This window comes from Triplophysa rosa, linkage group LG6 (genome assembly GCF_024868665.1).
Source record: "Triplophysa rosa linkage group LG6, Trosa_1v2, whole genome shotgun sequence".
Lineage (NCBI taxonomy): Eukaryota > Metazoa > Chordata > Actinopteri > Cypriniformes > Nemacheilidae > Triplophysa > Triplophysa rosa.
Genome location: NC_079895.1, coordinates 8,167,736 through 8,239,824, shown reverse-complemented (window position 1 = coordinate 8,239,824; position 72,089 = coordinate 8,167,736). Strand labels below are relative to the sequence as shown.

The following is a 72,089-nucleotide window of genomic DNA, read 5'->3' as shown; positions in this document are numbered from 1 at the left end:
AAAAAGCGCCACGGTGTTAAACTGTATGAAAGCAAGGAGACAAGTCGGGGTTGGAGGTATCTGTAGCAGCCCATTGTCGTTTGATCTGAACCAGTTCTGATTGAGCGGAATGATGTTTATAGCCGACTTTAAAACCAACTTTCAATTTAAAAAATGACGCAAGGAAGAGGAAAGGTCTGTAAAACAGACGGCGAAATTTATTGAAAAGCTTTTATGAGGGTCTCGCTGAAGAAACATGTGGCAGACAAATGAATTGTTTGTTTCAATGGCTTTGCCCTCAGACAAGCAGGTAAATCAATGTGCGGGACGTTTTCATTAACCTCTGGTTTAAGCTGTACTGTTTGATGAAGGCTTTGTGGGGTGAACAACAATTTGATTTAGAGTAAGGAAAATAAGAGAATACCAGGGGCCATACTGCAGAAACTTTGTATCTTGCGTCCTAAGTTAAGATCTGACGAGTTCAATGTTCTGAACAATGACAACCACAGTAGGAAAAATTGCTTTATAATTTTTTGTTCTGTTAAACACAAAAGAAGATATTTTGAAAAATGTAGGAAAGCAAACCGGGCCACTTTTGACCGCTACCATTGCATGGTATTTTTTCCTACTATGGTCAATAGTGGCCAAGAACTGTTTGGTTGCAAGCATTCTTCCAAATATCTTTCTCTGTGTTCATCAGAACAAAGAAAAGTATACAGATTTGGAAAAACTCGAGGGTGAGTAAATGAGGACAGAACTTTTATTTTTGGGAGACCTGTCTATTTAAACAGGAGGTGGCCAATTTATATGAATTCGTATGGCAGTCAGCTATACGTAGGTTTAAACTAGTTAGAAAGCAAGAGTGTCACAACAGAGAGGCGAGTAGTATTCGACTAGCCATGTGATTTCAAGATGTCAGCCCCCAAGAAGCAACCCATGCAATATAATTTAAAATAAAATAACCTATTGACCTACATTTAAATGGAGCCCTCATCCAGACTTATTTTAGATCATTTTAAATACATTTCTGAAAGTACTTTAATTAGGGAACGATTACTTTAGAAGTACCAAACTCAAGCTCCAGTATGTTACAACAGTAAAAAAAAGTTTCAGCACATGTCTGTGATTAATTTCTCATGTAAATGTAACACACTTGTACGTGTAAATGTGCATGGCTTTGTGACCTCTCCCAAAATGGAAGGAGTTACCCAAACCTAATGAAGCCGATGAACACTCTGCATACCGCAATTACCCCTCGGTTACATGAGCAGTCTTTGTATTTATGTGGATTGCCACAGTAAGACAAACAGAAGTTAATTCAAATTCGTCACTACAAAAGCTTGCACCCCCTGCATCTGACGAGGACTATAAATAAAGACTGTCATTGTAACCTAATCAAATTATGTGAAATATTTTGGTCGGGCTGTCAGTGTCTGAGCGTTCGCGCGAGACGACGCGTTTGAGTCCCCAGAGATTTTCTCATCTCGCTTCAGGAGCTGCCAGGTTGCTTTGCTTCCCTCCGCACGCACACGTCATAAGCATAAATGGCACTCACATGATTTCAATGAGCGCCGCAAGACGAGACCGGTCTTTCAGCACATTAGCTTTTGTTCTGGAAAGCACAAAGTAAAAGCCAGAGCTAGGAGAAGAAAAGGACGAGAGAAGGCATATAACTGATAATAATAACAGAGGACCGTGGCGGTGCTTGAGAAAATGGAATTTCACGAGCCCCAAACAGCCTATAAGTGGTAATGCCAGCTGTAATTGACCCGAATTAGACATGAACCAAATGTGACACACAGGGGCCCGCGACGAGGCAGATAAAGTCATTCTGAGGGGAATAAAGTATGATATCACAATGGCTTCATAAAGATGTCCAAATTTTGTCAGTAATAACTGCAAGCCAAGATACAGTCTCCTCTCAGGGCCAATAAACTGTATAATATTTACCAATCATAGACCATAAAGCTGCTGTTACGGGAAGCTCTCTCGGACTTCCAGCTCAAATTTATTGATGCTGTTTTATCCAATCTGCCCTTTCGATGGATGGAGACTGGGTGCTTATTAAAACTTTCAATTCTGCATAAATTTTGAGTGGAACCAATTTATACTGTATCTATTTAATAACTGACTTATTGGTTTGAGAGGTTCATAAAATATAAGGAAAACCGGGGGTAGTTATCACATGGGGCTGAAACTGAAACTATAAAGGTTTAAGGTAAAAAAATCTAAGAAATGTGTTTCTATAGATCACTTCACAAGATGCAAACACTGGTCCAGCAGCACTTCCGGTTTCATTTTTTTTATCTTACATATATAATTAAATCTAAAAGATATTTGTTTAACATTTTGATTTGGTTACAAATATTCTATTGGTTGTATTTTGTTCAAACATTTGTGCAGTGTTAAAAAACTGAAACAGGAAGTTGGACCAGTGTTGTTTACATCTCCCAAAGAGATCTATACCAGTATGTTTGATTAACAAAAATTAAATACAATATGTGCTGGCCAAAAAAATGTTAGATATTTTATATTACATTTTAAATTTTTGCTGTTTCATGAATTTTGCTGAACAGCCTATAATAGGTTGCGGGCAGGTTCCATATAATTACATTTCCTGATATTGAGGCATGTTGTCACAAAAGTCAATGTGTATTTAATGAACTGCATCTTTTTTCTAGGAGAACAATTTGGAATTGTTCAATAGCTTTCTGTATCTCAATTTTTAAGGTATGTCACTATACAAAAAGTAATTCAAATATTAAATATTAGATTAAAATTAATCTAACCTGAGAAATGTATGCTAGGACAAATAGTGTGCCAACTAGGTCCTGTCTTCCCTACAGCATATGTTTAAAAAAAATTAGACAAATAGGGATTTACAATTGATGTGAGGTTATAAGCATCCAATTTTGTGAACGCTAATAGGTTAGCAATGGCTGTATTACAGCACTCCTACGTTACGCCATCATACGTCTAGTAATGGCTATGATCTTATTACACACCGCTAACCAGCCACAAAAGACAGAATGGTCTTTGAGAGTGCTCAGAAAGACACACAACCCAGCTGGAAAGTGTAAATCCAAACAAACCTCTCCGCCTCAGCACTCCCCACCGCGAGCTGCCTGCACAGCGCGCCCCTCCGCCACACCAATCAGCCCCCGCCGCACCACCGCTGCCCCGCGTCCTCTTAACTCTGTTTCCTCTGTGATTTTTCATCTACCTCGTTGGGCCGTTTTATTCATTGTTTCCCAGATGTAGTGATTGATGTTCTACTCTCTTAATCTACGTGAATGATAAGAGCCGGGGAGCAGAGACCGAGCGCGTGCGTGACACGGGCCACGCTGTCTCGGCCGCTGTTGACTGCTCGCTTCTCAGGCTCATTTACATTTCAATCACAGCCTCATGAATGCAAAGACTCCGGCCCAAAATTAATAACGCCACAAGTTGGAGGTGGGCACCAGCGCGAGTGTGACAGAGACAGCGATTGAGAGAGAGCGAAAAAGAGAATAAATGAAGAGGGGGTCCTCCTTTCCACTTCTTTTGTTCTTTACCAAAAATGGCCCTTTTTAGATTTCCCCTCTCTATCCTTTCTTCAAGTCTCCAATGAATGGCATTACAGACAAAGGCATATCTGGAGTGACACAAATTTATTTCGGTTGCACCTCCATAGTATATTGTCATAGAACCAGGGGCGATTTGTCTGGGGACAATTTAGTTTCCATAAAGGATTTAAATGGTTTCTGTGGAGATAGTAGGGAGAAATTTAATTTGTTTCTCATTTACTACAGCAGGTATGAAAAGGAGAAAAATTGGATGGCTGATGGGCTAAAAATTGGTCCTGTCCCTCTGCTGTATCCCCTAAGGATTGAAACCTTGCATCATATAGATTGAGTTCGACCCCCCCAGCGCTCCACCCCCCAACCCAAGCTGCCACACGTCGCCCGCCTCACCTCCCCCCCACCCCGCCTCGAGCCCTCTGCGAGTGGTAACCTTAAACCAACTTAAAAAGTAACCTTTGGGGTGGCTGCCAATCACTCCAAAAACAACGTTTCCATCGATCTGCCTGTCCCTGTGATTTATGGCTTCATTTTACAGTAATTGAGAATTAGAGGGAAGATTAGCAAACCTCAACACTTCAGCTTGATATGCTCTGTGAGCGCTGTAATTTGTCACGTTGGGATGTCGGACACTCTCTTACTCACAAAGGGGGGTTCCTTACTAATTGAATTTCCCGATAAGCCTGGAATTAATTTGACACCAGCGCAATCTGAATACAGCCCTCGTGCTTCGCCTGCACGATGGGCCGAGACCCTGTTGCACACTGTCGTACGAGCAAACACTATTGATCCAAATCACTTTGAGTTGAAGCCAAGTGAAGTATGGAATCACTAAATCTTATTTACACTCATATTGGAAGAGTTCATCTGCAGCTATCCCGAGCAGATAAAGAATATTATCTTTCATTTCGTTTGACTGCGCCAAGATGAATTTTTGGGCATTTCCTTCTGAGGGCAAACAAAGCAAATGCCTGGAGTCAACAGTTGCGATTGAATTACCTGCCAACTTTAGAGGTCTATTGTCTGGGTAATTTGTCGTCTAAGTGGCAAAATGAAAGCACTCTCCACCGCTCACCGAGCGCCTGCTGTGATGTCATTCATAGCGAGGAAGTCAATTCAAAATTTGTTGACACTACGAAGATGCAGAGCCTTATGAGTCGCCAGTAAAATCCTTCGTGCATTTACCCTAGATGAGCACCACACATGTTACAAACTACAGTTCAGTGTTATTTAAAAAAAATCATTTTTGCATAATTGCAATAATTCAATTATATTTGGCCTCATATAAACGCTCTAAAATTAAGTAAAACGTTTTCATCTCCGTTGACCATCATTGTAGATAAGAGCTATTTTCAGTGGGCTGTGTTAGCGCGGGATCTCTTTAGCAGGCTAAGAGATGCATTTATCTGCCTAATGAACTTTGGGCTCTAACTTAATCCCACTAATGCCTGTGTGAGTCAATTAGCAGCAGTGCATGTGCTGCGCTATTTATGAGCAGAAGCGGGGCCTTGTTCTGCTCATCACGCCGCTGTTCTACCAGCATCCTTGTGCTAATCTCTTCATCGTTGCCTTTGTATAAACACGAGGCTCTGTAGACAAGGCTCTGACAGTATCAGATACACTGTGTCATTGAGCCCTCAGCACATTCTTAGCGTGCCATGTAGACAAACACAGCGGAGCACAAGTGGGTCATCCTGACGGCGGCACGCTGCCTTAAGAAAAATGCTAAATATTCAATTGAATAAATAAATCACTTTGATTCACTGAATAAGTAAAAGTTATTTCAATAGCTGTATGTATAAAAGCTTATGTTTATGGTTGGAAATGGAGTAATGTTTCTTATAGTTGGTTACACTAAAAAATTATTTTAAAAATAACTTTCCATGAGCAAGGTTTTACATACGTGCAGACAAAACAGGGTACTAAAATTACAGTGTTTCTGTCACAAAACATCACAGCACAAGAAACTATACAGAGCTGTAAGCTTGAAGTCTGTTTTGAAGGTGATGAGAAGGCACTGAAAATACATAAGATCAAATAAAATTAATTTTCAATTACAATTTCTTAAATTAAAAAATAATAATAAACCTTTTTTTATTGTACAAATTATAAATCCCAGTCACATATAATTTAAAAAGACAAAAAACACGGTAATGCATTTCAATCATTAGGAATATGTTGTTGCAATAAATGGTTATTTTAAATGTAGCTTTTTTCTTGGTATTTAAAAAGAAGTACTACTAAAAATATTGTTTTTGTACAGCTTTTTTGTTGCAAACTAAACAAAATATAGAATAATGTAATTATCATCAATTATTTGGAAATTTGTTTTGTCATATCCAAATAAGAACCAGATTTGTAAAATTCTCTACGATTCTCATCTCGTGTTATAATAACATCAGAGTAAATCAGGACATAATAAACAACGTCTCCTGCAAGGTCTTGTGGAAGATGCTGGCGCAGTATAATTGCGCTTGACGTGGTCTTTTAACCTGTTCAAAATGAGATGGGCAAGACATGTGTCTGAACATCCAACAGGTTCCAGAGGTGCATGTATCTGTCTAAGCCCTCATTTCCTATTCAGAGCAAGGTGCTCAGCCCGGGCCGCGGAGGTGCCTGGAGAGGGAGAGAGCGAGAGAGATAGAGAGCGAGAGAGAGAGAGAGATGAAGGGGGGAACAAATGGGAGAGGGAGAGGAGGGGGAGTAACAGAGAGCCTGATAGAGACAGCCTGACAGCCACGAATGGTCCATCAATAGATCCAACACACTGGTAATTTGGAGCACATTTGACATACATCAGTTGAGTGGGCGCGAGCTGTATGTGTCTTGTCGGGGACTCAGAGTAAATAACAGTTAAATCTGGTGTCGCTGCTGACCTCTGTGACCTCTGGAGCAGATGTAGTTCCCTGCACAGATGGGAAAGCAACAGCATACTGGTTGAACAGGACACAGACCATTGCATTTAACAAGTCGAGAACATCATTACAACCTTATACACTCCACACACACACGCACGCACACGCAGCAACGCACGCATACGCACGCACGCACGCACAGGCACACGCACATGTATAGGAAGCAATAAGCAAGAGGTCATGCATGACAGTGATTTTGCACAGATCAAGTTGTCTTTTTTTGATTCTCTTTACAATTAATAAGGGGTGTTCCTAAAACTTCATCCATGTGGTATAATTATTCTAAAGACCCAAATGGCTAAGTGGTACCAATACAATCCAATGTTCAACATATAGTTCAATTCGTAATAAATATTAAAAAACAATTCTTCTACAAGTAATATAACTCATTTTTCACCGTAGGCTGTTTCTGGTTGCTAAGCAACATAGCAACTATAGGATTTTTTTACAGGCAACAGCTTAAAACACTCATTGCTTCTTCTTTACAGGCAGCGATACGTCTCCATGATTTTCTTTGACATTAACCCACTACGAGCTGCAAATCCTAAGGCACTCTCATTTGTTGAGCAAATGTGATTATCAAAATATCCATCTTATTCTTTAATCCAAAATTTTCCACTTTTTTTGGTTAAAAGACCGGACCGGGTAAACGCCCGGAGTCTGCCTCGGTGACACATCCAGAAGAAAGCCGAGCTAAACTGCATGTCACGGAAAGGGAAAACAAATGATCTGTGTGCTTTGAAAACACAGCACCACAGGGCAAGTCACTGAGCATCCCTGTGCACAAGACAGGCTGGGTACATATATGAGGCACAGCACCTGAGGCTAACCAGTTACTATGCCACTCACTCACCTCTACAAAGCACTCAAGCACACCAGAAGCTCTCAAGTGTCATGTCACATTTAGATATAGAGTATAAGGTAAAGACTTTGTCAAGTCTCTGTGTTTTTAAAAAGGTGTTGAACAGGTTGCATTCACAAACAAAACGGTGTAAATTACACTTCGTGTGAATTAAATCATTTATTCATCATGACTGATGTTGCAGTTGTTTCATTCACAGAAATTAAGTAAATATCCACATGTCATTGGCTAAGTGATAAGAAAAAATCTGTTTACTAAATTTGTTTTATACAGTACAGACAAACATCTTTAACAATGGCAATGTGAAGCTTTTAAAGGGATAGTTCATTCAAAAATGAAAGTTCTGTCATTTACTCACCCTCTTGTCACTTTAAACCTGTAAGACTTTCTTCAGCAGAACACAAAAGAAGATATTTTGGTAACCGAACAACGGCGCTAGCCATTGACTTGGTTTGTGTCCATACAATAGAAGTGTATGGGTACCACTGTTGTTTGGTTACCAACATTCTTCAAAATATCTTCTCTTGAGTTCTACAGAAGAAAGCAAGTCTTACAGGTTTAAAATTACAAGAGTTTTTTTTTTTTCATTTTTGGGTCCCACTATCCCTTCAAGTGGACATACAGTATCATGATAAACTATATTTACTTTTTTACATATTTTCCATTAAATCCAAAGGTTTTGTTTGAGCAAACATGTAACTCCAAGCAAGAATTGTTATTTGATAAGGAAGAAATCATAAGAGGTCATTTAAATTGACAGTCTAAAACATACCATATCCTAAGGGTCTAAAAAATAGTTTTGGTGGAAGAAACATAAGTAAATTACAAAAAGTGCAGGAAATAGCCGCTTTAAAAGTTCTGATGTTTCTGGACAACAGGCCTTGATTTAATTTCACTTGAGGAAGAGCATGTTGAGCATCTCCCCCAGTACATTTGGCCCGACGCACTGAGAGATGTTGGCTCAGTGATCTTTTCCCCAAACTATTGAACTCCGTTGTAGGCCTCTTGCCCCTAACTCAATTACAGCAATTTAGACACACTGGATTCTGCATAACCTAACTGTATTACATTGATATAATTTAGCCGCAGTTCCTTGCTTTAAGAGTGTGTGGCTGCCTAATAAAAAGTGTCAGTTAAAATGAATATACAGCTTGTGTTATTAAATTTAATTGGATCTTGTCACTTTGAATCAGTATCGGTTTTGGATCCGTGTTGAGAGTGGCTGCTCTGATGCTGCCTCTGGTTTGTTCATCGCTTTATTGCAAGCTGCGCTCTCAACCCAATCAAAGCTAAATGCATCTAGACCTGATTTGAGCTCAAAGCCTTTGAACCTTGAACGCGCATGGAATCAGCCTAATTTAATGGTGGTTCGTTTATTCAGAAATGCTGCGCAACGTCTTTTTTTTGCCATGAAAAAGTTCTGTTAGCATTCATTAGGCCTTCAATCTGAACCGGTTTCTGGAATGCCTGCATCGGATTGATCTGAGGTTACCAGCAACAACATTAACATGGATGTTGGGGCCAAAATCAGTGCTTTGATAATGAACTTTTCATATTTAAAAAAACATCTCTGCCCTTTTACGACCGAAAGCTTCCATATGTCTATGAAAATAAGCAATTCGGGACAGCAATTGTGGACGTTAAAATCAGCCAGCATGTTGAATATACCGCATATCACGCAACTTGCTGAGTGTTGGATATTTCTTTTATATCAGACTACTCTCACCCAAAGATTTGAGATTTTGACAATTACTGTGTACTCCAATTACATAAAGAAAAGAATCATAAAATAAGAGATAAATAAACGACTAAAAATACCCTACACTGTATAGATAAGCACTACTTAAGGTTTTTTTAGCTTAGAAAATGTAAAAATCAAGTTTCTATTGTGTTTGAGGTGGTGTTTGTTTTTACAGTGTGGGTTTGAATACACAACACATCCCCTTCTCTACACTTCAAGTTAGGAAAACTTAAGAGAGGGCAAAAAATAAACTACCACAAATTCCCTAGCAAGTTTTGTGGTGGTGAGTTTTGCACGGACAACCACCACACTAGGTTTCTATAGAAAATCTAGTTTCTACACCATTTTAGGTTGTCTGCTTTCACATTGTAGGTTTTAATCCAAAACGGTCCCTTTTCTTAACTCTAGAGAAAATCCCAATACTAAAAACCCACAAATATTTGTTCATCTGTGCTTGTGTGTGTATATAACAAATTAAACCTCGTGGCTAAGTAAATCACGGCAGCACAGATGGTTTCGGTGGCACAGCCTACCAGCGCAGAGAATTGAACATGCAGCCCATTACCTCGAGCGCAGGGAAATCTTTATTCACCATATCCAGGGCTGTTAAAGTACATTCCCCTTCAATCCATTAAAGTCCTCCATCCCCGTCTCCTCATCACGCCACCCGCTTAATTTGACAATGACAAAGAGCTACTTGCTGATTTTAAATTTCATAATTTTAATCTGTCAAGGCTGACATTTAATTAGTGGCTTCCTAACCTGTGTCTGCCTCGCTTGTGAAGGGCACCGTTGTTCTCCGCGCCGCGCAATCTCGCCGGCTCGAGTGGATTAATATATATGTACATTACCAGCTGCTACAAAGACAATACACAGAAAGGGGGCTATTAGTTCCTAATCTAGACAGATGAGGTTAATAATACTTTTAAGAGTGGCTCCATTAAAGCACTGACTGATTAAGACCTGCGCTGCTTCCTTTATGAGCTGCTGATTGGGACCCAGGCTGAAGCTTTTTGTTCTGTGCCTAACTGTTTCAAGCGGATCCTTTTTTTCTGTTAGCAGTGACAATAAGCCCTGACCTAATGAGTATCCGGACAGGCCCCTCCGGGTTTATCCGCTAACAGTACTTTCCAAACCGGCCACAACGGCACAGTCACACAAAAGCGGGATCCCCGTGCTTTGAATACCTCTTAAGAGCAGGAGCTCAATCGAGCGCAATCAATTTCTGAACGCGCCGTATTTCTCCCGCTTGCCGCTGTCATAAATCTAAATGTGAAATGCATCCCATTTGTTGCCACCGCTTGCTTTTACCCTCTAGTATCTTTGTCTCCGAGCTGGTAGCAAGGGCAAAGCGCTCCCCTTTTCCATCTCAGGCAGTCTGCTCTCTGAAAGGTGTTATTGATTTGTAAATCAATAAGTAATGAGACAGGATGGGGGGCACATGGACTGGAGACAGACAGCTTTGAGGGGAGTGTCAAGTATGCTGGTGGGACAGGTACCTGTGCCTGTGGGCAGCCTGTTAATGAGCGCCCAAGTGCTACTCTCTGCTCTCGGCCGATAGGAATTGTGGTGCATCAAACTGAAAAACTCTTTTTATTGTTTTTACCACTTTCAGGTGCAGTCTATCCACTGCTGAAGTCAAAAACTGCACAGACGAAACGAACAATACTTAACGTTTGATCACCCACAGTAATGGGGTGATCAAATATCACCTTTTTAAAGTAACAGTACAACATTGTTTCTCATCATAAAAATTACATCACATCATTACTTCTCTGGGGAACCACTATGATTCCTTTATCTTTCGAAAGAGTTCATATTTGCAACAGCCCGTCTCTTTTTCTCCCAACTTCAGAAAAAAATCCTTTCAATTGTATTTGTCAGTAAATCTTTTATAGAATAATATATAGAATAAATACATTTTGTTTTTAATTTATAGTGCATACTTTATTGGCTACCTAAAAAAACTAACCTGATGACATACTGTAACTACCCCCAACGGTGTTCACAGAAACAAATAGATTACAAAGTCTGAGACACAAAGCCATGCTTCATATGACATCAGACTTATCCACAATGTCATAATTCAAAACAATTGCTCTGCCTGCAGAAAACCCTCAAATCTGCAGCTGAATTTCACATAATTCCCAGCTGGATAATGCCTTAAGAGGTTATTACTAACATCCTACTTTCAAAAGTTGATGCTTTGTGTCTCATTCTCTATTGTTCAAATTGAATTCCATGAGCACAGTAATAGCAGACATAAATCACTATGAATGTTTAAGGGCATCCATATCCATTATTTTTAAATGACGTCCAAATTTTCAGCAAAAAGTCAAGAAATTCATTGTCTGACTAAATCCCACCCTGTTTTGCACTAATCTTGTTGAGTCATTTTTTATTAAATTTCCATAAAATAAAATTACTGTTATGTACTGGAAGCATTGTCAGTCCTTTCTCAAAACTGACGGAGGCCACCAGTGGCTGAATGCATGTCTGTAAAAATGAAACAAAGCTACAGGCCATCAAACAGAGATCACTATTTTTCAGTATCACCATTTTATTTTTTAAAACAATAATACTATGTGTAATGTGTGTACTGTATATTCAAACACACAGCACATATAACATTAAGTGTGTCAGTAGTGTCAGTAAGAGGTACCTGAACCTTACAGATGAGGCTGTGTCAGGATTTACCTGTAAGACAAAAAGGTGCCCATTTTAATTATTAAAAATGAGAAATAAGTAAACTATCAGATGCTTCCTCTGGCATGATAAAACTTTATGCAAGACAACATTCTTCTAAATGTCCAGTATAAAGAATGTTATTTTAAGCAAAAAAATGTTCATCTTTGTAATAATTACAGCAACACTGTTCTTACTGTCCTATCTTTCCAATGCAAGAAAACCACATATCTTAAATCAGTGAAGACAAAAAGAGAAAAAGACTTCAGTGTTGGAACAAAGAACAGTTAAAAAAAGGGAGAGAGAGAATGTTCTCCACATGTGCTGGCAGACTGAGCGCACGATGGATGAAAGCATGCGAGCGTTCGTAAAAATAGATAACAGGTGAAAGTAGTACGGGGGAAAAAACTACCACCTGCCTAAAGCCTGTAAATCACAAGGCACTCTAATTGATAATTGATAATGGGCTAATTTCCTGCAGAGGGGAACTGTAACTCACTCGAGCTCCCTGCAGCCATAATCGACTTCCCAGTCACATCAAGAACCACGGACTCCCACCGCATCCTACCGTACCCTATTCACATGACGAGCAGGTCTAGGAAAGTTTTTCTTTTTGACGCATGCGGTTATCCAAAACACATTGATGTGTCGAGGTCGGTTACGGCACGTGTGGGAAAATGATCTGGCGTGAACGTTGCCGTATTGTTCAGTTTTTTACATGATAAGAATTCATTCAGGATGCCGAATGCGACACACACCGTTGCGAATTACCCCAGGTCCATCATCAATTAACATGATTAAAACGTATAACAGGATTAGCCCCGCACCTCTCCACCTCGGGATATTCTTGATGTCGCCGTTGTAAGAGACATGAAAAGAATAGCACATCAAAAGCAGAGGAGGGCGTTTGCGGCGGATTTGCAGGTGTGGATCGTGCTGTGTCGGGGATCACCGGGTCCTGTAATTCTTAGCTTCAGAACGTGGCTGTGCTCACCGGGCTCCTGCTCTCTTACGCACCTCTCATTAGATGCAGTGGACTGACGCTGGGGGCCCTAATTAGGGTCCGATCTGAAACATACCCATCCTCCTTATCTAGCAAAAAAAAACATTCATCACTGAAAAAAGCTAGTCCAGGGGAAATGCAGATAGTGTGAGCGTATGGTAGTAAAAGACAGAGATCTAGTTTGGGCAGGGTTCCATAGCTTAAGGTTGGTAAACTCATATTAGAAATGGAGATTGCACCTGAGGTTCAATGTTTTCGGTTGTCTACCAAAGTGGACGGTTAATACATAAATGCATAACATTACAAATAAGAAAACGTTTTCATGAACACGGCTGGATGATGATTTTCCTTAAAAAACTAATCAAAAAACAAAACAAGTTCACATAATCAAATTCCGAAGTCAAGGAAAAGTGCCTCTGCATTGCATTAAAGTATCACGCTCTTCAAATTTCTGCAAAAATGTCAGCAGGAACTTTTATTGGTTCTTTGTAAAGCAAATACGTTTTAAAAAATAATAATAATAATGTATAATAGATTTGTTCTCAGCCCTCACAACTGGAATTTGTTCCCGTTATAATATAATATTCATCGTGCATATTCAAATGTCCAGACAATGCACCTTCCTTACTTTACGCATTAATATTCCAATTTGCCGACAATTTCTTTAATGTGCCTAGGAACAGAGGGAACAATACATCATTTATATTCATTATTTTCAAATAAAGAGAAAATTTCTGTGAAAAAATCATCCACGAAAATATGTAAACACTCATAAGGATATTACTAAAGTTGAAGATTTAACTTTTTTAACTAGTCTAAATGTGTTCTTCATGGTGCATAAATTCACTTTGTTGAAAGATAATATTTACTTTATTGCAGAAGCCCTTTATCATTGTGATGTGAGCCTGTGCTTTTATTAGGTATGGGTCAATAAATGCCTTCGGTACAGAATGTCTTGAGAGCGGCACTGATTTTGTTGTGCATTAAGTTTCCTATTTTCGGCAAGGCGTCAATATCACACAAAATAAAGGGCAAGCATTTTCCTTAAAGTTTAAAATTTCTTTTTTATTGAAGGTTATAAAAATTAAAGTAAAACAAAAACATTAAGAAACCAGTATGAACATTTTATAGAACATTAGGACGCCTGTCTTCCCCCTTTTGAGAACGCAAATGATTTGTGTTTACATGGACTCGTGCACGCGCACACGCACACATACGAGAACTCCTGTCACCTATTTCTCAAGCGGCTTGTGTGTGCGCCTATTTAGGGGCGTGGAGTTCACACCCCTTCCCCCCCAACGCTCTGATTAAATCTGCGACTCCCCACAGTATTATTAGGATTCTAATTCAATCTGAATTTCAGGAACTTGTTTGCTTGGTTACCTGTCATGTGCCATCAGCGTGTCATATTAGTGCTGATCGTTCCCTGAACCTAATCTACTTTAAACAATTTCATTGGATGGTGGTCTATAAATCATTTCATAATGGGCCTGACATACCCAGGCTTAGGTAAGTAAACAAATCAGGTTTGCTTTATGTTAGGCAGCAATGAACTTGGCTTATCAACTTCATATTGATTCACGCACGCCGCAAAGTCAAAATTCCTCTAGCCCGTTATTAATGTAAGTAGGGATCGGGAGTTAACAATTTAAATATTTTCAAATGCAAGAATCAAATGGACTGTCTTCCTCATTGTTCTCTGTTACAAAGGCAGGCAAACACGTTAGAAAATAAGCAAATAAACAGTAAGTATTTCAAGCAACTGAAAGAGAGAACATGTGTAATCGAACAGACATTAAAAACTAATTACAAACAGTTAATTCAAAACCAATAATGCATTGTTTTTATATCTACTCTATAAAACACTTTATTGTGACTTTGGTTGCTTTTTCAATGTGTTGGGTGTTTCGTTTTCATATAAAAACTAGTAAACGTCTAACCTTTTATGAATCCGTTCACACTTGCCAAATAGAAAATGTGTTTTGTTTTGCTGTACAAACACATGCAAAACACATGCTTATTCATTTGCTCTCAGAGACTCGGGAGGCGGCCAGGCCTACACGTAAAACCAAATATCATTAAACTCATTTAGATAATTTCACTTTAAATCGTTAAAGATTCATCATGGCATTGGGGTTATTTACTCTATTAAATGTGGAAGGAAATAGCCTTAAACAGGAATAGAAAAAAAGGGTCTTATATCAATGGCTAGTATTATTTAGAAGGGGAAATGAAGTTAAATTATGCCCACATGGAAATATATGTATACATACATGTATACAGTATACCTGAAGAAAGAAGAAATGGTGAAGGCAGGTCAAATGACTTAAATAGGCCCAAATCTTAATTTGTTTTCGGTGAACAAGCCAGACCACCAGTGCACAGTTCACAAACACACAAAGACTAGTTTGCACACAGTTTTTGATCTGTATAAACAAGCTGAGATGATGCATATAAAAATGCACTGCAATAATAATGAAACAACTTGCATCCATCAAAATGTTTTCGCTATGGTCAGTTTGTGTCCAGTGCCCAACTGCTAGGAAAAAAAAACAAAGAAGATCTGTCTCAACTCAAAGATGTTAAGTGGTTCAATGTAGTGTCAGGGGATCTTTTCACACCAATATATCTCCCTAATGCAAGCAATTTCCTGGAGCTTTGAGTCTTGAGATGGGATTTGGCCCCAGTCGGGCCGGCAGTTTTGAATGAATTCTAATGTTTGCTAATAAGGGAGAGATTAAATACATCTCAACCAGCAAGTAAACCGTGAAGCACCCTTCCTTATTTAGGGATCCCACACGGATACCACCCACAATCCGACATACATGTATACAAGCATGAAAACACATACGAATCAACGAGGGAATTCGTCAATAAAGAATTATGCCCATTGATTTATATGACTGTCATTTATTTGCACTTCAGCGATCCAGTCTCTCTGGTCATTAGAAAACATTCATAAACATTAGATTATAATAAAATTCCATTTTGCATTTGCACTTAAATGCCCTAAACTTGTCTAGCAAATTCACCACAGAAAAATCAATGCTGTTGGTCTAGACTGCATAATCATAAATAAGATAGCTTGTGATTTACTAACAAGCTATTTTGAAGAGAGGTAATCATACATTTGTGTTCCGAGCAAAATGACAATCTGTGACTCCTCTGTTCCACGAATGTCAACAAGCATGTACGCAAAAGATACAAATGTCAAACCCTTTTCAGAAAAAAAAACTTCTGTTCCTGCCACGTTGCTCACACACAAATCATTGCTGGCATACAGTGGGTAATCGCCTCCATTACAGTGCTGCACAGTGTGTCTGGCCCTTTTTAATTTCATCCTCGACGTGCTCATTGTTGACAATACGAGGTAAACAACAATGGTTAGGATGAGGGGAGTCTCAGGAGGCAAAGGGGGAAAAGCCACATCCGAGAGGATACGGGCAGATTCACCAACCGAGCGGCAGCAAACCACTGCCTTTATGCCTCTAACTGACAGCAATTACTGATTCGCTCTGATAAATAAGAACAGGAATAAACCAGGCCGAGACACTCCAAACAGCAACTGTTTACATTTCACCTCTTCTTCACTGCCACATCAGTCAATCACAAGCGTTTCAGATGGTGTTTACCGAACATCTTGCCACAAAACCACATTAGATATCAGTGAGTCGCTTACAAACTCAGCTGCCTGGCTGTACTGTCAGAGGAAAATCGTACAAGTGATAGAAAATGAAGCCATTTTTGCTTGCGACAATGAAGCTGTATTTCAAAAACTGAACGTAGCATTTTCAGTCACACATTTTTTTATTGAAGCATGCAGGAAGGAGGTCCATTGTCAAGGAAGGCTACAATGAGGTTATTTCACATCATTGCTACTGGATAACTCACAAAATTCACACCATTAAAGTATTTATTTACTTTTGTTTTCTCCACAAAGCACATGGCACATTACTGTTTTGTTCTCAAGCACTAATTTTACAAGAGAAAATAGATAGATGAAGTTGCGATCATTGCTGAAAATCGTCAAACTTGACTGACATTCAACAATCTATTCAAAACTACAGTCATTTACATAAAATTTATTCATAGTATACATTACATTGCAGTTAGTTATTAGCTGTGCCAGAAAAGTTATTTGTTTATTTAAAGTTTATTTATATCGTTTATTTGAATTCAGCTAAATCAAAAGTTTTTCAGGTAACAGGAAAATAGAATACATTTTTAATTCATAATAATTTAGTAATTTGAAACTAATAATTTGAAATAATTTGAGTTTGAGTTTATATCATCATAAACGATGAAAACATGTTCATTAACTGAAATCACCAATTTCAAATACTATAAATGGATTTCTAAGACCAAAACGATAAACGATATAAAATAAAAATACCACTAAATAAAACCCACCTCCATCAAAAATCCACAACATAGAGAGAACACTAGAAGATGTCAAACTACTGCATGTCATTTAGGCTGTCCTGAAATACAAAATGAAAATCTCTAAACCTAATCTTTCTGAAAAACTAAAACTAGAAAAAACAGGTCACACTGACAATAAATTAAAAATATCAACTAAACACTCAAAACTACTTAATCCTAACTTGAGAACAAAATGTGAAAACTTTTACTCAGGTAAGTTTATTTTATTCAAGTGAAGAGTACAGCTTTGCAACAGTATCTTTCCTACTGAGCAGTAGTGAACCCTCAGGGCACTCTATGCCTTCTGTGATGACCTAAACTATAGTATAAAATAATATTAAAAACTTTAAAATATTATTTTCAATAAAAGTCGGCAGATTTTCCCTATTAGATATGTATATTTGACTTCCTGGATCTATGCGCACTCTATCCACGTGAGATTTCCAAGTCTAATGCGTGCTTACGTTGGGGGCCTTCGATGAGGCTGATGACAGTACAATAGTAAATCAATGAGAGATTAATTTTGAGTGACAGTAAAACTGACCAATCATATCATCTTTCTAAATGGGCGCGGTTTGTTTTTTGCTAACTTTCCGCCATATGGGGGTTTGTTCACCAGCAGTCTCGTAAAGCGGAAGAAGCATCAGAAGTTGGTCCGCCATATGCCATACAACTTCAAAAGAAGAAGAAATACGGAAAACATCATTCAAAACAGCATGTGGATGAACTTTATCAAGTCTCGTAAAAAATGAGAAAAGCTGATAAACGTTGTTCAATCAAAACAATAGGAGGAAGACTTTGTTATCAAGTAATCTGATCAAGTTATTTATTTTTACATTTTACATTTACATTTTTATGCATTTGGCAGACGCTTTTAACCAAACCGACTTAGATTGCATTGTATTATACATTTGTTTCTGACTATGTGCAATCCCCTGTGATTGAACCCATGACCTTGGCATTGCTAGTGCCATGCTCTAACCACTGAGCCACGGGAAAAATGTATGATTTATTCACCGCCGTTCATTCTGGTTGCTGATGTGGACAGTTGTTTATCTTGCTTAGCTTTATTTGAGACGACTGATTTTTACTGTGAAAATGGTAAATTTCCTTCGGTCAGTTCCATATGTTTAGTTCACTGTACCAGTTAAATATTACGATTTATTATAATCATAGTTTATTCGCTTGTGAATCTCTGTTTACTGTCTGCTAAAGTAGTCACCGGTTTTCTTTGCTGAGAGTGCTCTCATGAGGTGTCGCTTTTTAAACTGGTATTGTGTATGTTAGTCTGTGTTGGTTTTATGATCAGACTGGGAGGCAGTGTCTGTCGTGTGTGTGCAACACGGTCCATTATTCTGTTGAAGAGAACATACAGGCGCACGCTGATCATAATGAATATGTGTAATAATGATTTGTATTCGTGTTATTTTGGTGATAACTCTCTTGCTGTGCTGTTCGGCTTGTTGCGTTTCAAGTCTGGAGTAGCATTGTAAATGTATCATGTGGTAAGTGTGATGGTATAATGATGTATGCGCACTTCTATAGGAAAGCACAGTAAGATAAAATACCTTAAAGGGATAGTTCACTCAAAAATGAAAATTCTGTCATTTACTCACCCTCAGGTTGTTTCAAACCTATATACATTTCTTTGTTCTATTAAACACAAAGAATCACAGAATTGAAAATAGCTAACATTCTTCCAAATATCTTTCTCTGTGTTCGTCAGAACAAAGTAATTTATACAGGTATGAAATGACATGAGGGTGAGCAAATGATGACAGAATTTTCATTTTTGGGTGAACTATGACTTTAATGTACTGTGGTAAGTGTGTTTGTTTTGGGGGGGGGGGGTTGGTTGCAAGTGCGCAGAGGGCCAAGGCTCAAACGTCACAGTTTGCTACTGCTACCGAGTGTAAATAATAAAACTTTTCATCATTTACTATCAGAGGTGTAAAAAGTACTGTGACAAAATGACTAGAGATAAATCCAGTCTAGTCTACAAAGAGAAAAGTATAAAGAGCAAGAGAGGCCAACTCAACAACCAATCTATTTTAGAGAATATCAAGAAACCTGAAATCAGCCAAAGAACTATTTTGTCTCCGCCCCCAGTCCTTCCACCAGCCCCCAAACGTCCATCTCCTGTCTCCACGTTTGGTGTGGTCAATGAGCGGATCATGAGGGGGCAATGCAATCACAGCCTGAGTCAGATTAGTCTCTGTCTCTGAACGTATCCCTCTCCCTGCAGCTGACAGGACACATCAAACCTAACTTGTGTAGAAAGTGACTCTAATTGTCATTTCAGTGGACAAGAATCTGCTACCATTCCAGAGATGCTCTTGAAATTTAGCGAGCTACTTCATCATATGTATGGTGCCAGGCAAGGAGACCTCATTGGAAGGGACTTTTATGCTAAGATGGACTTCTTAAATTGGCAGGGCTTGTCACGCTGTACTTATCATGCATACCGAATTAGGAAAGCGTTTTACTCCTAAAGCCAAACAACATAACCTGACAGGTGGGTTTTAGAAACACATGAGATCTATCTTCCCTTACCCATCTCCTCAGTATGTACTCCGATGATAAAGCCACACCGAAACTGAAGATTCTTGAAATGCTCAATAACATTAGTGTCATACGAATTGTGTGTCACATGAATGTTTTTTTAATCTACAAGCGTACATCTTTTAGCCACAAGTTAACACCATGAATGCACATAAAATCCATCCTTAAATCTGCAACCATCTCTCTCCAATTAAAACGTTTATACATCTGAATAAATTGATACTTATACATATAAGCTAAATGTTAAGTCTTATCATGAAACTTACAAAATAAGGGGTGGGTCGTGCTGTCTGCCATTTTGAGATCACGTGACAAGATAAATCATTACCCATCTCAATGGCTACATAAAACAATAATAAAAAATGCTTCTGTAAATAAGATTTTTTTACACTCTCTTTTCCCACCTCCATGCCAACAGGAGACAGAATAAAGTTCCCAAGTATAAAGACTATGACCATATTAGTTGTTCATGAAGACAATAGACAAGTTTTTTTATATAGGTCAGATGTAAAGGGCCGACAGCATGGCAGAGTGCATGTAGCCCAGCAAATGAAGCGTAATCCATATGGACATATGGGCATGAACTGCCAGTGCTGTGGCCCTTTCAATCATTTAGATCATCAAAAGAGGAATTTCATCCACTTTGTGGATTTTCTTTCCCAACTGCCCTCCAAAGGTGAAATTTCAAGGCTTTGTGAAAATAGACTTTGAATTCAGTCTGTAAGCGCCTTTGGGACTATAAATGGTTGTGGTTATGGAAGGAAAAAAGGAAAGTTAAGCTGTCCTGTTGAATTGATTGAGCATTCATGAAACTAAAGCAAGTGCAGAGGGAGCAATGATTTCCAGATACCCCAAAGGGATTCAAGTTTTAAAGACATGTACCTTACAACCCGGGTACCTTTGCTTTGCCCAAAGGCTAAATTTAGCAACTCCTTCTTGAAAGGCCAGAACGGTTATTTTACTAACAATTCTCATAACATATTTCTATTGATTAATATTGATAATACAAGATTAACACATTAATTCTATTAATCATGCATTTTATTTTAGTCATGTACATGCATTAATCCAAAATGTGATCAATGTGACATTGAACTGTACAGAGAGACATGCTGTCTTTTAATGGATTTATTTGTTGTATTCTATTAAAAGGAATTGTGAACATCTGCTTCAAAAATGCAAAGACCTGCTCACTATCAACCTCAGTCTGATATTGAAAGTAACTTTTCATGTAACAAACAGGTCCAATCCTAAAAAGCCCTAATCAAAAATCAAGGAGAAAAGATCAATAAAACGTAACTATCACGCTACGCCTGCCAAACGACTGAATTATGTTCGATTCATTCATTCGAGGTCTTCCCCAGTTGAAAAATAATCAGATGTCTGTGATTGTGTTCTTTTACAGCAGTGGACCCTAAAATCATAACACAACTGCTCACCACACAAAGATCAGAACATTCTCCATTAAATGCTTTGACATATGTCACCAAAACATGCACAGTACGGGCAACAAATGAGCCCAGTCATTTTCGCCAGCCGCAGAAACTTATATAAGAGCAAAACATCCCCCGATTCGCTTTTTAATCATTCGCAATTAAGTTTTGTAAGATAGACAATTAAGGTCTCCTTCTGCATAATTCATGCCACCCTGGCACTGGTGTCAGAAATCAAATGCGACAAATTAAAAATAACAAGTTTGAGACGGTGTGATTCAATTAAAAGGCAAGGAAACATTGGGCCCTGCATAATTGAGGGACAGGATGGCAAGGCACATGTCAAGCTTGTCAGGTTTAGTGGCACTATTGGATTTGGCCTGTCGCTGCCACTTAAATCAGCGGCGTAAAAATTGCATCTTACATTGATTTCTTATTTTTATTTGTAGAAGTGTACGATGAGAGCAAAGACCAAAATAACAACAGGGGTTAGGCTGGTGGTGCAGGGGAGCCTACCAAACTCCCAGAGGTTCAGCCGTAAAATCAAACATAAATTAAAACAAATCCGACTTATATTGATGACTTGTATTGATTCGGAACTATTGTGTGTATTGCTATTTAAATGCCCCATTTTCCCTTCGAAACAGAAAGGGGGAAATCTCCTCTGCACTTCAGCAGACCTTGGCTGCTTTGACTTTCATGAAAGATGCGAGAAAATCCTCTCATGTATTAATGATGGAGATGGGGGAGTTATGATCCTACGGTGCGCTCGTAATGGGCGTTATTAAAACAGATTCAAACGCTCTTGTCTGAGGTAGCTATGGACCTTTTTCTGTCCCACGGTGGAGTTCATCAATGCAACGCTTGCTCGGCCCAGCTGCGGGAGGGACGATCTGAAGTGTTGCAGCTGCGAGTATGAGCTGCATATAAATTTGAGGTCAGGAGCCATCCAGGGGTGACAGCAATGGTCACATCTGGATTTTTCACTTGGTGTTTGAGGAATGGAAACCTGAATGGAACTGAAGTGTATTGTTTGCCAACACAAGGGTTTGCAGTTGAGATCTACTATAGCGATCATCATGCCTAATATTATTATTCAATTAGTATCATCTTTGCTCTCGATAGACTTTGCTGAGTTTGACAAAAAAGGGCAGCTTTGGCCTGCATATGCGTGCACGCAATATGTACTGTATAAATGCATCTGCTAGTAATGGATATCAAAAATGTGATGTTTAAACATATGCGTTTAATGGCAGAAAACAGAAAACTGCATGAAAATAAAATTGTTTTATGGATTGATAAATTGAGTTCTCCAAATTTACATTTTCGAAAAATAAATTATCACCTAAATCAAAATCTCCCTTTTTCTGCATTACGACAACACGCACTATTGTGACTGGGTCCTCACTAAATAAAATAACACACTACTTCACCACAGTCAAAAGGAGAAAATGACTCCTAGAGGCGACCGTTTCTTTTGGATTGATTTTAACCAGTCTTCCCTCTATTGTCGTAAACTGTTTCCCTCCTTTTCATTTTTTTCCAGACATTCAGTCAGAACTGCTTAAAAAATGAATAAGTTTGCATAAAGATGAAGAGATTCCTGGCATTTGAGTGCGCTGTTTTTGTAGGGATTATGTTTAATTAGCTAATTAGCATGACAGTTGTTAGCAGAGCAAGGCACTCGCAATATGCTAACATTTGCTAGCTGACACAACGATAGCGTTCACCCTTCTATCAATGGCTCGCGTCAAGCGTTCGCCAGTTTTCCCTGACTTTTCACGAACAGAACGAAGCCAATTTCAAAGACAACTTTTCAGACAGTTATTTTTTCATTTCGCGCTCCTTACTCAACTTTCAAAATAAGACAACAGCTACGCCTCGCCACTGTTCTCAGTCATCAACATCAAACGCAACATGCAGTTTTTGTATTTCTCTTATTGCTCAGACCATAGAAATCCAGTTGCCTGTGGTCACATTTTATCATCGAAAGATGCGAGAGAAAAACAAAAGATATTTCACATGCTGTTTTGCTTATGAAACACTTGTATAATAATCAAAGTTCTGACGACTAACAGCTGGCTGGCAGAATAACTTTTCTTATGAACGAAGGAAACAGTCACTCTTCAAATTAAGTACTGTAGGGTTTATTAAATTTTACAGCCAAAAGAACATTATGAAATAAACTGAAAGCTGATTTCATAGGGTCTTGTTAAGGATGGCTGATGTCTGATTGACAGGATCCCATATTGTTTAGGACAACCCGCTATGAAGAGAAGATGAAGCGAAGTCGCATACATGCAGACAGATCTGAACATCTTTAGCCTGTCCTGCTCAGACATGAATTTTGTGAGACAAATATTTGCGGTGAATACTGATGACTTTGTGTAGTTGTCAGACCACCGAGTCCTTCAAACTTACTTTGGTTTACAAACAGAATTATGGGGTTGATAGAATTACAAGCAATGGCCGCGGTACAAAAAGTCTCACAGACGAAACAAAAATAAACATTTGCTAAATGACCATGTCACTGTTTACTTCACCCAAAAAATGAAAATTCTGTCCCTATTTACACACCCGCAAGTTGTTCCAAATCATATTAATTTCTTTGTTCTGGTGAACAGAGAAATATAATAGGAAGGAAAAATTGCTTTGAACATTTCTTTGATCTGTAAAAGAAGATATCTTGAAGAATGTAGGAAAGCAAACCGTTCTGGTGCACTTTTGACTACCGTTGTCATTTTTCCTACTATGGTTACAAGCATACTTCCAAATATCTTTCTCTGTGTTCACCAGCACAAGAAATGTATACAGATTTGGAACAACTTGAGGGTGAGTAAATGATGACAGGATTTTTATTTTCAAAAAAAGATATGGTAAATCCCTTTATAATAATACAGTATATTGTGCCTTTTTTTTTTTTTTTACAGTTTTTTACAGTGCACAGCATGCTTACAAGTAAAAAATAAAATATTTTCTTCAAATAATTTCCTTTGTTCAGCATGTTTTGTGTTTGATGATGAAATAACTTTCCAATCAACTCATCATCCTTAAATCAAGCTATCATGCAGTCTCAAACTTTGCTCCTCACAGCCATTGTATATTTACAAGTCTACGCCATGCACGTGAAGCCCACTTTAAAGAAAACATGTTTGTAAACAGTCAAACAGTGCCACACTTTGCGTTTCGCTGCAAGTAATTCCTAACCGACTAATTACAAATGAGCGAGCTGCAATAGCTCCCTGAAGCATCAGTCCATTTTCTTTGTGAGTGGCTAATTGTAGCCAGACACGGTAACCTTGAAGTGGCCTATGTCCTTGCAGTAACCCACGGCTTTCTTTTGCTTCTCGCCGTTTCCCGCGCCATATGGGAATTTTTGAAAAAGCTGATTGCTCGAATCTGATTAAGGAAAGCTATGTGGCTGCCATTTATTGGTATTCTTGTGAACTAGCAAACAGCTGCCCTGCAAAGGTTCTCATTTAGACCATTTTCTACATGTTCTCATTCCAGAGGGTCCATTAGCCTCACTCAGATAACAGCGGTCAGGTACAGCACACCAGAGCCGGCCTCTGAATCAAAACCTCTGGCGCTAGGACTGCTCTTTCTTGGTGGTTCCAAAAAATGCCATGGCCACTTAACCACAGAGTGGCAGCTGAAACGGATGGGAACTTGGGAAAAAAAAGAATCAGAGTGGGGGAACACAACGAAGGAAACTTTCATGTGATAAGCTTTGCTGTTTTTTCCTTGTTAAACATTAATACCATTAGTTAGGTTCTGCAATAGCTCGAGTTGGCCTGAGGTGCTCCTCACAAGTGGGGAATTAAAGCATTTAGCCATCTCTAGACACTTAGCGCCAAACGGGATAAATGAGCCTTATGGCCCGCCTGTTATCTAATCTCCTTTGCATTTCCTTTCAAGATCATGAAAGCGGAATCTAATCGTGGCCTGATTGTGTTTGTTTGCAGAAATTCTCATTTTGGCCTCATGTTCTGGCAATGACCTGTCTGGTCAGCGAGATTGCTCCCAGCGCTTGTAGAACGGCAGGCGCTGGGGCTGAAAGCAATGCCTCAAATTAAGATGAATAAATAAGAACGCGAGAACAGAGCGGGGCCAACAAAACAATGCCTCGGACCAGGGCTGCTCTCACTGTGTGCCGTAAAAAATAACAAGGGGAAAACGGGAAAAGAGATTCCTCATTTACACAGGCAAGATGCATCGGGCTGTTGCTTGCATACAAAGCAGAACCGCACCGTCTGTTTGCTGCTGTTTGCTTAGGGTAATGCCACAAATAAATGTTAATGTATAGTAATTAGTACGATTTAAAATTAATCCTATTCATTATTCAGTAAGGATATTCTACAAGATAAAAAGTGTTCAAACGTTTTAATTAAAAAAGTAATGGAGATTAATTATTTGACGGATAAAATACCTGCAAGGCTAGCTCTTCAACATTCAACACTTATTGCTAATTTATAAATGGACAAGTAAAATATTTTGTGAATTTAAATAACACATTAAAAAATATTCAATGGGGTCCTACTTTACCTTATTTCATATTTTTTTAAATTATATCAGGATGTCAAATGCAATAATTAATTTTAAAAAATTCTAAATTCTAAAAGCTAATTTCATATTTGATTTGCCCCTTTTTTAATTACAGCATGCACATTAAAATGGTCGGCATGAACTCCCCCCTAAAACATAACACTTTACAATAAGGTTGTAGCTATTTTTTAACATTAGTAAATCCATTAGCTCAGGAGTTTTCCAACTGGGGTTCGGGGACCCCCAGGGGGCCTTCAGAATGTTTTGAGGGGTCCCCAGAAAATTCTTTAAAAATAAAAAGACAACAAAAGTTGTAAGATTCTACTGAATATTAATACAGTTTAATTTCTACAAACAATATAGTGTCTTAAAATAATCACACGTACATTTTGTCTAACAGTTTAAATGCTTCTTTATACATCAAATACAAAGGTATTTTAGAAAGGGGGTCCCTCCCAAAAGGTTCATCATATTTGAGGGTCTTTGGCATGAAAAAGTTAGAAAACCCCTGCATTAGCTGATATGATCTAACAATGAGTAATATACAGTAGTTTTTCATCATTTATACATGTTGGTTAATCTTAGTTAATGTCAATACATTATTATTTAATAAGAAAATATGTATTGGCATTAACTAAAATTAACCAAGTTCACTGCGCATTAAAAAATAAAAAATGTTACCGATTTTAAAAAAGTATTAGAAAATGCAGAAATTAAAATGAACTAAGAATAATAAATAAATACTGCAGAAGTATTGTTTATTGTAATTTCATGTTAGCTAATGCATTGACTAATGTCAACAAATACAACCTTATAAAGAGTTACCAAAATCCTTGTGTTTTCCAAGTTACAAATACACTTTTTAAATACACAATTTCATGGAAGATAAAACATTTTTGCCTTTGTACAAACATGGTCAATGTCACAAAATTGCTTACATTTGATAAATGACCTTTAAACAGTTAACGACCAATATTTTACGGTCTCATTTTACTGTCTCCAGGAAAATGTTTTTCATAATTAATGTCATCTTTAAAAATTAAAAACACACTGTTCTGATCTTTTAAGGCATCAGATTCAACATGCATTTATGGGGCTGAATTACATGGCTGCCACTCTCTCAAATCAGTCATAAGCTTGACTGAGGGCTGGGTGATCTACACTTCACAACTTCACACAGCTCCATAAACTGAGGGTACACAAGGAGAAACTGACAACTCTTACACGAGCGAATGTGGTAAGACAGGTGTCAATTCAGCCGCAGATCAAGACCGCTGACATTAGTCAGAGGACAATTCTCTTTATTTGATGGTGCAATAGCCAGATGAAGGTCAAAGTTTACGTTCAGTTAACTGTCAGATTAGGTTACGTGAGTCTGTGTCAGCCGATGTGCTGAAATCGACTCTTTGATTGACAGGTGACATTTCTCCTCTTATTAATGTTTAATTAATTGAAGCCTTTGTGTTTAGTCAGTATATAAGGACAATAGGGAATATAAATCAATTACAAAGAATGACAAAAGGTAAAAAAATGATTTACATGAAATGGTAAAACTAAACATTTTTGTTTACATTTTTTATTAAACACTTTTGTTGTTTTTCTGTAACCGCTCTATATGAAGTTTACTGCAAATAAACATGGTTTTAGGGTTTTAATTTATTTTAATTAGTAAAAAAAGAATTATGCAATAATGCAATATTGCATAATTATTCAATAAAATAAACTATTTCTAGGAAAGTAATCAAATGTACGGATTTACCATTTTGAATTATGAACTGAGATAACATAGATCCTGAGGTCTTGCACAAACGTTTACTCAAATACAATAATTAATCCAATTTTAAAAAGAATTGGTTAATTAAATTTTTTTTTAATGGTTTTTAAAAAGGTCTACAACACATCTTATTGTTGCCCTGAAGTGTCAGTCCAGGCCGATGCATCCACTTTCAGCAGATAAGTATCATTCGTCTGTACCCGGCTTGTATACCAAACTACCCACCTAAAAATTCCTCCAGCTGTTTTTATTGAAACACAATCCTCTACTTTATTCTTTATTTGTTTAGCACCAGATGGTGCATATTATATATTAATTGTGTGGCTGCTTTATAAGTTTTTCCATCATTCTAAAGCAATTAACTTTCGCATGGACATAAACTTTGTGGTAAAAGAACAATCATCAATATTACGTCTGTGATTACGAGGGTCAGACAGACATATCTTCCCATAATTTGACCGGACAACTGAAAATCTTTGCGAAGAATGCATCTCAATTACCGATATATTCTCTGGAAACAAAAAACAGCCTGCTGTGAGAGAATTTCATTTCACAATACTCATCCACAGAATAATCATTCTGGGCACAGTTTATAGCACAGACTGTTCTCTTCAAACTATGTCCTATTGTAAGCCATGAACGACTAATTCTCAGTCTATGCATAAGTTAAACATTCAGTGTTTAACGCTTCACATTAGTTGGATCAATACTATTGAACATTCCACAATTTAATCCCTCATTCAAAAACCATGAGGTTGAATTACAGATTAATGAAACCATAATGAGACTATATGAGACCCTAACCATAAAAGTAGAGCTAAAACATCAAACATTTAAAGCATCACAGAATTCAAACATCACAAGATGTACTGTAAGCCACACTTGTTGGCTGACAAACAAGAGCTTTACGTGTACATCTGACGCCTTCTGCTCTTTCACGCCAGGCCCTGACAGAAGCCAGCTTGTCCAACCTTCGCGTGACGTTCCCTGGGGATAAAGAATCAGCCTGTGCAGACAGCAGCACAAAGGCCAGAGCTCCATCAGCAGGTGGCGTCATGTTAAGGAGGCTTTTTGTGGCAAGCTGAGGCTGTCCTTAGGGGTTATGGCCTAGCTGGCTGAGCTCTACCCAAAGCAGAACATGACGGACTGGCCGGGGGACTCTAATAGTACCTTCTTTCAGCAGCGGGATGGATTACAATGGCCCCTCTCTGAGCTAAAGCAAACACCTATCACAACAATGGGGTCAAAGCAGGCAGATGTCTGCAATGCTGCGCAACCTTGCCCGTTCCCACCCCTTCGCCATTCCATTTCACTCACGCACGCGTTTAAAAAAGTCCCTATCCTATACGCGTTCATCTCCGAGGCTCAAAGAGGTACATTTAAGATATTTATATATTCTGGAAAGGCCAAAATTACTTGCCATTTGGATGAAAGGCAATTAGAAAATTAGGACTAATGAGACCAATCCTTTGCTTTCACCCCAAAAAAACATGCTCGCTAATTATCAAATTAAAGAATGCTTCTTTCTCGCTCAGAAGAAGACTTCCCCCTCGTAAACGGGCCGATATTTCCAAAAGCCAAACACCGGACTTGGTCTGGCAAGCTGGGGCAGGCATTTAGAAAGTGATGGGGGTATTAATCATGTATGAAGTCAGGCCCACTTCTGCTCCCTCTGGGGTTGATCCTGGCTGTTTCACTCGAACCTGGGCCAGAGCAATGGCAGGCAACAGGAAATGCAGGGACCAAGACCAGCAGAAGGCCTCAACAGTACTTCCGGTCTCAGGTCCACTGAGCATCCAAGCGCTCTGCAAGATTATACCAGATTTCGATTATCAGGTCAATCAAATCAGGTTACACTTGTGCACGGTAAAAAAAAAAGTACAATTTATAACCATTTACAAGGTGGCTAACTCGTAATAATTTGTACAACCCTTTTAGTACATTTAACATACTGCTTTATTGCATATCGCTGCTGTCCTTTTGAAACCTAGCATCTCCATATTTTGTGATTTTAATTTTTTGCCATAAATCATTATTAGTCAATAGTCACCATTTATGCTTGTCACTGGGTTTTGCAAATATCTAACCAAGAAAAGGTGATTTTCAACTTAAGAACACAGTATTTAATTATTTAAAGTACAGTGGTTTTTTTCATTTCCTGAAAAACAGCTCATTTGGACATCCGAGGTTTTGGAAGGACAGCAACAATATGTTTTTGTATGATTCACATCATCCAAATCAGCCCCTTTGTAAAGCGGTTACGAATTTCCGTAGACGAAGCTGAAGGAACAGATAGGTTGCACATCACATCATGATAGGTGTTTTTTCCAAAGTTTTTGTGAAATGTTTCATCGATTTCACAGGCAACACCGAGAACAGAACAGCCCATTGAACAAACTCTACTTAAACTCTATCGGCCTCATTTTCATCCATGTCAAATAAATTAAACAAGGCGTCTACCCAGACTAAGGTCCAGCACGGTCCAAACTACGTTAAAACTCTGCGAATTAAACCGCTTAAAGGAACTCATGCGGACCTTAAAATAATTAGCTACTACTTCACCACAGTCATTATTTCATTTGTGCAATACTCTGTTATGCTTGCTGCCAGACTTACTCTGACATTCAAAATTTACCTTGGATACAGTGGCAAAAACAAGCCCCAAACAAAAAGACACATCCCACAACCCAGATGCACTGTGATGTGCCTCATAAAGAGAGCAATGTCTTTATTAAGAAGTCTAATTTTACTGTGGTCGGCTAATCAAGGCTGTTTTACATGATCTGAGCCGCCCGCCAATAGTTTTGATCACAGCTTTAATATAATCATGGAAGCTACCGACCCGGCTGCATCAGCAGAGCTTTGCTAATATCACGGCGGGAATCCAGGGCCTCTCCTCTCTCTCTCTCTCTCTCTCTCTCCGGCTTCAGTTGAACCACAGCTGCACCTACTGGTAAAATACAGACATACTCTGTGAAGTACCTTATGCAGCTCAACTGGGAAAACACAGATGAAAGGTTCACACTACGACCTGACTACTTCAGTAAAACAACCAACCGGTGAACAATTTCAGACTGATCTGCATCAAGTTCATAAAAAGGGCCTTGTATTTATTTACCATTAACACTTAAAGCTTTCATCTTCGACCAAAGCTGTCAGCGAGATGGGTGTTTTTTTAAGTCCAGCACATTTCATCTTCACCCTCACCGAGGCTGCATCTTCTAAAGCCACCGGTCCAGCAATGTTCTGAGATCAGAGGTTAAAGACAGGTTATTTTCACCCTCCCACACCACCCCCTCCATAATTCACAGGAGCGCAGCAATTTTACAGGTGCAGGATGTCTCTGAAACGACTTAACTGCCCAAGCCCGGGCCGATGGGGGCAGAGAAAATAGGCACTTAATTGTCCTCTGGCACTTCTGAGAGACTACCCAAATGGCACTTTGTTATTGTATCTTTTTCTCCCACAGCTCTCCCTCCATGTAGTGTTTTCTCAGTCCTAATGGGAACGGGTCACACTCCGTCCCAAGACGGTAACTGTGTCTGTCACCGACTTTCATATGGAAGAGGAGAGGAGAAGTTTAAAAAGCCGCCTGACACCTTTGACGTGGGCAGCAGTAATAGGAGCTGATGCCCACTTGTCAGAGGAATGACACGGTAAGTGGTGTTGTCACAAATCAGGTGGGGAGTTTTATGCGAAACGATGCCTCCCATTTACTTGCCGATGACCTTCCGAAGTTCTCTCCATGCCACGGCCGACTAGATTAAATTTAATATCTCTATGTGGGCTTTTTATCACCTTGGAATTATTCGTTTTTTCCCACCTCTTTCTCACCTCGAAAAGTTCGGCCCGCAGATGAGCTTAAAGTTTCATGGTTCCGTAAGAGCCCGTTAACAAATTCAGAGCAAGCGGCGGGGTTTTAAGTGAATGCAAAACATGCAAAGACAAAGAAGATAGAAGATTGTGTGGTGTGTTTGGAAGTAAACAACCGTGCAGAGGCCCTGGTTGGTATGCATCTGTGAAAACCGGGAAGAGTGGCACTGGCCTTGGCAAAGCTTGGGGACTTGAAAATACAGTATAACTTTGTAAAATTAAGGTTTGTTTATTCATTTTGTTTAGGGGGTTTACTGAAAAATACTGAAATATAATCATGCTGCATCAAAGCAAGCATACCGTGCATGATATTCCTAGATTTCCTGTTTAACTGGATTTCTGTTCATGCAAACGTTGCCGGATGAGGCGAGCATTTCTGTGCAGTCTACAAATAGATAAACAAATGTAATTGCACGTCTTTTGACACTTGTCCTGCATAAACATGCATTTACCAGAACCGTGCTTAAATAGGGAAAAAATTAAGTCAAATAAAATTAACCCCATGTGGTAAGACGGTTCCTCTGCCAAATTAAGCCGGATCCCTTCTGTTTACCAAACAGCACAATTAACCTTCTGATTCAATGGTGAGCATTTAGTTCTTATAGCCATGATGTATTACATTCCCCATTGAAAATGGCTCAACTATCCATCACATTTAGAGCTGTTTGAAGTCAGTCAACTACAAATAGGGGCAGTTCACCCGAAAATAAAAACTCTGTCAACATTTATTAATGCCCTCCCCATGTGGTTCAAAACCTGTATTTGACTCTTTCTTCTGTGGAACACAAAAGAAGATATTTTGAGAAATGTCTCAATGTGTTGTGTGTCCATACTATGGATGTCAAAGGGGTTCAATGTTGTTTGGTTAGCAACATTTGCAGAAGAAAAAGTCATACAGGTTTCGCATGAAATGAAAACTGTGATAAAAATGGTTATCACATAAAAAATTTAATGTAAACTTACAAAAATACAAAAAAATATTACCGTTGTATTGCTTAACACACTTAACACTGAACAGTCAGAAAAAATACAGAGCATCTTTTCTGTTAATTTGACCGGTTTCACCAGCTTTCATTTTCTGCAAAAAACTGGACCTATCTTTTTATTTGACATTTGGGAGAAATATTGTTAGGAGTTCACAGAATGAAACAAAATTGATCACCTTAACACATATCTATAAATAATAAATTCATAAAAACTGAAAATAACTTTGAAATGGTCTCTAAATTCTTTCTGTGGCTGTACACCCACATCTTAAAAAGTAACAAGCACTAACAATGACGTCATCAGAATTTAGTTGAGTTGGGATACAAGTAATATGTCCACACCCACCAAACACATGAAGGACCAATCCTAATGTGAGTGTCAAATTCAAACAATGCATGTTGACACTAAAACAGCATTCATGTCGACTTTGTGCACTGTCGATCTTCTCTGTGGACGTTTGAGGAGTTCAGAATCAGTCACCTTTCACTGAATGTGTAAGTTATTTTATTTTGACCATGGGGACGGGGAAAACAATTGTTCATGACTGATTTTCCTCTAACCTCATAATCAACCCCATGTGGACGGGGTGCTTTTCAACGAGTCCCCCTCTCGACCTGATTAAAGCACCAGCCCTCACCTGCTCTTCATTACTGTGGACAGGAAAACCTAAAGTGAAATAAGTTAGCACCTGTATGTTCCAATTCTACGAGTTCTCTACGTGTACATAACTTTTGAGTGTATTGAGCTGACAGTCTTATAAATGATGGGGTTACAGGCTGTTTGTGCTGGGGTGGTGGTAGGTTGTGCCCTGGGACACAACTGAGGTGGGGTGTGGGGGGCAGAGCTGAGGCAGAAAAAGAGCAGATACTTCCTGTGTAGCCGGGCTACAAGGATGAATTATAGCCCGTGTAGGAAACAGGCTATTTGTAATGGTTAAAGAACGTGCAATACATTTTAAATAATAAAATAACGGCTGAGTCCCGCGGTTTGCTAAATACTACTCTTAAGTTTATAGAGTGGCCTAATCAGATTGCGTTTTAACTGTGCTAAAAAATAAATTGGCTAACGATGTTAAAGAGCCCTGTGTGAGTAAATTGCGGAATAGAAAGATGTACGATCCAACATTGTGCTTGCTCTACATTCAGGTGACCGATCCGTGGTTCGAATGAAGGCCATTAACACACAGAGCTCTGCAGCACCATTTAACCAATTTAGCAAATTATCTTCAGGGCTGTTTTATAAGTTGTTCTCATTATATGCTAGGGCAGAGAGAGTCAACGCGTGAGAGTTCCTCTGCTTATTTCCATACATTACAGCCCTGCATTCCCAGCACACAGTGGAGGAAGCACCTGTTAGGATCCCCTGGCCTCTTTCCACCCAGCTGACCACTTTCATCCCTCTACCGCCTCATAAACAGGTGGTTTTCTTCAAATCTTACTCTTTTACCCAGCAGAGTGGTGAAGTTGGTGACGGGTGGATGTGTGGAACCCCTACTAAGGCCCTGGGAGAGTACTTCTCTCCACGTGTTTAATACAATCACAGGTTATTTAGCCCACTGTGAGATACAGTTGTTCTGCTAGGTCCGACTCCAAACAAATTTGGGCAAGAGAAGCCTTTAAAAGAGATGTCTGTTCCGTCGACAGAGGGGTTAAAGTTAATTAGATCGGGCATGTGTACTCTTTGCAAAAAGGGGAAACATCTGCATTCAGTGGCATGGCCCCATTTGTTGCAATTTTGGGTCTCATTTCCATTTGCAAGAAAGATAACTGCTTGCATATGGAAGCAATAGATAGAAGAGGTCAATGCAATTTCTTGCACTTGGGGGAAAAAATCCTTACGCGGTAATCTTAGTTGGCGGAAGACGAAACAAAGACATGGCTTTGGGTAGGAATACCTTGCAATAATGGGCTTACCAGCCATTAGAATTTAACCAGATCCAGTTACTTCCCTTATCACTGATTGGCCATACTGTAACATGACATGATGTTTTAAAACGTCATCCTATCCAAACCATGAAATCTGATAAAACCAACTTTTTATGCCGCAAAGAAAAATTGGAAAGGAACATTTCCAATTTATTTTATTCCTTTAATCTCCTTGTGGAGCAGAAGTCTATTCAATCCGACACAATTCGCTCTAACAAAACAGCCATTTATTCATCGACTTATACAAGTTGCTTTTGCAAAAATCACAAAAAAACACACCAACTTCATTTCCATTGAAAGCCACCATTAGCAACTCGGCAGAAATGTCGAGAGAAAAAAACGTTATAGATAATTATAATTGCAATTATGGAGGAACTTTTACCTCAAAGAACCAGTCATTAGAGAAGTTAAACCTCCAGCTTAAAACTGATATCAAAGTCACTGGAGAGCAATTACGCATGTAGCCTGACTAGTTAGAGAATTTTTTCCCCTCAACATAATGCCAGGACATTTGAGGGGAATCTAATTGAGCGTCTTTTCGTGTGATTATTTATGATCAGAAAGCGACAGAAATATAGAGGAGACTGATGTAAATGATTAAGTGAGTGATCTTTTTGGATTAATTACGACCAAGCAGAACAACCGTCTCTTCGTTTGGGAGGGCCCTATTATAAGGAGAGTCTTGAAACATTAAAACGGCTTTGAATCGAAATTGCATTCTGAAACATGGCTTAGGATAATGAACTGGGTCTGTGAACAAAGGCCTCTTTGCTAAATTAAATTACAGGATAAAAACTGAATGTGGCCATAATTCTGTGCCATGTCTCTGGCTGGCTTTTTGGGCATTTAGGCATCACAAAGGATTCAATCTGCAGTTCTTTTGGCGTTTAATTATAATATGAACAATGTACGTTAAGTATGCAAGACAATTAGCTTGGATTTCTGTGAGAAAGATAAATGCACTTTTTCCCTACCAACTGGTTCAGATGGCCCTTATTCCTCCCAAAGTAGAAAGGTCAGGCACTCATTTCCTGTAGCTGGTTTAAAAAATAGGTTGAGGGCCCCAGCGCTGATCTGCCGAGTGGCCCTCGAGGACTTCCCAGTGCTGACACCACCCAGAGGTGGAATACCAGTCAGTATCAGTCCCATAATAGGCACACTGTGCACAGACAGAACTCATTAGCCCCAATCCGTGAATGTGTTTAACAGATACCCTGGGCTCTCCTTCCTCTCATAATGACTCATTAATTAAGTGTTTGTGTATCTAGAGGAATTAGGCAGGCTGCAGTCATGAATCACAAGAACCAGTCTCGCACCGCTGGTTTGATCTTAAAAACAAGCGCCCACGAGAGAACAGCGTTATCTGAAAGACATACTTCTAATTTAAACATCACACACCTCACTGAAAATGACAACACTTGAGAGCGAGTCTAACCCTGTGGACATACACAGTCCCAATTCATACAAAGGTGAAGGGGTAAATGGCGCAATATTATCCGTCTGTCTTAAAATTGAATAACATAGGTAGAAGTCTATTTGTAGAGCCACATGCATACTGTAAATGTAGAACGTATGTGTGGGCTGCAAGGTTGTACCCAGCATAAAAAAAGCAATGAGCCGTATCATAAGCCTGTAAACAATGTCTATCATCATTATACTGACGGGGCAGGGCAGAATAACAGTCTCTTAGTTTGGGAAGGTGCAATAACCTTACAACATTACAACATTTAAGCATCTGATCACAAGACAAAAAGACTTTCACCAAATCAAGTTTAACGTCTTGCTAAACTATACAAATGCTAAAAAATACATATATACAGCATACACATGTCGGCAAAGTGTAAGCTGATAAAGTCATAAATGTTAGCGATGCTTCTGACATGCAAATGTTTACAAGCACATACTACAGTTAATGCCAACATGAGCAATTCGTGGGAAACAGCAATTATGAAGTGTAATCAAATATACGACGATTCATGATTTATGGTCTGTTTTTACATTAAACATGTTACGTGTATGACGACACTAACGTCCCATATTGCCAAATACCTGCCTGGTAACAATAAAAGCAGCGTTCCATTTTTTTCCCTTAAAGGTTGCAGTCTGCTGCAGGGACAGAAATGCAATTAAAAAACAATAATAATTCTTTACACACAATGGGTGAAAAAAACTGCATTAGACTCTCACGCTGGAAATTTCTGTTGCCGAGTTTTTATGCTTGTGACCGAGCGCTCTACAGCAAAAACAGAGCCCTCTGTGTTTTGCTTCCTCCACGTTATTACCTATCAAAAGAGTTTATGAAGTTCTTTACAAAGCATCCGACAGGGGCGAAACATGTTTAATAGCTTGCTAAGTCAAGGCATGGCCCCATAAGTCTCGTATAATCCTTTCAGAATGCCGTGGAATGTGAAACATGTGCTTTGATTCCACTATTCGTTTTATTGCCGGTTTTAGTTAAATACTTTGACTTTGATTGCTTGAATCTGGAAGCCTCTCAAAATCCATTACAATTTTAAATTTCACTGCTTATTATTAAACATATTTGCCTTATGTAAAACTATAAAGGAAAAGAAACAGCATTTCAGGTACTTCTAAGAGGCACATTCGAAAAAACATAAAATTGATAGATATGCATCTATTCAACAATGAAAATTATGTTTCATGGAAAAATAAATATTTATGATACAATGAATATAGGCTTATTACCATACAGTACAAAAAACCTTCATTGTTCATGTTCATTTGCATTTTACGGGAATTTTACTGAATGAGCCAAATATGCGTCTACACTCACCAGTCTAATGCAATCACGCTCGCAACAAATACTCATAATGCGACTCTTTCATCTTTGTTACCGCATGGCTAACAACGACTACAACATATTATGTACGTGAGGGGTCAAGTTTTGTAACAATGCAATAATTCATCATAGTTATAAAGTAAGGGGCGGGGTATTGCGTTTCATTCTACAGGTCTATTAAGAAGGCATTGAAAGTGGCAGTCTGGTCATGTGCAATAAAGCATCACCCAAAAGGCCTCTTGGGTTGGATTTCTTTTAATTCTCTAATCCTCTAATCAGGGCTTCTCCCCTGCAGCCTCTGCTGCTAAAGTCATGTCTCAAGTGTAGTGGAGAACTCCCAAGTCTACTAAGTGGCATTTGACTCCACGAGCTCAACGAGGACGACCAGAAAGAAGCATGCAGAAAAACACATGAAACTTTGCCGCTGTCGAGAAGAGCCCGCATAATGGGGAAATTATTTATGAACTATTTGCAGTGCACCTGAAAATACCTCCAGTGAAATTATGTTTGGCAACCTCAACTGCTTTGAAGTCAATGGAGTGGCAATAAAAATTAGCCCTTCATTAAAGAGCTGCACCCTTCAAACGGAACTGGCCAGTGCTTAGAGGGTCGGGAACAGCCACGCAGAGCCAGCCCTCGGCAGCCTGGCACACATGTTAGCAATTTGCCTGATTCTCGGCTGTTTTTATGATTTTCTCCCAAACTTTTCTCTCCGCCACAGTCCTTTTATGTCGCATTTAGGAAATTAACACTAACCGACAAATTACTTTGTAAATAAAGAAGTATAACTTTAGAATGTTGAAACCAGGACTTGCCCGAGGCGAGTGCTGCTTGCAGAGCAACAAAGGGATCCTTGATAGCTGTTTTAGATATGCCAGCCCAGAGCCAGGCTTTATTTTATCAAGTGCACATAATTTTTCAATTGAATTTAATGCAAGGCGTTCATTTCCCTAGTGTGCGGCACTTGTGCTACATGTCCACGCTTGCATAGAAACGGCTGAACATAGGGAGTAAAAGAAGGCCTTCAAGAGAGGCTGGGGTCATTTGTAAAGTGCTCTGGGTTTTGGCCAAGAACAAACAATTCTCATTCACAAGAAAAGAAAGAACAAGGAGAGGAAAAAAGAGCAGGACTAAAATCAAGCGCTGTGATCTACAGAAACCAGACGCTCAGAACTCTGAAGGACTGTGATCTGAAGCGATGTATGCTAATTACTTAATCACTTACATTTGTAAATTGTATTATTGTAAAAGAAATTACTGTACTGATTAAATTACTGATATTTATCTCCTAATAGCGCTGATTAACTGTTGATGATAATCTGTCTTCGTGAAGGCTTATATTAGCCGCATCAATCTTTCAGAACAATAAACAGCTAATATGAAAGCTAAGTTTTGTCTGTTCGAGGGCCAGATGGTGTGTTTAAATGAGGAATGTGCTACGTTCTTAACAGAGCGGCTGTAATTTTGATGATGGGAACCAAAACTGTTGCTTTTTTTAATTGAGTTGTTTTGCCCCATTAACCTTTTATCAAGCAGCTACATTAAATTAAGAGTGAGAACAAAGGTTGGTTTGTCTTGCATTATAAACTAGCTTTATATACGGTTTCATTTTCTATGTTCAACTTACAAATTACACATGCTTAAACACATGCAATCATTACTGAAAGAGTTCAGTGTTGAAATCTTTGCAAAACCGTACTGTATCAGTCCAAAAGCGCTCTCTTCTGTTATTAAAATAATAAGAGCAAATATAACACAGTGCCTTTAAACTTCCATTGACAAATGAGTGAAAGAATACGAAACTTAAATCTCTAAATATTTGGAATACCGGTCAAATAAATGTGAAGGGAATTTTGGGACAGTCACCCAAATAAGTATTTGCCGAAAGCTGCGGAATTCCTGCAAAAGCCTGATGGCTTCTCCTAAAACGCTTTGAAGGCAATACAAAAGTATAAAAGTGTGTGAAGTTATTTTCCCATGTTGGAGCTACATGCTGCTGGTATAAATTATGCATCAGACATACGTATATGTATTGACTTTAATAAGAGAAATTTTATATGTGCCAGCTATTGTACCTGCGCTGTAATCACTCGAGGGTATCGGCGTTCAAAGCACACGCTTCCTCGTTTGCCTATCACGACGGCTGACTCGGGGTGAAGCCTTGGGAAATTAAACAAAAAAAGCCTAATTAAAATAATAATAAAGTCCCCTCTTGTTTGGAGCTCAGGTGCTTCAGATGCCTCCGTACAGCTGCCGATTTGCTCGCGGAGGTATTTGTTAGGGCTTTTGAGATTCGTTCACGCTACGGATCCCGTTCCCTAATCAGGACGGCACTGACACCTCACAGCTTGCTTCTCATCATCGCCTTGACATTCCATTGCACTTTACTGTGGAATACTTGATGATGGTGGGAGGGGGTAGCAAGGAGCTCCTCGAGACCCAAACTCTAGTGCACCGTGACTGGATATAGAACGGTTGAAAGAAAAGCTACACCACAAAGTCTTTCCAAGCTCACTAAGGATGGCGCCATATCGCAGGTTTTGGCAGTTTTGTGGTTCAAAGCCTGATGTTTACAGACCTGCTCCCTGTGGCGTACACGTATTATCTGCAATGGCTATGAAAGAAATGTGAGAGATGTCTTGTTATACCCAATTGGGCAAATGGCATGAGAGGAACCAATGTGAGACGGAGCTGTGCAGCCTCTGTAGTCTACAGTCTGCAGGCCACCCTCTAGAGCACATAAGGGGAATGTAAAACACCTGTTGAGGGCAAAGCCTTGATGGCACACGCTGTCAAAACCCAATAACTCTGAGTGACTTAAACTAAGCTCTGGCCATGTGGTGCACGTCTTTCTTGGGAGGTATTTCGGAGGGGGAGAAAAGATCTGCTCACTCAGTGCTTCTTTGTGCTGAGTCTACTGGCCTTTTCGTCAACTTGTGCTATACATCGATGGCGGTTCAAATATTCGGGATCGTTCTTTGCAAATGTGATTTCCTCTTATAAATCCATGTAAAATGATATGGAACAATTTTTCTTGAAGCACAGCAAGCTGACAGTGATCAGATATAACAGACAAGACTGGAAATCCATGATATTTGTTGCAGGTAGGAGAACATCACAGCATCCATCTATCATTTAAGTGGCTAAGCAACACGCTAGGACACACTGGTTGAGGGGGTGAGGGCTGCGACCACAACCTTAGGCACTAAAAACTCATGCTTTTTCTTGTAGAAAGAAAAATGTTAAACAACGAGGAGCTCTACAATCACAAGAGATACAGCATCTAAGCAGCTGCAAAAGCTGTGTGTTTATTACAGGGATGCCAGAGAGGAGAAAAAAGACAGCAATTATGAGAAGAACTGACGGACAACTAGCAACAAAGAGAGCAATCTTCTCAGCAGCCTAACAATGTGATGAGTGAAGGCAAATCTTTTGAAGCAGTGCTCATGAGAGGTCACTAGGCATTTGGTCTCCCACGATAAAAAGCTCACATTAACTATCGAGGAGGTCCTGATTGAGTAAGGTGGGGACCGTACAAAGCTTAATTGAGCAAACAGCTGTGAAATGACATCAGCCAAGTGTGCTGTGTTTTCACTAGGCAACAATTTAGCTCTTAAAAGGTTCCATCAGTACCTCGACAGCAAGCCATAGTCCAGTACATTTAATCTTCTCTGTTTCACAGGCTGCCAGCTGGCAGGGTTCAGAGCAAAAGTATTCTGGTGTAGGTCACTGGTGTGGAGTTGCCATAAGTGACTCATTGTGTTGCCTCCTGTCAGTCACGCTGAAGAGTTCATTACATTCCACTGATGTGAAAGCACCGGCAGCCATATCTGCAGACTCTGGATTTATCAAAACACCTCCCAGAAAATTTCAAGGCAATTTATGTATCAAATGCATGGGAAGGCCTTTAATGAGGGGACTGCCTACTTCTCCAGCCACAAGGTTTTGTCTGAATTACCATTCACATTTCATTAGCTACTTTGAGAAGATCATTTTGGAAACGTCAATGCGAAGTTTCAGACTGTTGCTCAGGTAGCCGATGAGGGAAAAAGGGAAAGCTGGTTAAGTCTTGACACTCCAGATTTCAAAAATTACTATGAAACGTGCAGAAATTCTCAGTGTAACAGCTGTGATTTAGCACTTAAGATAATAACTACAGACATTCTCTCTACACTTTAAATACAGTACGTGTCCACTGTGACATCAAGGGACCAATTGAAAATGAAATCTTTACACACTAAAGCAAAACATGCAAAGCAAAGTCTAGTCTACTAAGCTGCATATAAATCATTCATGCACCCACAAAAATACAACAACAAAATGCTACAAAATTGTCCTCCTTGTATTAATAATAATATTTTCATAAAAAATAATTAACATTAAAATGAAATTAATAATAGGATTTCTTAAAGGAGCAATGTGGAGTTTTTAGCAGCATCTTTTGATGAGGTTGCGAATTGCAACCAACGGCTCACTCCACCCCTCCCTTTCGAAGCACTACACTGACACAGGACAATCATGCCATCACGTTTTTGCTTCTTTGACGATCGAAATAACATTTACGAAACTAGGGATGGGCGATATTATATCGTTTGCGATATACCGGTAGAAATTCTCCACACGATAGGAATTAGTCTTCCCGCGATATAAACGATAAATTCTAGTTGATGACGTATTTCTTTGTGAGACCCATTCACAGCTCATATGTGAAGCGAAAACGGGTATAGCGGAGGGCGGACGTGAAGCTGAGAAAGAGTTTGCACTAAAAGACGAGCTCTAAATCTCATTTGGTTGGCACTGTAGATGCATCCGAGTTAATGTTTAGTTTCACTTTCGTTTTATTTAATTCGTTTAAGTATTCGTTGATAGTCATAATACGTTACACCACAACATTTAGTTTGGCTGAACGTATTATTTAAACATTCGTTAGATGTTATGCGCGCGTGCGCAAATTGTTTAATACGATTTCTTGCCTGTTATATATAGGATGAACGGAGCGTCCCGTGCTTTCGACACAGCGCTCACAGCACTGCTGCCTGTTCACATACAGTACACATGCGAGTTTGTATTACGTTATTTTAAATACGTTTATGAGCGTATAAAAGCATGGATTATTTAATTAGATTTCTTTTATCCGCATTTTTCTGTTCTCTTTCTGTAGCGCGAGTCATAGACAGATTCAGTGTATGTTGCTGTGAGAAGAGAAGGTTCACACAGTTCAAGAGAGAGTGATTGACAGCGTGATGCGATCGATCGTTTCCACCCAACAATAGAATGTATACAGTTTTAGGTATGACATGATGTGTTTATTGAGCTTTAGTTCATTTAACTTTTCATTACTACAACCTTTTGAAGTCGAATCTCACTATTATATTTTATATTTACAAAAATACTATAGGTATATTTTAGGAGCTGTTTGATTTGGGGTAAGTTTTACTTTTTGATAATATTTGTTTTTCTGAGGGCTTAGACTACATGCAGCTACTATCACTTGACGCAAAATACAGCAGTGGATGGCGTTATGGATATATCGTCATTTTTATCGCTATCGCAAGAAATACCAGGAATTATCGTGATATAGTTTTAGGGCCATATCGCCCATCCCTATACGAAACCTGCTCTGTAAAGCAGTTTGTCCGTTAAGGGCTACTGAAGAAACAACATGGCGAATTGCATGTAGGGGACCTGCTGTGTATGTAGATGGAAATAGCTCCTTCTAAGGTAATAAAAACATAACGCTGCCTATGACCTATGTAAGGTCTTTATACACCTCTGAGTTATGTATATTATATTGCATTTCTGTCAATAGATCCTCCTAAATATTACACACAGCACCTTTAAGGATAATATGCAAAACTGATTTTAGGTATTTCAATTAAAAAGCAGTCTCTGAAAATAGATCCCAATTTTGCATATTGCAAAAATTATGCTAAACATTATGAAGATACAGACTTGACTATTACTAGTCAGATTCATTAGGCAAATTCCCAAATAGGGGGAAGAATAAGTTCTCTTTTTCGTCTCTTTGTTTGTCCTCAGTAACCATACCTATAACACATCATTAAGCAGCTGTCATCATGTCTTTCTGCAAGACAACATTCATATATTTCCATGTTATTTCATTTCTACATGAAAGGCACTGAGGGCAAACTTTTCCTCCCCTCATCTCAGAAACCCTCAGAGTTCGCAAGGTCGCAGACGGGTTTTAATTCTGTGCTGATAATTTAGCAAATGGTCTGCACTGTATCACTTTGATCTTGCAAAAGTTTTTGGAAATGTCAATCTTGAGCCAGCTACTATAACCCCGCTTCATTAGTGGACCTCTAAATGGTTCACAACAATTAAGACTGTCAGACGGCTTTTCTCTGCCCAGGAATAAACCTTGACTAATGATTTGCTAAAAAGTCCTGACAGTCTGTTACAGTGAGCAGTAATTGAATTTAAGAGCTAACAAGCCGTTGAACAAGTGAAAGAAATATTTTATAAGCTTGATGCAATTTGGTAGAGCAGATAATGAATTGTAATGAATATTCCCCTCTGATTTTTTTCAGTGTAATTGTCGTTTTTCTAAACGTAATAATAACAAGCAGGGAAACAAATCCAGACGAAGACAGAGAACAACCAGACTTCAATATCTTTCTCTCAGTGTCTCGCTTTCTTGTGCTTTTGCTTTTTCTGCCTTCGCCTTGGTAGACAGACACCGTTTCCTGCTATTTTGTATTCTTTTGCGTTCACCACCAATAGTTTCCCAGCTATTTTAACGAGCTTGATGTGTCACAAGAATGCATGCCCAGTTCACTGTGTGTGCAAGGAAAGCTATGACAACTACGCTGTTAATGTGGTGCTTTTGAGCTCAAGTTTTGTTTTGGGCCAAATGCAGTTCAATTGATCATACTTTAAATGATCAACAGCAAACATGCATAGATCAAAATATCTGTAATTCAGAATAATTACATTTTGTGTAGGCCCATTATCATTAAGAAATAAATACAACACATACACACGTTGGGTAAATGTGTGTATTTGTGTAAAACGTGTATATAGGAGCACTTCAGACATAAAAAGATTGCAAAGTGTTGTGTACTTTTCTTTATGGAGTTCGTGTGTTTTGAAAGTCTAAAAACGGAAAAAAGATGTTTTGCAAAAACTCTTTTCTTTCAATGAAGTCAATTTGCCAAAAGGAAATCTGACATCAAACGATATCATCTTAAAAGGTCCACTTACACACTAACAGATCACAACAAGTGTCACAAGCTTGGTAAATTAGAACACAGAATGATGAATTGGATAAAATTGTGTCAGAAAAAAACAATCAAATATTAAAAGAGGAATCGCTTTTCTCTTTGACATCAAAAAGACACCAAGTAATCAGCAACAAGAGCCACATCATTTCCTCCATTTAGTGTTAAAGTAATAAAAGGCACGTCAAAGTTCCTAGCATGATATAGGACCCTGGCTGTTCATTACTCCCTGGACTCTATACTTTTCCTCTGACTAATAGGGACAATATTTAGGCAAATAAGGTCATTATGCTAATACGAGTGTTGATAATAAGTCGCAGTTTGCTTATTTGTTTTCCTTTGGCTGTAACTGTTGTGATGAACAAAGGAGGCCAATTAGATTTCAGTCTTTTTCTGGATTAGATTTCTTAGCAGAAAAACAGGGCCATACGCTTTGAATTCATCAGGGATGAACGGGAAATGTGATTAAAATTTCAGAGTAAAGTCCTTGTTGGAGATATATGTTCGCGTATCAGGACACACCACACTAGCTGTAATTACCTGAGAGAATTTGATTCCTCCTAAGTGGGTTACCAGTGGATTTGGAAGTATTCACAGGGTGTTAAAGGTTTGGGTGAGTTATTGTTGGGTGAGATATTGTTAAATGATGTTGCAATAAGGCAACTAATTGTGTTAAATGCCTGAGCAGAAACCTTCCTCAAAATTGTTTTTAATACAATAATATCAGTTCATTCCGAACTACTTCCAACTGAACTTACTTACTATCTTACACTTAGTCTAATGTATGCATAAAAGAAAAGGTCTAATATATGCACAGAAAAGTTAGACTTGCGTATTTGTATCTACGGGGCCTTTTTATAACATGCTGTAGACAATGCACAGTGCTCTTATCTTTAACTTCGTAATATCTCATAGTTCATATGGCCCACATCATCTATTTAAAACATATCGTTGCTGTCATTCCAAAGCTTTGGATGTCCAAATTCACTATTTTAAGGAAACACTGTACTTATTCAAGTGATTAAATACTGTGTAAAGCACTTTTTAACACTTTATATCGGTTAGATATTTGCAAAAGCCAGTGAAGTCAGAGCTGTGGAGACACATCTGACCCTGGACCACAAAACCAGTCATAAGTAGCAAATAGCCAACAATACATTCTATGGGTCAAATTTATAGATTTTCTTTTATGCCAAAAATCATTAGGATATTATGTAAAAAATATCTAAAATATATCAAAAAATTCAAAAACTGGGGTCATCCTAATTATGAGGAAGCAAAACCTTAACATGTCTATCAGCTGTTGACCGCAATAGGGGCTGGCTGCAGCCGATGGGGCGAGTGGAGCTCCACTCAAAAGCGGAAATACGTCACCTCCACTCGAAGCACGAGCGGATATACGTCACCTAATTCTGACCTCAACCCAGAAGTAATTTATGAAACGGCGCTGTTTTAAAGTCAATAAATACTTGTAATGTTTTAATGCTACAAAATGATTGTTTAAATGTTATTAAATACCTTTAATGTTACTAAATCCAGACATTGCTTCCAGGTTTGTATTTGGAAAGTAAACATTATAATAGTTAGCAGTGAACAATAAATGAAACATCAAATCAATTAATTTTTATAAAAATGAAAAATGTGAACAAATAATTTAGGAATTTTATATTTAAAGCAAAATAACATACAGCACAACCACAGTAAAATATTGAATAATTTCCACAAATTAAGTTTTAATTGTTTCGAGTAAAAAACACAAACTATATTTACAAAACACATCAACTGCAAGCAACAGTAAATAATGACCAAGGAACGTTCTTCTTCTTTCCTTCTAATGACGGGTCGCAACCAACATGCTTAGGTGTATATCGCCACCTACAGTACCGGGGTGTGTAACATCAGGGTTTTAAGGTACTTCGGTGGATTATATTTAAAAAATCGGATTTTCTAAACCTGTATTTTAAAGAAATTCATGCAACATCAGCTAACATTGGCGAGAAATCAATATTGATCGTCAAAAATATATAAATCCATCGTGTTTATTCATCCTTTTTGCGTAATTTCACGGAAGCCATATGCGTTGTGCTTGCATTGCACGTAAAGACAGCGTCAGACTGCAAGTAGTGTAGGGATGCTGGGATAAAATTACCTGATTTAAAGTTCAAACTTCCAATCCTTAAAACTTAAAAAAAACAATCCTTAAATCATAAAAAAGCCCTCAAACTATGTAATCTTTTGAAAGTATTTTGGATGATTAAGCCCCTTGTACTGTATTGCATTTCTGTATTTGTTTTAGCCTATTTATTTAATATTATTATTAATATTTGTTTATGCGTTATTCTTTATAATTTTATTTTTTTGTTTATTTTTGTTATGCTGCTATGTGGATGTTATTAAGATTTTTCTTGTTGTTCAGCCGGCCCAGGGGCCCATGTGTGCTTGGGGCCCATGAAAGGGGGAGAACATTTCACATAACATTGCTATCGCTATATTCATTCTGCCGTGTGCCTCTGGCCCACACACACGCAAGTGCGCATAAAACAGTGTTTCTAACGTACGCAAGTCTGTCTCTTGATTTAGTAACATTTACATGCCCTTTAGCAGCTTTTGTTCAGGAGAAGCACAAAGCGAAATACCCAGCGACCTTCCGATAAAGCTTTCATTCAGTGGGAAAATGTCGCATGTGCTGTCCCGCGAGCACAAGGTCTCACTTTCCCCGCGTGGAGGGATCGTCTCAGTGAGCGACAGGAAGAAGCAGCACATTCGACAGGTGACCCCTGAATGAAATAAGTACAAAACAGTGTTTCCAACAACCTGTCACGGTTATCGACTGTTTGAATGTATAAACATGAACACATTTCGTCTGTAAATATGCATATGGTTACCTAGACAGAGACTGTTAGATATAGCCAAAATCGATGCTTTTTATGGTGACTCGTTAGATGATGTCGAGTTTAGTTAGAAAGGTGAAACTGAAAATATGTAAATGAAAACAGCTTTATTGTTGTAAATATAATCTATAGGCTAAATTAGAATACCCTCACGGTTGTCTTTAAAATCTCAAAAGATAAAAGTTTTTTTACATGTATTTGGTGGTGTTTCTTCGCCAATAATGAATTTTGATATAATGTTGATCAGGTCTAACTGCCCTACTTTACCGAATTTTTAGCCTTCATTATTAGAAAATCCAGAGTGCTTTAACATACATTGCAAAATGTTTACTTACACAGACTCGTAACATATAGGCTAAAGAAGTACCTATAATATTCGTTAATGTCGTTTAACACATTACACTCTTACATAAGAACGTGAGTCGCGTGGTGCTTGTTACACAAATGAAGTTTAACAAATTGACAAATTACTATAGTATAATCATTGACAAAGTCTGCCCTTTAATTCTTAGAAAAATGAATATGTTTATAAGAAAATATTTGAGAATTCCTTTAAAGAATATTCTTAAGAACGTCCTATCATTTATCTTAATAAAGTTCTTATATTTTCTCTTAAAAACAGTTTTGTTAATCCGGCGTGTTTGTGTGCGAATTATGGAAGAATCTGATAGGACTGAATTGAGTGCTTGCAAATGCCAGTGAGTTACAGTATGCAGGGAAATGTCTTGATATTGTTGCTGGTCCAGAAAAGCATCGTTGTGTTGTAAATCCTGTATGATGGAGAATGTGTACATGTGTTGATATCTTCCTTCCGATTGTGATCATATTTTGTAACTTGGCAATGTAATCCTGTATGAAATGTAGGTGATCCATACACGTAGTACGCTGTAGGCTTTTTCAAAACTTTATTGTGTGCCCGTGCGTACGGGGGGGGGGGTGGTTAGGGTCTACAAAACACTTGTGCCCAGGGGCCCCTGAATTCTTAATCTGGGCCTGCCTGTGCTACCAAATTTAAAACCTTTCTAGCAAAAAAAGTTAACCTACAGCCTTAACACTAATAATAATTACTGCTTGCCTTTGTTTTATAGCAGTCACGGAGAGTAGGCCTATAACCAAATTCAGGCGGCCAAAGCAGACACTAGTTAAAATGCTTAAAGCAAACTTTACCAATCTAGATCCGTAACAATTATATTGAGAATTCAAATGAAATATCATTTTTTTATCGTTGGACAAGTAATTTTTGTACTCGGACAAGTGAATGACAAGTTTACTTGTCCGAAGAACAACCACATGACAATGCTTAATGTCAAGCCCTGTTGTTTATTTGGTATTTTGTATCTTCTTGTTAAGCAATAAAAAAAAAAGTTCGAACTTCGGAGAGCTCAGCGACGCCATTTTGCCCGTTCTTTATTATTGAGTGGAGGTGACATATTTCCTGTTCAAGAGTGGAGCTCCACTCGCCCCATCGGCTGCAGCTAGACCCCTCTCGTTGACCCTGATGTCAGTGCATATTTTCTCAAACAGGTTGCCTGATCCAACCAACAGAGGTGGAAAGAGTACTGGAAATTTGTACTTAAGTACAAGTACTGTTACATTGCTGAAATTGTACTCAATTACAAGTAAAAGTACTGGTGTTAAAAAAGTAATTGGGTAAAAGTAAAAATTACTCTTCTCAAAAACTACTCCGAGTACTAGTTACTCTTTACTTTTTAGTCTGGGTTATTTAATGAATTAAGAATAATTATTAATAATTAAATTTGGAGATTTATACAGAAAATAGCTACTTATAACAAAACACATCTTTACCTTACTGATAACTGGATACAACTCAGACAAAATAACCATTCAATGTGTTGTTCTGTCTGTCTGTCTGTCTATTATGAGCTCAGTTTTCCAGGTAAAACCATTTATGTACTTCCAACACTGTTCAATCATGTGTACTAGGCCCCACAATGCAGAAATTAATACATAAGAGCCCCAAATACTGCATGCAAAAAATGCAAAACATTTGTAACCTAAATTGCATTGGATTCGCATTAACAGTATCTGTAGAGGAGCTGGCTGATCAATTACTCAATGTACATACATCTTCGATGGCTTGAGCTTATTTCTTAGGATTTCTTAAAGATTTTTACCTGGAGTTGTGGTCCATGGTTTTTCATAAAATGTCCACAGGTTCATGTCTTTAAAAATTCAAAATAAAGATAGAGGCAACATAAAAGTAATCCCTGCGGCTTCTTTCGATGTAATGACTCCTTATTTATGCGAATCGATCGAACTGTGCAAGAAACTGAACGTTATTTACAACATTATAACTGGTAATGCAGTTTGCGAAACTGCTTTGCATGCGTTCCAATCGCATATGTTCCCTACTCACTTATAAGGGCAGAGCACTTAGTGTAGAGACTTTGGAGAGATATGGACAATTTTATCTCATGATATAGCCGTTTGGATGAAATTTGGCGAACGGAGTATTACAGGAACTCAATATTTCTCCATATCTCGGACGAGCCTTCGTATTGTGTCCCTTTCCCGCAGTGACTTTCAAGTGCGCAAACCTGCCATTTGATACTGCCCTGCCTGCCGCACACGTTCGTCCTCCTCCATGATTAAACTAAATTGGCGTCAGATGTCTTGAAATCTGTGTGACAAGTTTTCTATGCGCGATTTGAGTGGACGGGGTCACGTGACAGGACTGATTATTCTCCTTAGCCAATCACTTGAAGATTAAACATATAAAGTAGCGACGACAATGTGAGGAAAAATAGCGCAGTAAAAGTACCGATACAGCACTAAAAATGTACTTAATTAAAAGTAAAAGTACACTGTTTTTAAACTACTTAAAAAGTACAATTCCTGAAAAAACTACTCAATTACAGTAATTTGAGTATTTGTAATTCGTTACTTTCCACCACTGCCAACCAACTTCTCAATTTAGGCTCAAGCTATAGGTCTGCCGCCATATTGTAAACAAAAGCATGTGATGCAACATTCTGCAGCCAAAGCAATAAAATTAACTTTATACCTGAGAGTGCAAAATTGGTTTGACAGGCATATGCCCCAGCTTCACTCTTACCACGTTTGGACAAAATGTCCGGGCCTGATGAATATTGATGATATTATGTGGTTCTCCCGAAAGTCAATTAAATAGCTGTAACGTTGACGTTTCTTGCCCTGGTTAAACGCAAAAGCGTCTATCTCGCCCTATTCTGGCACGCAACAGGTCATGTGATTATGTTGGCAACGATGTTCTGTTCCGGTGGGCTCGAGCTTACCGCCCATTATCGATGACGTCGCGACCAGGGAAAGCGTGACAGAGTGCGTTGTTCGCTGGAGACACGGGTACGAAAAAACGGAATTAATTTGACAATGAATAAGTGACAGACGTATCTGTTCTCTCTCTCTCTCTCTCTCTCTCTCTCTCTCTCTCTCTCTCTGTCTCTAATTGTGCTATGGACAGCTTTAAGCACATCTGGGAATTGCGACGACGCTCTGGCAAAGATGAACAGCCCCGCTTTGTTGCTGCAGCATTTGCATGATAATTAGTTGTGGGCTGTATATATTTTAATTTATTTATTCTCTAGTGTTTGCAGAGCAAAAGAGAGGAATACAGCTAGATGCATTAATTACAATGATTAAAGTGTTCACTGAGCAGTCTCTTGATGTGTTTATTGAATTAATAAGTATATTGACATATGAGACTTTGGAACTTACTGAATTTCCCATTTTGGTAAAGCCTAGTCCTTGTCTGTTTTAAACCCATGATCAAAAAGGATCGACTTCTTATGTTCCTTGAGGGAGTATGTTTTAGTGTGTGAGGGAATAAAATAGAGGCTTTGTGAAGTAATGAAGCTTGAAGTTACTATTGTGACTTACTTAAATGGATTAAACGAAACATAATTGATTCCAGAATAACTTCATTGCTCAAAATAGATGCAGCCCACTTTGGCACTGAAGATGGATAGATGTCACAATATACCAGTATCATAAAATCATAAAAGATCATAAAAACCACGATTATCGATATCATGTGACTATTATGATACTATAAGTATTGCAATAATATTGTTATTGTGAAATAAAATTATTTTGGCTACTGTGTATTGAATATCTGGGATCGTGCTAGCACTATAGTAGTTATTCAGGAATCCATTGTTTAATTTAATTATGTATATATTAGGCAAAAATAACACTGTATTGATATTACAGCTTTGAAATGTCATTTTTTATGGTAATTATTTTATTAAACACAGTATATTTTATTTTTAGTAACATATAGAATATGTGAAGCAATCATAAACATATGTCAGCTTAAATAACAAAAAATAGGTAATTTAATTATTCTCAATTCAAATAAATGCTTAGGGGGATTGATCGAGTTCCAAGAGCGGTATTACGAGAAATTTTCAAACCACGGTAAACCTTGAAACTAGCCCATGTTATATATATATATAGTATTTATTATATGTATATATATATAAATTTCTTATAATTTCACAGATTTATTTCTTATTATTTACACCTGACCTGAACCTGATTGTAAAGTGCTACACAGTGTTGATTTTACATGAAAACGCTGGGCATAGTGTTAGTTTTCTGTTCAGACCAAAACTTTCTGTTTCTTTTCAGAAAGTCTATAATTGACAAATATCACCTTGAGCGAGCCATCAGTGCCGAAGTGGGCTGCACCATTCGACTCTCAAACTCTCCGATAAACTGGGACGTGGATTCTGCACTTCACTGTTAGACTGATATGATGCCTGTCAAGTTGATGGAGGTCCCATCCTCCGGCCTCCTCCAGGTCTGCAGACAGAAGCCTGTATTCTGACCAAGCCCCCCTCCGTCCCAGCATACAGTGCGGCCTATTAAAATTAAAGCAGCTCCTTACTGTTGAAACGTCATGTCTATCCCATTCCCCAACATGCATTGGTAACAAAGGGAACAATCTATTTTTTCCTGATAGAAGCCAGCAGTTGGTAAGAGGTTTGAGATGAGTGCGAGGATACAATTTGCCTAGAGAGTGCCCGAGGATCAAGCCAGCCCTGACTCACTCTGGAATGAGGCTGTCAGCTGGCAACCAGCAGTAATTGCTTCCCATGGCAGGACCCCACCAGCCAGAGAAGAATGTGTGCGTTGAGCTCGTCAACCCAGGGATCAATTTTCACAACAGCCCAATCATAATTGTTTTCTAAGGATATGAAACTTGTTGCGAATGCAGGCGGAGGGCGAGGCCTGATTGACACCCATTGACCCAAGCAAGTGGATACGAGGATTATGACCGATAGAGTTTACAGCTCGGAGGCACGGCATGCTTTTCGTCACTCAGGTTGAAGGAAGTGCAGAGCAAAGAGTAAGAAATTTTGACCCCGAAGATACCTCAGATGTCCTGTGCACATAGAGAGAACTGCCTTCCGAAAATGATAATCATTTTAAAATGAGAAATTTAAGATGCATGCCTATTTCCTTAAAGAGGTGCCTCGATACCCTGGTCCGCCCAAAAGTCCTTGAATGCCTGCCCTGCATAGGAAATGTTCAGTCCACTAACGATCTTTCATCTGTCTCAAGATAATTTCGTACACTGTCAAGCAGCAAATTGAATTGTAGGACACTTGGATGGCTGCTGCCACTGCCAACAGGTCCCAAGACCATCTCAAATGTCACTTCAGCCGACTGATAACATGTGGCCCCATGGCCAGTGTCTCTGACATGCTATTATCTGTCTGGAGAAGAGACGACACAGTGTTGTCAGAAACCCGTGTCTTTACACATGTATCCATCACAGAGTGGCAGATGGCTTGGATCAAATTATTTTTGTGTAAAAGGCCGTGTGAAGTTTCAAAATGTGACTGCCGCAGATGCCTCTCACAGGAGGCATAATGGAGCATCTTGTGTGGCTGCCGCAGATGCCTCTTGCAAAAGGCATAATAGAGGAGCACCTTGGGAGAATCCAGTAGCTATACGGATGAGACTGCGGCTTTCTTCTGGCTCAGCCCAGGAAATTTACAAAAGAATGCATTAAGGTACCAAGAGGCCGATGTGAGTGTGAACGTCAAAGAATCTGTTGTGTGTATTCTGAACGTCAACAGTAATGCACAAGTACAGACTCTAAAACCAAATCTACATGGCTGATTTTAAATACGTGTCATTATATGTAGATATTTATTTCTCTTTTGTGTGTTTGTTATTGATGAATATTTCTCACATAAATTAGCATGCATTAGTAGACTCACTGGGACAAACCTTTTTAGCACTGCTCTCATTAGCATTATTGTGAGGGGAATACACTAAGAATAAATTGTGCTCGCTGATAGCATTGTTTATTTAAATGCAATGGCAGCTATGTTAACCTTGCCTCTTAAAGGGATAGTTCACCCCAAAATAAAAATTCTGTCATCATTTACTCACCTTCAAGTTGTTCCAAAACTGTATACATTTCCTTGTTCTGAGAGAAAGATATTTGGAAGAATGCTTGTAACCAAACAGTTCTTGGACCCTATTGAGGAACATTACTTTTTTGTTCTGTTGAACACAAAAGAAGATATTTTGAAGAATGTAGGACAGCAAACAATTCTGGGGCACTTTTGACTACCATTGTCATTTTTCCTAGTCAATGGGGTCCAAGACATAGTTTGGTTACAAGCATTCGTCCAAATATCTTTCTCAGTGTTCAACCAAACAAAGACATTTATACAGGTTTGGAACAACTAGAGAGTGAGAAATTCATGACAGAATTTTCATTTTTGGGTGAACTACCCCTTTAACACCTATGTTTACTAATTACGTCATCACCATATGTAAATATGACCTAAAGAAATGTCACAAACATAAAAAAGTGACATTTTTGAGCAATCTATTCTGACTTTAAATGGATAGTTCATACAAAAATGAAAATTCTTTCATCATTTACACACCCTCATGGTATTCCAAACGTGTATGATATTTTTAAGAATGTTGATAACCAAACAACATTGGCATCCATAGTATGAACACAACCACTGAGACATTTCTCAAAATATCTTCGTTTTTGTTCCAAAGACGAAAGAGTCATATACCGGTTTGGAACAATATGAGTGTGAGTAAACAATGACAGAATTGAATATTTTACAAAAATAAAAATTATATTTGATAAAATTTCAGATCGAGATTATGTAAGCACATCATGGAATCCCTTTCACTTTTCTCCCCTCCAGCCATATACAGTACATCCAGTTTGGTATCTAATGTAATTTAAAATCAAAGATCCATTTAATGTTGGTTAGGCACACATTATCCTGCTGTGTACTCTGTGCTACAGCAGGTGGCCCCACATCCCACCCTGAATCCAGTGTACACACACAAACACTCATTGTCACTCTGTCACTATGTTGCGGTGGGCCCAGAGGTGGACCAGCAAATGGCTCTTCAGGCGTGCATCAGTGTGCCGCTCCAAAGTACTGTAGTTGTCACGGCAGGAAAACACTGGAGCACCTTGATGTGGTGTACAGCTCACCTACAGGCAGGGCTTTGTCTGTGCCAGCCTTTTCTCTGTGAGCGGATGTTTGAGAGCTGCACGACTGCTTTAGCACACAGCCAGCCCTCGTACACCAGCAGGGGATGGAGCTCACAGCAGGGTTTGTGTGCGTGTGTGCATCTGTGTGTGTGCTAGGCATCTGGTGTAATGTCTTTGTTGATTGGCTATCGTGTGTGTGCGTGTGTGTGCGTGCGTGCGTGCGTGTGTGTGTGTGTGTGTGTGTGTGTGTGTGTGTGTGTGTGTGTGTGTGTGTGTGTTTTAACCCACAGGAATTAATTAGCCTGACATTTACAGAACAGAGGTGTGTATTGTATGTTTGGACAGCGTGCTGAGAAGGTTGATTTTTTTGTTTTATTTATTCATTGTCCTTTGTACACGAGTAGCCATGCTAAGATATTGTACTTGGAAACAGGTGAAGATAAACAAGCAAACCTGGCAAAGGATTTCACACTGCTTTTTAGGTCAAAATGTCTCGATGAAGATATTTATTTGTGTCCTGACCACGGAAGGTTAGTTGTTGCTGATTCTTCATAGTCTGACTCAGCAGACTGAGCAGTAAGTGTAATGCTGCCTTGTTTTTAAAACATATCTGTAATATTTTGATTCCAGAAAAAACGTCATCCCTGCTGTCCTCAAGGAGGAAGACACAGTGTCACAGTTCACAAGGCCCATGTAAACACAACACCCACAGCACGTGCATCACATCACCTGACCGTTCCGGCTTCACCTCGATCCAAATTAGCGCGGGACCGCATGCACCTCTCGCCCTTACCTTCGCAGAATCCCAAGTATCTTATGCAAACTGTGAGCGTTTGTTGGGGAGCACTGGCAGGGACTGATGAGTGTCTCATTATCTCCACACCAGCCGTACACAGTAAGAGGAGCATAATCAAAGCCTGGGGGTACGTATTAATTATCCTTTTGAATAGTGATGAAATTTTAAAAAGATCTCCTTAAGGCTCCCATCATCAGCAGATGAAACAAAGCTCGGCACAGCTTGAGCGTCGAGGCTCACATGTGTTTTTACATCTGTTCAGGATATTTCAATTTGATGCTCAACAAGCTGAGCCTGAGATTAAAGGATCATACGTGTCATCCACACAAACATCACTTCCAGAGCGGGCGAGCGTACGTGAGCTCAGTTTTTCCAAGAGAGAGACGTCACCGCCGCAGACGACGCAGTCGCATTTCTGTCTGTGTGTGCGCGTGTCCCTTGCACGTCTGCAAGTGAAGGCTGACGCGATGCCTCTCACATGTTTGAGATGTCGAGGAAGGTGTCTTTTCTTTCTGTGTGTGTGTGGAAATTTGCTTTTAAGAAATATTTATGAGCCGGTACCTTTTTTAAAAGAAAGTGTTGTCTTTAATGAACATGTTTTAGGGATTGTTTCAGCATCTATAATTTATAAGGTGAGACTTCATCTGTGAACAGGGCTAGTTTGTAAATGTGAATACTTAATAATTATGAAAAAACACATCTCACACAGCTGCTGTACTGGCATAATATGACACTTCTGGAGCAGACGGATGTTCTCGGTAGAAGGCCGGTGTGTGTGCATGTGTCTGTTTGTCTGTGTCCGTATCTTATGAAGGAATGTCCATAAAGGGTTTCTTCCCCATTGTGGGGGAGAGGGATGTTGACGTTGGCAGTATTTGATATTGGCAGATCAGTTTGCACAAATGGCCTCCCCTACTGCAGCACCAAGAGCTACAAATCGCATTACTTGTGTACATACAATTAGTCATGTTACACCTAATTAGTGGGCTTGTTGTACCTCAGCACACTTTTTAGGAGGGTATTTTTGGAAAGTCCCTAAATGGAGTGCTGAGAAAACTATTTGACATTTGCTCACCACATTACTAAGACTCATTCACATATTACATTCATTTCTTTTTCCACAACATAAACGGCGTAATTTGTTTATGTGAAACAGATTGGATATCATACACATCTAGCAGGGTGCCTTGCTGTCATCTGCCTACATAGACAGCTGCCTTCATAACGAAACATCATTATGCCAGTTATGCATCATAACGGAAACAAAACCGCATAAGTGACCTATTTGAAATGCTGTACTGTATGTAGGCAACTCTACACAACGCGCACAAAAAAATGTACTCACATTTTATTTTAGTCGAGTTGTTACGCTAAAAAAAGGATATTCTTATAAATAAAAAAAATTGTGCTGTCGAATTGATTAATTGCGATTAATCGATTCAAAAATAAATGTTTGTGTTTATATCATTTATGTGTGTGTGGTGTGTATATGTATATTTATATGTACAGTATATATAAATGCACAAACATGCATGTAAATATTTAACAAATATGAGAAATTGAAATATTAATTATATTATATTTAATTATATATAAATATAAATGTGTATATATTTATGTAAATATTTGTTGCACATACATATTAGAAATGCACCGATATATCGGCCAATAATTGGTATTGGTCAATAATAGCAATTTTTCACACTATCGCCGATAGTTTAAAAATAGCCAATGATCAGGGCTGATATATCCTAACACCGTGTCTACACCAGACCTATCCAGTGTAGACAAAATGTAAAATTATAATGGGTTCTAATGCGTTCCATTGTCTTTTGTCGTGCCGCGTCCGGTGTAAACACGGTGTAAGAGGACAGCAAAATGCAATGAATATGTGCTCTAGATAGAAAATTTTAAGAAACATCACCAGTTTGATGTTCAATATTAATAGTCATTAAATGAATTAATAACATTTAGACAGTAAATATGAATTTAATCTTCAGAATCGGCATCAGCAGATATCACTCTGAATAATCAGTATCGTGGAGAAATGTAGTATCAGTGCATTTCTAAAACGGCCTATGTGTGTACAGTTATATACATACATGCCACACATATATTATATAAACACAAACATTTCAAATGGATTAATCATGATTAATTGATTTGACAGCCCTACAAAAAATACATAGCATGAACAAAACACAATGTTTTTACTACTTTTGGTATTGATTTAATTGTTCATACATTTTATGGAGTTTGCCACACTCTCACTGGATAAAATGCTGCGTTGAGAATTTTGCCTTGAGATGTATCTCTTTGCGACATGAGCACGTCTGTGTTGTCTTTAGACTCTGCCTACATAGGTATAACATGCTGTATATTTGTGTCGTTCATCCTGAAGGAAGAACAGTACAGTTTTAGGTTGACCTTTGGAGATAACTGTATCAGACGTCAGCTCTCTTCCAGCTCCACGCCCACTACCATGCATCCTCTTCATTCTCCACAGAGACTTCCTCCGCTCATCTATGCTAGTGGCAAAAACTAATAATCAAATCTAACCACCCACAGATGCTTTGGAAAGTCCCTGTCGAAACACAGTCTTTTTTAAACCGTAGACGAGCACAATTCTAAATCGATGCACCAACCCAATGACAAGTTACTTCATTCTTTGCAACCTTTGGTTTTGTGTCATTTTCTTGTCTGGTGTGTTCTTCCATAAGTACAGAGGAAGGTCTTCGCAGGTGGAACAGATAGTGACAGTGTCGACTTGCAGGTGGGGTCACAAGTAATGAACACTAATGAATAGCAGATCAGGCTCGGCAAAGAGTTATAGTAACACAGACCTTATATTACTCAAACGCTTTATTTCGAGATGTTAACACAGGAGAAGGAGGAAAAACATCTGTCAAGCTCTCGCCATGTCTTAGTCTCCCTTTCCTTCCACATACGTACAGGCATTGCATTTTCAAGCGATTCTTCCATTTGTCAGGCTCTTGGCAAACCTGTCACCTTCACCCGGTGAAAAGCAAATAATTTATTTATTTGATTTCAACATAATTAGAAGCATCACCCCTCCGCTCGGCGGTGACATCTTTTTATGTTATCAAGTGCATAAGTGCAAGAGTTAAGATGCATGTAAGAGGTGGGGAAGTTTTTACATTTTTTTTTACCTTAAATAAAATGAAATAGCAACAAGGTGGAGTCACTTTTTATACCACCTCTGAAAATGCTATGGGAGATAAACACGGAAGAAAAGGAGAGAAGTTATTTGCCTGCAACAAACCGAAATATGTTTAGGAGGCCGGCTTTTGTGCACTGCATTTTCTGTGTATTGTGTTTCTGAAGAATTTCAATTTAACATCTGCCTTCAGAGAAAAGGCACGAATGAGTTCGCAAAGACCCGGTTTAGAAAAGAGGGTTTTTCCATCTATTTGGCAAGAGTTACTATACAGTATCAATATGCGATTCATTCCGTCTAAACGTTTGGGGTTCAGAGGAAACATGTTGATACTACCGCTTCTTTTCTTCAACTCTAAATAATTGAATAGAAAAGGGTCTCCACGGTACTTTTTGTCGAGTTTTCACAGGAATCCTCAACATCTGTTTTTACTCTGCCGCCACACACACATCCCAAAACAGACTAGGTGACAAAAGAGGCAATCCTAGCTTTTGACAAAAAGAAGCACCAAGAAGCTCAACACAGGTACAATATGGTCAGCCACCGGTGGCTCTGCTTGCAGTAACATTTGTCATCCACCATTTACTGCCTGGGGGCCCTGCCACACTCTTGTAGCATATTAAAAACAAGTTGATGACAATGAAAACAACACAGCTGAAAGCAAAAGAAGAGAGATGTGAAGCGTTTCACATCTCCCTTAAGTGTCTGCTTCAGGGACAGTTTATGTGCTAGAGACAGAGGCTCTTTGACATTGTCATCCTTTGTCTCGTCGCAACCAAGAATTCCTCCTCGTTCTTCCACCTGCGTGTTCTTTGGGTGCACTCATCTCACCGCGCAGAATGTCTTGAGGCCTTTATGATAATGAATGCATGATCTGGGTCTTCCCGTACTAAAACATTACAATAAATAAAACATTACAGTCCAGCAAGACTGAGTGTGGGTGTGTTTTCTGGTATTTTATCAGCAAAAAACATCATAGGTAGACACAATATTGCTCAACGCTTGGAGAAAAACACAATGTATAATTAAAAGTGTAAAGTGTAAAGATATAATTGTTAGAGTGTTGATTATCATAAAATAGCGCTGCAGAAACATGACTGTAAGCCATATTTAGCATACTTAATTTATTAATCAAGCAAGCTGTTTGTTGCCTCTCTTATGTAAGATGGAGAAGATATGAAGACTTCAGCTGGGTGTGAACTGTAATACTGTATGTCGCAAGGTGACACTATAACAGATTCAATTTTCAACTGAAAATCAACTGTTTATTTTCTTGGAAGATTCTTTCTGTATGATTCATAAACATAATAAGTTCACAACCAAGAAATCTTATCTTATCTTATCTTTGATGCCTATTTTCTGTTTTTTACTTATGGGCAATTCCCCACCACTTCATGTACATGATGTGTCTCTCAGGTGCACACCCTCAGGTGGAATCTTTTCCAGCCAGGTCTAAGTCTGCATAAGATGTGAAGATGAAATGTTTATTAAGTTTATAAGGAAAAAGAGAGGAAAGTGTTTTTCAGAAGCACATTAATTGTGCTATTGTTATGAGATCTAAGAGGAAACATTGCCATGTTTTGCCATGTTTATTTTTATGAATAAAAATAAATACAAAAAAGTATTTTGTCATCATTTATACAGTCACTTCTGGCACTGAACATCAAGCATTTTGTGTGCCACTATCATGCAGTTTTTTGTATGCAGTTTTATATAAGTCATTTCTGCCAATTAGAAAATCATGTACTGTACAGATTGATTCTCAATAGTGTAAATGCGTTTGTGTTGGTTTTTCAATTAAATATATATATATATTATCAATATCAGTTTGTGTTAAACTTTATGTTTACATTCAAACCTGAATTTTACAATTTCTTATTTGATGATATAATCCCCTTACCTGATGGACCATGTTATGCAAGGCATTAAATGATCCAAATAACATATTCTGTGCGTCAGTGCACCAAGAAACCTTTTGCATAAATGAGGTTTAAAATAATCGATGCCACAACATTGCTTATTTAATTAGCAATCTAGAAATAGTACAGACTTTAAAATACTTCTTTATTTAGCGCCATAACTTTTTTCCCTTTTTAAAATCCAAAGGCTTGTTTCAAGGTGAAGTAAAGCTCTATATTTCAAAGTGATCTTGGATGTTTTGACCTCCCCTGTTTGTGTTTGCCTACTCCTATTAAAGGGATAATAAATTACATTTGCAAAGAAACAGTGCTGGTCAGTTTTCACAGTCTTCAACAGGTACAACTGGGACTTATATTTTTTATCTCTTAATAACTATTTGCTGGTTTTCTCCTGCAGCTGCATATCAGTTCATCAGTCACAACAGATCGCGGTGCATGTCTGCTGCTCTTTGGCTTTGTTAGTCACACTGAAACTTCACATCCATTATGCAGTTTCACATTAATCTTTTAAATCAGTCTTCAAATTAACGTACATCCTCCCTTAAGAGAGGCCTGTGATGCTGTGAAGAGTGTGCTCCCTGCTGGCTTTGATATTTTTCAGCTCTTTTTAACACTTTAGGATAGTCAGAGTGCCCTCCATTGTTGAGTTATTGTACTGCACACACATTGTGCAAATGCAGTCAGAGGATTTTTTATGACAGAGAGTCAATGACAAACCCAATCTTGATTATAGACACCAAACCTGGTTGAATCTATGAGCCATGTTTTGTCTAAAGTCACCAGCTAGCTTTCTATACTGTAGATCCAAAAATAAAGAAATTATATTTCCTGATATAAATAAAATAATACCTGTGATGTTCCAAAAAATCAACCCATGACGTTACAGTAAAATACCAATAAAATACTCAATGTTAAATCAACAAATTGATGGTACAGGGTTTTTTCTTGACCTATTGTACTATATTATTTTAATAAATCAAACACAACCATACAGTGATTATATTTGTTGCATGCAAAAAGCTTTGACATTAATACCTTGTGGTTCATATATAAAACACCTACATATGGGTGCAATGACATAAAATATGATTATATAATTTTCAGTTTTACTCAAATAACCTGCACAAGATGTGGACTCGATTGGACAAACCTCTGCATTATTTCAAACACATACACAAATCATATATCAAATATACATTTTTTCAGAAGATGCATTCAACATCAGCTTGGCTCAAACATGTGCCCGCATAGTGGAGGTATGATTTCAGTTACTTAGAAATACTTTTCAGAGAACAACATACCCACATACCCTCTGAGAGTACTGTTGCGTGATCTCATCAGGTGTTTCAGATGAGTAAATACAGTACATGTTGTCACGTTCAAGAGTGGCATCCATTGACTCTATTACTACAGTTTGGTCATCCTCACTATCTTCACTTTTGTTGACAATCTCAATTTCAGTTGTTGTGCACTCCTCAGTGTGCTGTCCAAGGTTGCCCCACCACTTAAAAAGATTATGACAGAAAATCAATTCAAGGATTATTAATATCTTAATATTATTATTCATATTTTTTATTTTTCAGTGTATCCTGTTAGGTGCTTTTATGATGTTATAGACAATATCTGTCTTACTTGAGACTGGTCAATGTCCATGAATTTACTTTTGAAATGTTTGGGATCTGGTACCACTGGAAGGATCAGTTTTCTAATGCTTTAGGACAAAAGAATGTCATCACCATTTCAAGGTTTGAGGATAAATAATTGTTTGGTCTGTTTGGAGAACATTATGTAATTGATAATGTATTTTATCTTATTGAGTAAAGGGTCTTAAGCACAATGCCAGGTAGAGTGGCTAAAACAATCTTCCCATGGTAAAACCATGATAAAGACATTTTAAACTATCCATTTTATTTTTGACCAGCAGACTGTATATTTAATTAGAACCATAATTAAGTTTAGCGTTCATAAATTATCTGACCTCTCAAAGCTACCATTGACCAATACAAATCAAGTATTCCTGAAAGCCGTGTTGTTTGTAGTACGTGTCAGTTAAACTCACCCCTCTTGCATCATGAGGCAAATAAGAAGAAAGGCGGTCATTGGCAGCGCAGTTATTAAAACGTAAATCCAGATTGAAAGGTTGGAAGACGATTCAACCTTACAGACACCTGCAAACAAACAAAACATTTTGGTTGACTGTGGAAAGAAAGAAATAACACATTTATATTCACTGCTATAATTTGTAGGAATCTGTAAGTGGTCAATTTCCAAATTTCTATTTACATTTATTAATTAACTCAATTATTAAATGTAAACAAATGATAATTTACTCAAACCTGTAATTTGTAACATTTTTTGAGGTTAAAGGTAAAGACATTTATTAAGCAAGTATAAACCCAAGACTAACATACATTAACAACGGTAAGCTTATATCAAGGATAAATTTGAGCATGATTTCATGGGAAATTTAAGTTTGATGTTACTTGACTTCAATTTAGACTGTAAAAACAAATCTGTCAAGTAATCTGCAATTTTGTGTTTCAAACAGGGGTGGTGGTATAGAGGCAAAGATTTTTTTTGCTTTTATGTTACTTTTAAAGAGATACTCCACCCAAAATTTACTCATCTTCAAGTTGTTACACACCTGTATAAATTTCTTTGTGTTGATGAACACTACGAAAGATATTTGGAAATGCTGTCTGTTAGTAAATGACATTTCTGGGACATCAATGACTAATATAGGAAAAATTCTTGTATCATTTTTTTGTTCTGTTGAACACAAAATTAGATATTTTGAAGAATTTAGGAAAGCAAACAGTTCTGGGGCACCTTTGACTACCATTTTAATTCATTCTACTATGGTAGTCAGTAATGTCCCCTTTTTCCAAATATTTTTCTTTGTGTTCAAAAGAACAAAGACATTTATACAGGTTTAGAACAACTTGGGGGGGGGGATTCATTACATCATTTTAATTTTTGGTTGGAGTATCCCTTTAACTTGTATTTGTGTCCCTTTTATTTATTTACGGTAACACGCAATCAACACAAAATGACATGTGTTAAAATTACACAAAATTGGTTAAAATGCCATGCATCCGAAAAATTTGCACTTCCACAGACAAAGTGACCTTGCCTGTATTATTTCCCCAGCTCTGCACTGTTGTCCAGTTGCTCCAGTCCCCATCATACATACAATCCAACTTCATTCTAATTCTAAAATCATAGTTGTGCTTCATACTGAGAGTAGGCAAATCTACAACAGTCAGCTCCTCATTCCGGGTTAATTCTGACTGCGAAAACATAAGCAAACACAAAGAAGGCTTTGAAGACTAAGCTTTACCAACACTGCAAGTTTGTATCACTTTAGATTAGCGGCTTCTGTTGCACGCTCACATTTGTGTACAATAAGTGTCTCCAGGTGTCCAGTGATGACCTACCGTCCAGTTTTTGACACACTGGTTTTTGTATTGTAATTCACTTATATAACATCTCGGCTCCTTGTTTTTGTCTTCAGTCTTCCATGTAACTCTAATCCCATGTGAGGTGCAACTAATCTTCATATCAATCTCTTCCACGGAAAATTTATACAGGTCTGTGTATTTAAAGCATGGAGAACTCATGAGTAATATGTCAGAGACTGTACAGAATTGAATGAATAATGTTACTGCGCAATCATGGGGGTTTTATGTATTGAATGTATTTTGATTCCATAGAAGGCACAGGATGTACCAGCTCATGTGAACATACATCTCACCTTGTTTGTGCTTTTTGATGTGGCTTCCCATACAGCTCATGTACTCTGACGCAACGATGTACGATAATTTGCTCTCAGATGTTTATTTGAGTATAACAGCGCATACTGGCAATGTGTCATCTGCTCTGCTCCTACCTGTTCCTACCTATTTACCTTGTGCAAAAAAACATTTGCACTTTCTTTTCTCTCTCTGTTTGTCAATCTACTGTATGGATGAAGCGATGGATGGATGGATGTAAGGATGGATAGATAGATAATTTTATCCTAAAACAAACATAGCAAGTAAGGTTTACATAAATCATGGGAAACATAAATTCAGTTTCACATGATAGCATGTCTTTGTGATTTTTTTAATCAAAGTGTGTTCAACATATTCTGGGCATGAAAACAAAAATGTAAAATTAAATTAAATATGCTCACCTTCAACATCCTCGGCCCTGGGCTCAGGGGCAAAAAGCAGGGGAAGGATAAACTGAAGACACAGGTGCCAGTTCATTGCTCCTCTCTCATTCACTCATCAATGATGAGCTTTCATTCTTCAGTGCATCGTAGAACAGGCAACAATTTATAGAACCCAAACCACTTCCCCTCCTCTCCCCCTCACTTCGTGAACTACTTTTTCCCCTTCGTAAGGGGAAGGGCTTTGATTTTAACACTGTAGTCACTCTTTTTATTTAAAATTATTTATCTCAATGTAAAAAAGGATTTTACAGTCTGATGGAGAAATTCCCTATAACAGTAAGTTCTTATACTCCCAAGTTCTGAAGTTCTTTCGAACCCAATAATGTAATGGTGCTTCTGAGGAATTCCTAAAACCTATTACAACTCAACCTAACCCTTAAAATTATGATGTTACCATTATATGTGCATAGCTTTAACTGCAGGTACTTGTTTAATGTCATTTTATAACCAGACCAAAGGTTTTTTAGTGAAACCTAGATAGAATTCCACCTGGAATTTTGATCTGAAGACTTCACAAACTTTTAAAATCTTATCTTAACAGGGTCCTTTGATTTTGTTAAACTCATTTGAGCACAGTTTATTGTCATTATTTAAGGCTGTTTGACTTACAAATGCAGATGGAAATTTACACAATGGAAAAAGTCAGCTATCATTACAATTTTAATAACATATCAATAGTTGATGATATAATAACAATAAATTCAACAATGATTTAAGTTTATAAAAACACACATTATCATCTCTTTGCTCGAATTTTGCTCTGAAGAGACTAAATGGTTTAAGTATCAACTTCATCTCAGATTATTTTAAAGTTTTCTAGGAAAAAGAATTCCTCAGCCTCGTGTCTATATGGCCAAATTATAGACACACTCATACATGCCCATAAAACACTTTTGCTATAGCGTTTAAAAATAATTGTTAAAAATGTTGTTTGAAAATATATATCAGATAATCATGATTACGTGGTGTTTTCCCACTGTACATATTTCACTTATGGTTTTTTTATTAGCTGAGAAAAAGATTACTCAGAAAGTGTCACAACAGGGTGTTAAGAACAGTACTTGGAACCAACCAACATGAGGTGAAAATAGAAGAGGCCACAGAGTTAGTCAAAAGGTCAAATGGAGTACCTGGTTAATAGATCTATTTTATTCACTTTTTTCTTTTAAATTTCAGTCTGATGATACAATTAACAATCACAAAGTCTAGCCACCAGATGGTGTTGTGACTGTGCCACAATTCTTTTTCAACAAAAAGGAATTTGTGCTGATCCTAATACTTCTCTGTAACACCAGCACAATTTTTTAACTGGACGTGGTTGTTCACAGATGTAGTCTAGATGACGCGCTATTGTGTATATGTTTTTATGAGTCATCTGTCTTATCTCATTAACCTCAAACTCGCAAAAGGTTTAAAGGTAATCTCCATGTTTCAGATATTAAAGACAGTAAGCAATAATGTATGTGCTGTACAGACACTCTTTTTACACGGCACTGCGCATATCATATGTTGCATATTAATCATCTCACACTCTAATGAGCCAAAGCAGATAACAATCACTTCATTAAAAGCCCCTTTTGCAAAAACAAACTCGAATAGTTTCAAGTTTAAATACTGTTTGGAATCATCAGCTGTTTACCTTTAAACACATTACAAAATGTATTTAGTGTAATTTGTCTTGTTCCAGATTTAATGGTGTTCTGGTTTCCATCTACCAGATAACATTCCACCAATAGAATCCATCACATACCAGTAGACGCCATTATATTTTTCATTAAAACCAAAACAATTCCCATTATAACCATTAAAGGTGCTGTATGTAATTTTTGGAGGATCTATTAATGCAAAATAATATACATAATTATGTCTTCAGAGGTGTATACCTTACACAATGAAGCGTTATGTTTTTTAGAATGAGCTTTTTCTATCTACACCGTGGGTCCCCTTGCATGGAATTCGTCATGTTGTTTCTACAGTAGCCCTAAACAGACAAACTGCTCTACAGAGTGCGTTTCTTGAATGTTGTCTACTTTGGCAAAGAAGCGAAAATGTGACAAAGTCTTAGTCCTGTGTCAGCCACCGTTGTGCTTCAAAAGGAAGGGGTGGAGTGAGCCTTTGATTGCAATTCGCAGCCTTACCACTAGATGCTGCTACATTTCATACATTGGACTTTAAAATCCAATACATCTAATACATTTTCGATTGTGTTTTGGGCAGGGTTCTATCGGGGTTTTCTCAGCAGGGATTATATGGAATTTCTAGTAGACCAACACAATTTGTAAAATTTAGTTTAATTATTCACCCTTTTCAATTTGAATATAGACAGGCTGAAATAAAAAAGTGTCAAAAGGCTAGAATAAGAAGCTCCTTCAGTCCGTCAGTTAACACATGTGAACAGGACATTATGAACTCCATCAGCTTGATCAGGTCGATGTACCCCAGCGTTCTTTCCCCCTACTTTTAGACATCTCTGCCTTGTAACAGAGATTAATGAGACAACATTTCTAAAACGTTGAATGACACTGACCACACCATCCATGTCAGAGATGGAACGTCGACCAGGAGATGTCAAGGCAGAGAGGTGAAGTGGAAAAAAGAGAAGAGAGTCGATTCAAAGGATGACGATAAATCTTTGAGCAGCACTCGATTCCGTCTGGGCTGCGGAGTACGTCTCCCCCTCTGGGAAGGGCTGCATGTCTGCAGAGAAACCGAGCTAAGACGAGACCTGTCAGGAACAAAGAGCAAAATTCCAATGATATGTTTAGCTAAAAGGGTGAGAGAAAAGTGAATCAAAGCAGTGCAGGATCAAAGAAACGCTTCAGTAAAGTCAACTTGGCCGCCATGAGACCAGCAGGGGATGCATATGATTTATAAGTTGTTCTTCAGAACCTTCTGATGTTTGAAGAATTGATTGTTATTGTTGCTAGAGAGAAGAAGAGAGAGATGTGGGACTGAGGTGGAGGGTCACCCATTTGCGTTTCAAAAGTGGAGCTCTGTGATGTGTGACAGTTGTCGAACACTGAAATGGCTTCACTAGAAGCACTGGAAGATGTCAGGGGCAATAAGCCACCACAACAAACTCTAGAAAGACTGTCAGTTTGTTTGATTTGACCACTGACTTACACACAATCGACTAAACAGCTTGTGAAAGTCAACAAGACTGTGTGTGATGATCAATGACAGTCTGTTTGAAGTGGGGGTACCCTAAAGTTTACAGTGGTAAACAGGGGTAGGTCTACTTTTTGTTTTGTCTGTTTATTTGTAATATTCAGTTTTATGTTCTATGCAAACAGAATGTACACAATATTAGTCCAATTTATTTTTATAGCGCTTTTTACAAATTGCATTCAAAGTACAGCAGCTGTACAATATTTTTGTTATATATATATATATATATCACAGTTATACACGGTTATTAGAATTTCTATTATGATGTACAGTGGAACAGTATTTAGCATCATTGTCATTTATTTATGGTATTGTCAAAGCGTTATTTGTCACAAAGTAAATGTTTAGCTTTGGTCATCATTGACATTTAGTAGCATGCGGTCAAAGTGAGAAAATAACGCTGACAAAAGAACAAAAACATGTTTATCATAAGTGAACCACGTTAACCACCAGTTCCTTTAAGACACAGGGTATGCAGGAGAGCTTTTACAGTATCTCAGAGTACTATCAGCCAAACACACACAGTGCAGTTTGCATAGTTCCTGTTTTACAAGAAAAAACATCTCTTCTCTCTGTCTTTTCTTCATGGGAAGAGATGTTTGCTTTCTGATGTTGCAAAGGCCTACATTTACATTTACATGTAGACCTTAGTAGTAAGACAATAGATGTATGATGTACAGTATGAAATAGGGTTGCACGGTGTACCGGTGCTACGGTAGCATCGCGATAAATCGATAAAGCTTCAAAATACCCGCGATGCCTCTATTTTTGAAACGGTAGTATCGTAGTACCGTAGTTAATGTTGCATATGCGCATTAATATTCATTTGTACACTTACATCTGCCTTTTTGCGGTGTTTATCTCCTAAATGAATGTGTGTTTTGAATGATTCGGACGAGTTAATGATTCAAATTAGCGTTTTGAACGAGTTGGTTAAATGATTCTCTAACTCAGTGGAAAATTGACGCCACCTACTGGCCGTCTTAGTTTTGCATTTAAAGTAAGCCTAATATTTCCCTTAATAAAGACTGCTGTATCAATGAAATCTGTCCCACATTTGAATTAGTTCCTACGTGAAAAATGATCTAGTGTACTTTAGTATTTACTACAGTAAACTACTAAAACTCATAGACACTAGTGTTTTTGAGTCTTACCATAGTAAATATTTAAGTATACTACATTATTTGTTACAATTTATCCAATTACTAAAGTTAATACAACAAAATATTCTAGTGCAAAGTATAATACAGTTTACTATAGTAAATACAAAATGTTTCATCTAAATCTGTGTTTTTGTATAGATTTGAATTATGAACATGGCACGGCATCGTGATACTACTTGGCATCGAGATACTTCAGCTGGTATAGTATCGTAAGACATCTTTATGGTACCGTGACAACCCTAGTATGAATGTTATACTGTAAAGCAGTTGTTGGATTCCACCTTATTAATAAATGTCTGCTTATTGAAATTAAGTAGCCTACTGTTTACTGTATATTGTTTTAGCTCTCGTTTAGCCTATATATAAACATGCAAAATTTATAAATGTCAACCTGACTAACTTGTTTAGTATAGACAAATATAAACAAATTTAAATTGGGCCTATATATGCATATATGACGAGGGACATAACACTACACAAGAATGTGATTTTTTTAAACGGAATAATTGAGTATAAAGGACACTGACACTGAACATGCCATGCAAGACATCTAAGCGAGCAACGTTTGTGTATGTGTGTGTGTGTTTATGAGTGCTGGTGAGATGCAGTCAGTACACTGCAAGGTAAAAGTGGTCTACTGGGACAGCTCCGAAACAACAACAAAGAGTCATCAGAGGTCTGGATGAAAGCCCTGTCATAAGATATTTTACTTCTCACAGTCCACACCTCAATGAGTGTTTGCTCGTGGATGGATTGACTGACTGAAGCTTGTGCAATAAAGCACATGGGATTTTGACCATAACAAAACCATTCATCCAGCAGATACCTGAAAACTTTTTTTTCTGCAGTCACATATAACATCTCATAACACAGGCAGTGAGAATAGAATAAATGTGCTTTACCTGTGATTTCTGTCAAGGGCCTTGATTTACCACAATGTTTTCTTTTTCATAATGGTTTTATAAGTATTCTGAGATGAGTCTTATGTCAATCTTTTTTTTTCTTTCATACATCAAATATAAAGCCAAATTTGAGTAGTGTTTATTAATGTTGTTCAGGCATATGTTTCAATTTGTGTGCTTGTTACTTATGTCATTTTTACCTCTTTATTTTTATGTAATACTTATCATTACAAATGGAAGGCTGTTTTATTCATTATCTGAGTTTCATATGCATGTTGAACCATACAATTCTTCTTGAGTTTAAAACCTGATTTTGGATTAACATTGACCCATGAATTTCCATATTTGTTATTCATAAGAACTAACAAGAATAAATTTGTTTGTTGTAATTATTGACTTGTTTTAGCTGTTCATCTGAGATGTGAAACAGGCTTTCAGCCAACATTCATACTCCTTTGTTTCATTCTCATTTCTTTGCCATTTCAACAGTGCCATCAAGTGGACTTTTTAACGCCCGCATACGAGTTGTAAATTCCTCTCTGGAGCTCACATCACTTTATGTTTGAACAGGAGAGAGAGAACACAAAGCAATTTAAAAACTGCTGTAGTTTTCTGTAGTAAACATTTTACATTAATGCATTTGGCAGACGTGACAAGAGTACATTCGGTGCATTCATTACTGCTTGTATTAACCCCATGACTTGGCTTTGCTCAGAAATTCATTGGACTAAGTATATTTTATAGCCTACTCATATTTTAGCAATAAAAACGTGTGCATAAAGTGCAAGGTTTTAGATGCTTTTTTGCAGATGTTGTCTACAAAGCCTATGAAACAGTATGAATTCATGCGAGATAATGTTTTAATTCAATGTCACATGTTATCGATAAACACACAGCGTTCCAAAGTATCAGCATGTGGAAACAGTTGTACATTTCCTGTTATCTGAAGAAAGTTAATGGTTTTAAACCAGTCATTTTAATATCAAAGCACTTAACACTAGTATTATAATTACTTGCAGGTTGGCAATTCCAAACCCATGTCAAGGTTGCATTTGAAGAAAATTGCTTAATATTTATCTGACATGTACAGTATGCTTGGAGTCGGAATAGGCAGTTCGCATTACAGAAGATTGCTTTGTATTATGGCCATTTTGTTAAATTGCATTGGCCTTTGATCTCTGCCAGTTGATTGACTTGCATGGTTTTCATTATAAAAACTTGCAAAGTCTGTCTGTTGATACTGCATGGTAAACAAAATCAGAGACGTAAAAGAGGGACTATGACCAGCTGTAGTTAAGATTGCAGAGCCGGCATGATTACAGAGCCTTTGAAATGCTCTAGCTGAGAAAGACAATTGCTTTGCTGTTTCACCCGTTGTGGCCATTAATGGGTGCTTATTATGGCATCCATATATTATTCAAATATAGGAATGAAGTTTCTATGAGGGTATTCTGTTCAGATTCATCCAATAGGAAAATTGCGGTTTTATTTTTTTATTTTTTATCAGAAGTGTAGTAACATTTTCTTTTTTAAGACTCATTACTACTTCTATCTATAAATATTATAGGTAAACAATGTTAACTATAGTGCACCTCGGATTTAGGATACCTCCCCCTCAACCCAGAATTTCTGGAATAGCACTATTTTATTGTTAATAAATACTTTTAATGTTTTATTGTTTATACGTCATTATTAATATCATTTTTTTGATGTTACTAAATACTTTTAATGTTACTAAATCCAGATCTTATTTCTGGGCTATCCTAAATCCGAGGTGTCTGTAATGCAGCATAAGACATGGTAAATTTGTGGTTACTATGGTTTTACTACAAATTAAACCATGGTTACTATATTAATATAGACCACTTCGGATTACATAATCAGCGCTTGTTAACTCTAGCCTGGTCCAGAACACTGATTTATATAAATGACTGGACTGCGCCTAGAAATGCTAAACCAACGGCAGGAGGTGAAGCCACCGGAAGCGATCACGCCGCCATCTTGGTATGCCAAACTGACAGAGAGTGCCATTGACTTAGTCAAAATGACGATAAAAAATT

General features: G+C 38.1%; 1 protein-coding gene across 5 annotated transcripts; it reads right to left on the bottom strand.

Moving 5' to 3' along the window:
• Window positions 1-60,235: 60,235 nt before the first annotated feature.
• Window positions 60,236-64,868, bottom strand: crlf2 (cytokine receptor like factor 2). Of its 5 annotated transcripts, none has more exons than XM_057336123.1 (7): window positions 64,755-64,864; window positions 64,335-64,598; window positions 64,018-64,172; window positions 63,714-63,870; window positions 62,640-62,748; window positions 62,213-62,291; window positions 60,236-62,084 (listed from the first exon to the last, which is right to left on the bottom strand). In XM_057336123.1, the coding sequence occupies exons 2-7, from the start codon at window positions 64,372-64,374 to the stop codon at window positions 61,866-61,868; spliced, it is 759 nt and encodes a 252-aa protein (XP_057192106.1). In that variant the 5' UTR covers window positions 64,375-64,598; window positions 64,755-64,864; the 3' UTR covers window positions 60,236-61,865. The 5 variants fall into 5 exon arrangements, with proteins under 5 accessions (XP_057192106.1, XP_057192107.1, XP_057192104.1 ...); XM_057336124.1 differs by having other exon boundaries at window positions 64,335-64,487; window positions 64,755-64,855; XM_057336121.1 differs by lacking the exon at window positions 64,335-64,598 and having other exon boundaries at window positions 64,755-64,868.
• Between the last annotated feature and the right edge of the window lie 7,221 nt (window positions 64,869-72,089).

Bases quoted from the DNA above. Each gene is read 5' to 3' on its own strand.
- crlf2 (XM_057336121.1), bottom strand. From the start codon at position 64,830: ATGAACTGGCACCTGTGTCTTCAGTTTATCCTTCCCCTGCTTTTTGCC. The intron at 62,749-63,713 runs GCAAGGTCACTT...GTTTGTTTGCAG, and splicing joins GAGCTGGGGAAATAATACAG to GTGTCTGTAAGGTTGAATCG. The intron at 62,292-62,639 runs GTGAGTTTAACT...TTTGTCCTAAAG, and splicing joins TGCCTCATGATGCAAGAGGG to CATTAGAAAACTGATCCTTC.